Source organism: Sebastes fasciatus, chromosome 23, assembly GCF_043250625.1.
Source record: "Sebastes fasciatus isolate fSebFas1 chromosome 23, fSebFas1.pri, whole genome shotgun sequence".
NCBI lineage: Eukaryota > Metazoa > Chordata > Actinopteri > Perciformes > Sebastidae > Sebastes > Sebastes fasciatus.
In genome coordinates, this window is record NC_133817.1 from 13,172,033 (window position 1) to 13,241,461 (window position 69,429).

At 39.2% G+C, this 69,429-nt stretch overlaps 7 protein-coding genes across 12 annotated transcripts in view; 2 read left to right on the forward strand and 5 right to left on the reverse strand.

Annotated features, from left to right (window-relative positions):
* The first annotated feature begins 3,268 nt into the window (after positions 1-3,268).
* Positions 3,269-11,240, forward strand: LOC141761531 (uncharacterized). 2 transcript variants are annotated; one of them, XM_074624899.1, is made up of 11 exons: positions 3,269-3,397; positions 3,541-3,586; positions 3,895-4,024; positions 4,889-5,033; positions 5,107-5,227; positions 5,306-5,384; positions 6,121-6,220; positions 6,770-6,875; positions 7,535-7,616; positions 9,729-9,907; positions 10,022-11,240. In XM_074624899.1, exons 1-11 carry the CDS (start codon positions 3,392-3,394, stop codon positions 10,081-10,083), a joined length of 1,056 nt encoding a protein of 351 aa, XP_074481000.1. In that variant the 5' UTR covers positions 3,269-3,391; the 3' UTR covers positions 10,084-11,240. The 2 variants fall into 2 exon arrangements, with proteins under 2 accessions (XP_074481000.1, XP_074481001.1); XM_074624900.1 differs by having other exon boundaries at positions 3,338-3,456.
* Positions 11,241-11,293: 53 nt separating this feature from the next.
* On the reverse strand, positions 11,294-24,667 carry scyl2 (SCY1 like pseudokinase 2). 2 transcript variants are annotated; one of them, XM_074624896.1, is made up of 19 exons: positions 24,481-24,667; positions 21,879-22,075; positions 21,116-21,273; positions 20,572-20,716; positions 19,833-19,982; positions 19,503-19,724; positions 18,936-19,052; positions 18,680-18,805; positions 17,743-17,919; positions 17,451-17,462; positions 17,129-17,251; positions 15,952-16,065; positions 15,681-15,813; positions 15,469-15,587; positions 15,281-15,381; positions 15,019-15,088; positions 14,786-14,872; positions 14,563-14,685; positions 11,294-14,258 (listed from the first exon to the last, which is right to left on the reverse strand). In XM_074624896.1, the coding sequence occupies exons 2-19, from the start codon at positions 22,053-22,055 to the stop codon at positions 13,626-13,628; spliced, it is 2,787 nt and encodes a 928-aa protein (XP_074480997.1). In that variant the 5' UTR covers positions 22,056-22,075; positions 24,481-24,667; the 3' UTR covers positions 11,294-13,625. The 2 variants fall into 2 exon arrangements, with proteins under 2 accessions (XP_074480997.1, XP_074480999.1); XM_074624898.1 differs by lacking the exon at positions 17,451-17,462.
* A 1,903-nt stretch (positions 24,668-26,570) lies between these two features.
* Positions 26,571-31,799, reverse strand: depdc4 (DEP domain containing 4). Its single transcript, XM_074625541.1, has 9 exons — positions 31,642-31,799; positions 29,779-30,202; positions 29,522-29,676; positions 29,245-29,440; positions 28,897-29,147; positions 28,638-28,780; positions 28,279-28,404; positions 27,897-27,975; positions 26,571-27,729 (listed from the first exon to the last, which is right to left on the reverse strand). Exons 1-9 carry the CDS (start codon positions 31,718-31,720, stop codon positions 27,530-27,532), a joined length of 1,653 nt encoding a protein of 550 aa, XP_074481642.1. The 5' UTR covers positions 31,721-31,799; the 3' UTR covers positions 26,571-27,529.
* An 834-nt stretch (positions 31,800-32,633) lies between these two features.
* Positions 32,634-39,126, reverse strand: LOC141761789 (uncharacterized). 2 transcript variants are annotated; one of them, XM_074625406.1, is made up of 10 exons: positions 39,021-39,126; positions 37,483-37,571; positions 36,438-36,630; positions 35,453-35,597; positions 35,231-35,363; positions 34,994-35,114; positions 34,304-34,382; positions 34,106-34,205; positions 33,889-34,009; positions 32,634-33,335 (listed from the first exon to the last, which is right to left on the reverse strand). In XM_074625406.1, exons 1-10 carry the CDS (start codon positions 39,034-39,036, stop codon positions 33,274-33,276), a joined length of 1,059 nt encoding a protein of 352 aa, XP_074481507.1. In that variant the 5' UTR covers positions 39,037-39,126; the 3' UTR covers positions 32,634-33,273. The 2 variants fall into 2 exon arrangements, with proteins under 2 accessions (XP_074481507.1, XP_074481506.1); XM_074625405.1 differs by having other exon boundaries at positions 36,438-36,636.
* Positions 39,127-40,539: 1,413 nt separating this feature from the next.
* On the forward strand, positions 40,540-44,526 carry LOC141761897 (uncharacterized). Of its 2 annotated transcripts, XR_012592661.1 has the most exons (5): positions 40,540-40,736; positions 41,989-42,082; positions 42,602-42,689; positions 42,767-43,696; positions 43,763-44,526. XR_012592661.1 is itself a non-coding variant. In XM_074625559.1 (4 exons), the coding sequence occupies exons 1-4, from the start codon at positions 40,664-40,666 to the stop codon at positions 43,487-43,489; spliced, it is 978 nt and encodes a 325-aa protein (XP_074481660.1). In that variant the 5' UTR covers positions 40,540-40,663; the 3' UTR covers positions 43,490-44,526. The 2 variants fall into 2 exon arrangements, 1 of the variants encoding a protein (XP_074481660.1); XM_074625559.1 differs by having other exon boundaries at positions 42,767-44,526.
* Positions 44,527-44,683: 157 nt separating this feature from the next.
* Positions 44,684-59,825, reverse strand: epyc (epiphycan). Its single transcript, XM_074625558.1, has 10 exons — positions 59,413-59,825; positions 56,720-56,931; positions 50,021-50,210; positions 49,240-49,686; positions 48,758-48,940; positions 47,195-47,320; positions 46,820-46,978; positions 46,520-46,722; positions 45,699-45,794; positions 44,684-45,078 (listed from the first exon to the last, which is right to left on the reverse strand). Exons 2-10 carry the CDS (start codon positions 56,909-56,911, stop codon positions 44,908-44,910), a joined length of 1,767 nt encoding a protein of 588 aa, XP_074481659.1. The 5' UTR covers positions 56,912-56,931; positions 59,413-59,825; the 3' UTR covers positions 44,684-44,907.
* A 1,825-nt stretch (positions 59,826-61,650) lies between these two features.
* kera (keratocan) overlaps positions 61,651-69,429 on the reverse strand; it is an 8,251-nt gene continuing 472 nt past the window's right edge. The window contains exons 1-3 of one of the 2 annotated variants that reach the window (XM_074625249.1): positions 65,431-65,528; positions 62,744-63,618; positions 61,651-62,575 (exon numbers count right to left, since the gene is read on the reverse strand). In XM_074625249.1, coding sequence (XP_074481350.1) covers positions 62,406-62,575; positions 62,744-63,605 — 1,032 coding nt within the window. In that variant the 5' untranslated portion in view covers positions 63,606-63,618; positions 65,431-65,528 and the 3' untranslated portion in view covers positions 61,651-62,405. Of the gene's footprint in view, positions 62,576-62,743; positions 63,619-65,430; positions 65,529-69,429 lie in introns of those variants that run through there. The other variant, XM_074625247.1, reaches the window with a different exon arrangement.

The following is a 69,429-nucleotide window of genomic DNA, read 5'->3' on the forward strand; positions in this document are numbered from 1 at the left end:
TGAGTTTTATGCAATTTTAGCTTCTATCCTAGCTTTTATTTTTAGCTTGTTTTTATTTTCTAATCTTTAATGTTTTAATGTTTTTATGTTTTTATAACTGTTTTAATTATTTCTTAATGTTCTTTTGCATTTTGTCGCAATGTTCTTGAATGTTTCTGTGAAGCACTTTGAATTGCCCTGTTGTTGAAATGTGCTATACAAATAAAGCTGCCTTGCCTTGCCTTGCCTATATTTAAGTAGAAAACAATGGAACACTATCTTTCTGTTACCTCCCAGTTCAAATAAAGTCAAGGAGTTTCTATTTAAGACTGTACACAGGTACTACCCTGCTAAAACTAATATTTGTTCAGTTGTATCAGTTCTTCGCAACTGTGAACAATAGATTCAGTGTTTTCATGCTGCTTTGTTGTGGTATAATTACAGAAGAATCTCTCAAAACATTTTGATATCATACTAACAAAGACTGAGATATTACTCACTTCCAACAATCCCAGTTTTTCGGCTAATTTACACAATTAATTTGATTAATATCTGAGCGAAAATATTTTATCCATAAAATGATTTGTTAAACAACAACAAAAAATAATCTTAATATGGTGTAAAGTAATATGTATATGAAACAATTCCATTTGAAATAATGTCATTGTGGTGGCAGTTTCTGTTAAAACAAAACACAAACCAAGGTAACAACTTGTCTTTCAAGTAAATTTAATAAAAAAGCATATATTAATAAGAAAAGCATCTGCAGATAGACTCACGAGCACAGCCACCTGAGTGGATTGTGGCAAGTGAGCCCCGAACACAAAGAGTAGTCAGTATTTATACATACTAAAGCATATCACATAGATAAGTGCAAAGAAGAGAAGGATAGCAGACAACAGAGCATCACAAGACATAACAAATATTTCAGCAATTTGTTGTTTACAGTTACAGAAGGCAAAACCGTCAGGTCACTGTTTTATGGTGACAAAGTTGAACATGTGAGGCCCTGAGATTATCTAAAGGTACAGTGTTAACTGCAGATATGAAAATTACCATTACAGTCATATTGTAAATTAATTAGCTAATTTTATGTGTGTCAACATTGAGACCGCAGTTGTGGGACATGAAGAAAAGTAATGTTTGGACCCATAAAATGCTTCATAAATTGTATTGAATCACATCACTAAGTAATTATTTTTAATGTCAAGATGGGTCATAACTTATGACCCATCTTGACATAATAGAATAATAATAGAAATACTCTGTTACAAGTAAGGGTCCTGCATTCAAAAGTAAAATGGCAAAAATATTAGCATCTGAATACTTAAAGTACCAAACATAAAAGTACTCATTATGCAGAATAATGTATATTATTGTATTCTAATTATTGACGCATTAATGTGTTCATCACTTTAATGTTGCAGCTGGTAAAGGTGGAGCTCATTTTAATGACTTTATACTGCTGGGTAGTTTAATCTATAATATTACATTATGTATTTGTTGATTATATTTTGTATTAATAATCTGAATCTGTAAAGTAACTAAAGTTGTCAGATAAATGTAGTGGAGTACAAAGTCTAATATTTCCCTCTGAGATGTAGTTGAGTAGAAGTAGAAAGTAGCAGAACATGGAAATACTCAAGTAAAGTAGAAGTACCTCAAAATTGTATTAAGTAATTAGTTACATTCCACCACTGAGTACATTTTATACTGTTGTGTTTTTCTAAGCATTCTTTGCTGCTCCTGTTGGAATAAAATAATTGTTGATTATTTAACTGCAAAGTAGTAATGTGTTTTTAATACCTTCACCTTTTTTGCATTAAATCATACTGGGATGTTTGCTGAAATTGATTGGATGTGGCACAGCCCTACCTAGAAAAATGTCCACCAGCCGCCACTGGTAATAACACTATGTGTATATCTATCAGGCATTGCACTTCTGACATAAATCCAAAATGTCATTGCTGGGACTTTAAAGTGCTTAAAGAACCACCCATATATAAAGCCTATATTATTTTATATGGCGTTGTCGTCATCTGCCTGTCATAGTGCGCAAGTGGGTCTTGATTTGAGAATTAGATTTAGAGAAGTTGCTAAACGATGATGGTAAAGAAGAAGGCAAGAACATATGTTTATATATCAACACACATATCTGATGAATATTTATGTCATAAACTGAAATAATGTTCATTTTCCTGAACAGTGGAGCAGAAGCCTCCTTTGAGTTTGACAAAGTTGCCAATCTTACAAATCATTTTTGCAACAAATAAGGTTTATGAAGATTGGAAAGGTATTTATTTGCCTAAACAATATTACCATAAATCAAATAGGGATAAATCATGGAATAATATAAGGTTAGTAAACAAGAAACATTTATGAAACTTCTTAGTTTATTAAATGTTGCCTTCAAGTGGGGTCGTTTTTTTGTATTTTATTATTTATTATTTAATTTTTTTATGTTTGTTTGTTTGTTTGTATTTATCCTCTTATTTCCTTTATATGTATTGTTTACCTATGTATTTATTTAATTGTTCTTTGTATGGTTTAAAAATTTAAAATAAAGTCTGTGGGGGAACTTTTTTTTAATAAATCAACAATAGTTAATTTCCACAGCCCTGCTGTCTTGTAAACAAAGTAAGAATTAACTGAGACAATGACAATGTATAGACCAGGCAGATAAAAATGTATATATATATATGTATAAAAAATAACAGTAATAGTAGTAAAACAGATTGAAATAAAAACTAGATTAATAAAATAAAATAGAATAAAATTATACAAATTAAATACAATAAAATAAGTGATTAATAAAGTAACAATTAAATAAAATAAAATAATACAAATGAGATATATTAAAATAGGTGATTAATAAAGTAACAATAAAATAAAATAAATAATACAAATGAGATACATTAAAACAGGTGATTAATAAAATAACAATAAAATAGAATACAATTTTACAACTTAAAAACAATAAAATAAGTGAATAAAATAATAACCATTCTTAATCAAAGTCTTAGCTGAATAAGTTTTAAGTTTATGTTTAAAGATTTCAAGAGTTTACTGTTCCTAAAATATAATCACAAAATATGATATAACTTGTGTGTTGGCTGACTGCAATTAAACTGTGATTAATGTCATAAATATTCTAGAGAAAATAAAGCCTGCAAGAGGACAAGCAAACCTCAAAAAAGAAACAGAAAGTCATATTAATGTAGGCGTCTATATGGTCATTTTGATGGTGTTATTGCCTGATCTATTTATCTGTACTTGAACGCGGCCCTGAACCGAAAGTGAAAGTCAAGCTTCTTGTGAAATGAAACCTTCAAATCGGTGTCTGAGTAAGACTGAGTAAAGGGGATTTAAAGGAACTATAAAGCTTTTATAAAGTCGATTTTTGGCTCTTTATATGCTTGTTTATTCTGCATTTTTTTGGTATTAGCCTATTCCAGTGCGTATTTTCCTCACAGCATGGTGAGTCTACTTTACAGGCATCACTTTGGACTAAAGAAAGTGTCTTTGTGATGTGTTCAGCATTTGTTTTTGTTGTTTTTACAGGAACATGAAGAGGAGCCAGGCGATTATTGGCAGGAGGAGACATCAGGTCAGTTTGACATTTTAAATTCCTGCTATAGTAGAATTACTTCTTTGTATTTGAATGTTTGTGAATGTTATGCAAGAAACTACTTTAAAAAAAAAAAAATTTAAAAAAGTATGAAAGAGTGACTTCAGGAAATAGTTATGCATGGATAGGCCTAGTTATTGGACATGAAGTCAGACATTAACTTGGGACAGTGAAGAAATACGCAGTTAGTGTTAAACATTAACCTGGCTTTTATAGCTGGCCAGTTGTCAAAGCTCTGTGTCATTAAGAGAACACATAATACAATCCCATATTCATTTATTCTACAGTCAATGGGAAACATTATGAGTGGCAGCTGTCAAATGGACATCAGTGGCTGCCAGTTGACCACGACTATGTGATCGAGACCCACTACTGCCAACCTGGAGCTAAAGGAATCACCCTCAACTTCAGTCAGTGGTCAGTGTTGGGATTTTTCAGTGTTTATGAACAGAAAATAGGGCATTCAACATCTCTTGAAAGTTTGTAATGTGTCTAACAAGCACAGAAATGTTCAGGTATTTTATTTTGGAAGCACTTCTATATAAAATCTGGACGTATTTTAATGGAAAATGGCATATAAAAGCTGATTTTAAGACTTTTCTGCCATTATAAGTTTGACCATTTGTTTGAAACAGTATCTAGTTTATTAAGGGAATAAAAGTGTCCATTGAAACTGTGGATGGTGATATTAAAGGGGTCCTATTATGCATTTGTGCGTATTCCCTTTCCTTTAGTGTAGTTTTTTATGCATGTAAGAGGAAGGAAAAGGAAGCAAGGAAACGCCTAGCTTGAAGTCCCGCCTTTTCTTCCGTAACGTGGTGATGTCACCGAGTAATATATTTGCATAAAACCTGCCTAGCAACTAGTTTGGCACACGCTCAAACGAAGCTAGTTAAAGCGGAGCTGGAGCAGAGACCGAAGAGTTTGGTTCGGTTGACCAATCACGACAGAGTGGGCCAGCTGACCAATCAGAGCAGACTGGGCTTTTTGGGAAGGCGGGGCCAGGAGCTCAAACAGAGCGTTTCAGACAGAGAGTGAAAAGAGGCGCTGCAGCACAGCCGGTATGAGAAAAATGAAGCGCTTTTTGAACATTAAAGCATGTAAACATGTTCTAGTAGAAACCCAAAATACAAGTATGCACCCGAAAACTAAGCATAATAGGTCCTCTTTAAGAAGATTTGATACAACAGTCGTATGGATAGATTTTGTTTTGGTGCAATCAAAACAAAATGTCACATTCAAAGAAGTAGATATCAAACTGAATCATATGTGTCTCCACAGGCAGGTGTTCATAGACTTTGATAAGTTACAGACTCTGACTGCAGGTCTGAAGGTGCAAAGGTTAATCCTTCTTCCTCAGGGCCAGACAGAGGACATAGGCTGGTACTTCAGAGATGACCAGCTGTGGCGTGAATATGGATCCCAGGTGAGGAGCATCAACCCTTAAGTTCATTTGATTGTCGGGGTTTTCGGAGACTGAATGTCCTCCTCATCCTCAGAGCTCCAGCATGTCGTCCTCCTCAATCAGCAGTGGAGAAATTGAGCGCCAGTTCACTCTAAACCCTCGGGGGACCTTCAGGTTCACAGTGGGCTCGACGGGCTACTCGCTCGACTTCTCAAGTATGTCATCTTTCATTAATTTTTTGTTCATTTCATGTCTTTATAGCTAAATCTAACTGATGGTATTTCACTTGGCAGCCATGACCCAAACAAACTGCATCACAGGGCTTCGCAGGAATGTGAGAAGGCGTCCGAAATTCACTTCCAACGCAGAGAGGTGACACTTTTCATCTGTTGGAGTCCTGTTTTTGTCTATAAATGTTTATTCCCTGCATTTAGACTACCGACTATTGATCTGTCTGCTGACGAACAGCCTCACCTCAATCAATCAAACTGTATTTGTATAGCACTTTTCATACAGGTTAATGCAGTTCAAAGTGCTAAACAGATGACTGACATGCCCAACGTAAGACAGAACCGTTAAAACAACAAAAAAGACAAAAACAATTCAACAATGTGATAATTCGAGACCAATGCTCACAAGACAATAAAATCCTAAAAATGGAATAAAATAAAATAAAAAGCTATAATAACAGTAATAGTAGCAAAACAGATTGAAATAAAAACTAGATCAATAAAATAAAAATAGAATAAAAATATACAAATTAAATACGATAAAATAAGTGATTAATAAAGTAACAGTAAAATAAAATAAAATTATACAAATTAGATACATTAAAATAGGTGATTAATAAAATAACAATAAAATAGAATACAATTTTACAACTTAAAAACAATAAAATCAGTGAATAAAATAATAACCATTCTTAATCAAAGGCCTAGCTGAATAGGTTTTAAGTTTACATTTAAAGACTTCAACAGTTAGTTGAAATATTAGTCTCTCTGTGTCACTCAGAGAGAAATGGTCGCACCGTAGCAATATATTTTTACCTTCGCAATATTTTTATGTCACTGAGAATTTTAGCATAATAAAAGTTTGTTTTTCTTTGCAGCCTTTACTCCACCTCAGCTTCCTCCTCCCAGCTCACTGATGGAGGCTACAAGTGGGAGTTCATGGGAGACGAGGGGAACTGGACAGAATACAAAGCACATGTAAGTAGAGCAATCAACAATTTCAGTTGTAGTAGACGCTTGTAAACGAAACTTACAAAAAAAAAAAATATTTTACTTTCAGCTAGAAACTTTTGTCATGTTATGGTACGTAATAGTATAACTTTTAAAGATAGTTAAAGGTGCTATTGATAACATTTGATACATGAAACCTGCCTTGGCGGAGGTCTGCGCTCTCCGAGTACACTTCTAGTTTATGTTGAGATGAGCGGTAAGTCGCTGCGCCATACCACGCCAGAGATACCACGTGATACCGACGTCGTTTTACTGTTGGCTTACAACCCTTGGCAGAAATGGGAACCAAACATCAGATATCTTCCACAGAGATAAACAAAACATTCATTTTGGACCCGCCAAAAGTATTTAAATTATTTGTCTACATAAAAATGTTATCAATAAGACTTTTAACTTTCATTCTTCATCTTTTTCCTGGTGAATAATGTCAGCAGTGGCATCTAGTGGTCAAATTGAAAATACTTTGAATGTGCATTCCTCTATAAGGTGGGCTTACTTTTTTGTATTTCTGTATAGGTATGTTCATTTGACAGCACTGCCATTGAGAGTCAATACCAGCTGAATCCACAGGGACAACTACACTTCAAGATCAAGAGATACTCATACACGCTGGATTTTTCAAGTAACGAACCCACATACAGCAATGAAGCCACTCCTCTGCTAAAACAATCAATCATTTTGCTTTTGTTGAGGGCAGCAGTTTAAAGGGGACCTATTATGCTTTTGTGCTTTTTCCCTTTTCTTTAGTGTGTTATATAGTTTTTTGTGCATGTAAAAGGTCTGCAAAGTTACAAAGCCTAAAGTCCACACTAAAGGGAGTTACTCTCCCCCACAGGAACACTGCTCCGAACTGCCTCCTGATCACCTTGCTTAAAGTCCCGCCTTTTCTTCAGTAACGCGGTGATGTCACCATGTAACACGTTTGTATAATACCTGCCTAGCGGCTAGTTTGGCACGCCTTGAAAAAAAAGCTAGTTAGAGCGGAGCTGGAGTGGAGTCTGAAGAGTTTGGTTCGGTTGACCAATCACAACAGAGTGGGACAGCTGACCAATCAGAGCAGACTAGGCTTTTTGGGAGGGGGTTAGGAGCCCAAACAGAGCGTTTCAGACAGAGGGTGAAAGGGATGCTGCAGCACAGCGTGTATGAGAAAAATAAAGCATTTTTTTTTAACATTAAAGCATGTAAACATGTTCTAGTAGGAACCCAAAATACAAGTATGCAACTAAAAATAAGCATAATAGGTCCTCTTTAAATCACCATTAAATCTCTGGTTTATCACAGACATGTGTCAAGTCAATGACAACATCGGGACTACGAGAGGCGTGAGGAGGACTACTGACTCTGGGAGTCAACAGAACAGCAGGTCAGGAGAAACATTTCACCATGAGATAAAAAAAAATCCCTTTAAATACAACAAATGAATCCTTATTTTACCCATGAAAACATACAAAACATCTTAATTGAATTAACCAAACCCCCTTAAATTTGAAAAGCCCCTATATGAAAAATTAAGAGCAATTTAAGCTATACATAACTTGACCCTTTATTTACTAATACTAATTTACATATAATATTCTACAAACCTCATAATAATACATTTTGTTTGTGTTATCTAAGTACAGACGTAGGCAAAGTTGTTGGAAACGTTCCGTTAAAGAGAGAAAAACCCACAATGGTCACTGAAATAACTTGAAACTGACAAAAGTAATAATAAATAAAAATTTACTGAAAATTAACTAATGAAAATCAGCTGTTGCTTTTGAATTGTGGTTCAACAGAATCATTTTAAAAAACAAACTGATGAAACTGGCCTAGACAAAAATGATGGTACCCCTAGAAAAGATGTAAAATAATTTGACCATAGGGACATATTAAACTAAGGTGTGTCCTGTAATTAGCATCACAGGTGTCTTCAAACTTGTAATCAGTCAGTCTGCCTATTTAAAGGGTGAAAAGTAGTCACTGTGCTGTTTGGTATCATGGTGTGTACCACACTGAACATGGACCACAGAAAGCTAAGGAGAGAGTTGTCTCAGGAGATCAGAAAGAACATTATAGACCTTCATGTTAAAGGTAAAGGCTATAAGACCATCTCCAAGCAGCTTGATGTTCCTGTGACTACAGCTGCACATATTATTCAGAAGTTTAAGGTCCATGGGACTGTAGCCAACCTCCCTGGACGTGGCCGCAAGAGGAAAATTGATGACATATTGAAGAGACGGATAATACGAATGGTAACCAAAGAGCCCAGAACAACTTCCAAAGAGATTAGAGGTGAACTCCAAGGTCAAGGTACATCAGTGTCAGATCGCACCATCCGTCACTGTTTGAGCCAAAGTGGACTTAATGGAAGACGACCCAGGAGGACACCAAATCATAAAAAAGCAAGACTGGAATTTTCCAAAATGCATATTGACAAGCCACAAAGCTTCTGGGAGAATGTCCTTTGGACAGATGAGACAAAACTGGAGCTTTTTGGCAAGTCACATCAGCTCTATGTTCACAGACGAAGAGATGAAGCATCCAAAGAAAAGAACACTGTACCTAATGTGAAACATGGAGGAGGCTCGGTTATGTTATGGGGCTGCTTTGTTGCATCTGGCACAGGGTGTCTTGAATCTGTGCAGGGTGCAATGAAATCTCAAGACTATCAAGGCATTCTGGAGCGAAATGTGCTGCCCAGTGTCAGAAAGCTTGGTCTCAGTTGCAGGTCATGGGTCCTCAAACAGGATAATGACCCAAAACACAGCTAAAAACACCCAAGAATGGCTAAGAACAAAACATTGGACTATTCTGAAGTGGCCTTCTATGAGCCCGGATCTAAATCCTATTGAACATCTGTGGAAGGAGCTGAAACATGCAGTCTGGAGAAGGCACCCTTCAAACCTGAGACAGCTGGAGCAGTTTGCTCACGAGGAGTGGGCCAACATACCTGTCGACAGGTGCAGAAGTCTCATTGAGAGTTACAGAAATCACTTGATTGCAGTGAGTGCCTCAAAAGGTTGTGCAACAAAATATTAAGTTAATGTTACCATCATTTTTGTCTAGGCCAGTTTCATTAGTTTGTTTTTTTAAATGATTCTGCTGAACCATAATTCAAAAACAATATCTGATTTTCATTAGTTCATTTTCAGTGAATTTTTATTTATTATTACTTTTGTCAGTTTCAAGTTATTTCAGTGACCATTGTGGGTTTTTCTCTCTTTGACGGAACGTTACCAACAACTTTGCCTACGTCTGTAAATGAGTCTTTCTTAAAAGGCCCCATAAAACCCTTGATTAACAACAGATTTTAAGGGGTGCATGACTTTTCCCTTATTCCCTTCCCATTTGTAAATTAACTCAATGCTAAATTACTATTACGCATATCTATTTTTGTCCGTCTCTTATGCACCAAAACTGCATAGCAACACCAGCTCAATTCATTTGGCAGTAATATGTGAACAGTGTGTAAATGTTTTCACCTATTCTTCAGTTCCGGCACACTGCCACGATGGCAGTTCCAAGATATCGGTGGAAAATGGAAAGATTATTTCAAAGGAAGCAAAGGAAGCAGCATTTCCAGTCAGGACATCGAGCTCAAGTACCAACAGAACCCGTCAGGAACCATCACGTTTACCACCAAGAACTTTAGCTATGAGCTCAACTTCTCAGGTGAGCTGGAAACATTTGCATCTACAGTTAAACATCTGTATTCAGGCTTTTGTAGAACCACTTATAAAGTGGTAATGTTACAGTAATGGATCACTTTAAATCTGTCTTTTGCAGCCATGACTCAGAGGAACCTGTCCACAAACACCAGCAGATCAGTGCGACGACTTAACCAGTGACTGTGGGACGACAACAGATTCGGAGGTCGGAGGTTAACTTAATGTTAATCCTCATAGTTACTTCACTGCCTGCCTCAGGTTGTGTCTCATATTGGAATGATTTAATACTGTTTTTCAACAAGCTGCCTCGTCTATTTGCTAATAGGATGATTATACTATACCTTTTGTGCCAAAGTGTGTTTTCCTGTCCATGGTTGGATTTAGGGTTTGGGTTCGTTTAAAGTTAGGCATCATAAATTAATAGCGTAAGGTTGGGTGGAGATTAAAGGGCAACTCCACCGATTTTACACATCACAGTCGGTTTACAGGTCTTGAGGAGTACTATTTCATGTGTGAAAACATTTGTGTAAGGCCTTTTGTGGTTCCAGAGGGAACTGAAATTTGATAAATTGCCTCAAGTGATGTCACATGAGTCAGTGTCGGTTGGAGACTACAAGTTTGAAATTGAAAATAAAAAATCTAGGGGTGCGGAGTTAGAAAGAATTGAGCTTGCCAAACCTCTGTAGTCCGCTGCTCATCTCTGATTCAGGCTAGCGGCTTGAGGCTACATTAGCCGCTACCAGCATAACACACCCAAGGAGGGTCCAAACAGGAGATGCCATGCGTCGTATCATTGGCGTACAACGCAACGTATGACCGCAGCTCCAGTTGCACTGCACGTGTCATACCCCATAGCTCAAGACCGTGTCCCAGCCTCTTTCAATTAGCCTTGAACACACCCAAATCTCAGACCAAATTGTCAGCAGTCGAGTTGCATTGTGGGTAATGTAGGCACTAGGTTTTGACAGAGAAGAAGAGTGCATGGAATAAAAAAAAAAGACGATCTCTTTTTTTAAGGTAAGGGAAATCACAAATTGATGGGGAAACACACTCGACACCTCTTTTAAACTAAAACCAAACGGGTGTTTACCAATGTTTCATATAACTGCCTATTTTTTGTGCATCTTAAAATGTTAATGATTCATAAATACTGCCTTGTAATTGGAGCACTTTTTAAAAAGAATGTGATGTTTACCTTTTGACAAGATACCTCTCTTAACCTAAAACCAAAGGCAAGTTAACTTTGATGTTTCATTTAAACATGGAAATCTTAAATGTTCATTAATCCTGCCATGTAATCAGTGCACTTTTTCTAAATTAAAGTTGCATACACCCCACTGTCTGATCTTTATAAAGCCATCACACAAATAACGACCACCCTTTGAGAGTATTACGATTGTGTACTTTCCTTTATATGTACAGATTTTCATTGAACCACCTCAGAGACCAGCACCTTCAACACATAAAACAAAGGGGCCACACTTCACATATATTGACAGCAGTGGTATACAAACAATCTTGTAGAAGAATAAGCTTTAGTTTTTTCTGCTTTGGGGTTCTGCCGGGATATGTGACGCACGCTTCACAGATCACATCCACTTTGAGATGAAGTCAAAACTGCACTCTACGGATGAAAAAAAAAGCTCCAATTGCGGAAACATTTCGTAGTCTTGTGTGACAAAAAATGGGGACATGAACAGAACCCTTAAGAGTCAAATTCACTAGCGAGTAACACCGCCATGCAGCTGGAGAGAGCTCACCGTGTATCGGTGGCATTATTATTACACAAAAACTAAAGTTGATCCAATAACAGACGTTACAACAATCATTGTCAGCGGAAACACAGTGTGACCGAGGTGCATCTAAAAACCCTAAAATGGTGTAATCATCTTCAAAAAACGTAAGATTTAGAATGAGTACACAGCTGTTTAGAAAATCTGACAGACCCATGTGTATTGTAGGTCGGTGGAGATGAAGGTACGGACGCATCGACGACGGCTGCTGGAGCCAATCGACGTGCACCCTTAACAACCAATAAGGATTATTGCACACGACTCATCTAAGGCCTCTTAACCATTATCACGCGGACATCAAAATGCCAAGGCCCTCACAGAGCAAGCCATCTTTAAATAGCTATATATTTACACTTCATAATAATAATATGTCACCAGCACAAGTCCCTCGGACAGCTGAAAAGTGCTGAAATCGAAATATATAGTGATAATCTTCATCATTGTACAAATTGGTCAACAGAAATGGTACGCAGGAGGATTTTGAGACCCTTAAAATCAGAGCAAATCCCGCTGGATGTGTGAATAAAATGGAATCGTTATTGGAGAAGATGCTAAAAATAATCTAATTATAGATCTTTTGTGGTCAAGTTCAGTAACATGCAACAAAGCCGGAGAGCTGATTAAAAGGAAAAAACATATTAATACTTGAGTAACAGATGAGTGTGTCTAGTCCTACTCGTGTACCCATGTAAGGCACGACAGCCTAAGCAGTGCATGTGGTCCTTGTTTGTCGCCTTTAGCATCTTGTTTAAAAGGGCACTGCTGTAATAGCTACTCCACATCCCTATTCCACTATAAGACACAGATGAATCATTCATACTGCATTTACAGAATTTGTTTTTGTTACCAAAAGGAGGTGATATGGTCGTCAACAACCAGACTAAACTAACCCTTCCCTTTTCAACATGCTTGCTTCGATGTCAAATTAAAAGGAGCGTTATGTAGCACTGACGTCTAGCGTTTTAAAACGGGTAACGGCAGTCCAAATTCAAAACACTGGAGTGTTGGCCCGTCCGCTCCTCCCGTGTGACTGATAGAAAGTATATTATATATTGGTCCTTTAAGTAACGCAAAAAAAAGCAAGCATTGGAACCTGATGATAAAAGAATGAGACTAGACTGAGTCCAGTTTGTGTTCACAAATGGAGGTTTCTGGTGATGCATGGAAACCATGGAGACGGACTGCAGTGGGGATACTTCCCCCCCCGTCTGAACCGTCAATTTTCTACACCCCCGTTCACATCGTCTCCACGGAGGAGCCTCCTGGATGCAGATCAGTGACTGCAGGCTCGTCAGTGCTACACTTCAAGCTACCGACCACTGGGCTCAGATATTTTGTTTGTTTGTTTTTAAGCCAACTCTCTGATCACTTTAGACATGCAGCGAATCCTAAAATAGTCTGGAGAGGCAATAAAGACACAGAAGCCTGAAATTGAGCAGATGTGAAGCCTTCCTTCTTTTTTTTTTTCTGCCAATTTTTGAGGGGGTGTTTTCTGATGCAACGTGTTCAGTGAAGTGAAATCCACACCATCCACTCAGTCATTCATGAGATGAACACAAAGCCTTCCTGAATAAATCTGAGTTGGGATTAAATCTCAACCCACGACGTTTTGGACGCCCGAGAATGTCAAGTACGAAACAGTAGGAAACCCCCAGCATTTAAAGAACACAGCATAGAAGAAGTAGTTCCCCGCGCGCCCCAACCTTTTGTCCTTCTGGTCAAGTAGAAATTCAGGTGAAAGGTTAATTTACCAGCTGAATGTGAGTGAGAGTTCAAATTTATACCAGGTTGTATTCAAAATACACACCTTTTGAGAGGTTTTTGAAATAGTCACATTCAATCAGCGTCTTGTTCTGTGAGAATTCAAGGCTCTTCTGTCCAAAGTTATTAAAAGAATATACTTGACCCTTTTTTTTTTTTTTTTTTAATTTAGCCGAATAAGTCTTTCAGATCATTGTTGACAGATGCGCTATGTTTAATTCCACTTTGGTTCATGCTAGGTGCAGCAGCAGGTTGAGAAAAGTTCTGCGGGTTGAAAAAAGGGTTCGCTTGCATCCCGAAGCCGCTGGGCGCTCCTCCCATCGCCACCGGTGCACCCTGCATCTGAGTCTGAGCGTTCTGGGCTGCGCCGTATTGATTGAGCCAAGGGCTGTTGGCGCCGGGCGTCGCCTTTGGACCCATTTGGTTGAGGGTGACTTTGGGCTGGTTGGGTGTAAAAAGACTGTCCAAGGCCGACAAGTCGGGGGCTTTATTCGTCTGCCCGATGTGTCCTTGATTCTGCGTGAGGGCTCCGAAGTTTGGGGTGCTGGTGGTGGTGGCCATGCCGCCATAGAGGCCGGGGCCTGCGGGCCGCATGCCCATCCCCATGCCTCCTGTCTGGAAGCCCATGGGTGAGTTGAAGCCGTTGGAGACCGGGGCGCCCATGGAGCCCACCATGGGGCTGGAGGAGGGGAAGGCAGACATGGTGGCGCCCTGCACTGGGGCTGGTCGCGCTGCGTTGGCCAAGGACAGGCTGTTTAGGGTTGTCATGCTGTTGAGCAGGCTGCTTGTCAGATCCTTAGTCTGCAATGTTAAATGTAAGATTTAAAGACGTTTCACACCAAGCATGGATTCTCGTCTGAAAAATGTACATAGAAATGTATAAAAACTGATTTTGCCACATCAAATTTGGGGGTCCGATTAGTTTATGTATTGTGTAGTTAACGTTAGCCCCTTCCGACATTCTCTCTCTGGATAGGTTTTTGTTGTGTGGAGTAATTCATTTGATAGATAATTTGCACCGCACTGGTGTGCATAGTTGTCAATGTGGAAAATGTGAATGTGGATTTTCCGTGTGTTTGTGCACACAGACGTTTTCAGGCATTACCTTTGCGTTGGTGGCGTTGGCTGGTTTGATGCTCTGCGGCGCCAACGGCTGCTGGTTCCTCAGTTTGGCTGCCTGCTCCTGCTCCTTAGCCAATCGCTGCTTCTCCTCCAGAGTCAGAGACATCTAGGGAGGCGCAAAGGAAGAGAGACCGTGAACAAATTGGACTACGGTGAAGGACAAAGGTGAAGATTTGTGTAAATGAGGTATGACATTGTTCCCATACTCTATTAGGCTGTGGGGCTGCTGCTGCTGCTGATGATGATCCATTCTCTTTTCCATTAACCCCTGAGCCGCCAAAGATATCATCAATCTGAAAGATAGAAAATGGAATCACTGCAGCACAGAGAGGGTAAGACATAACATTTCCAGGCTTTTTCAGGAACTTTAAAAGGAAAAATAATTAGATTTCTTTCACACAGTACTGTAAAAATATACCCATGTTCTCTGATCTGTTACCTGGTTGCCACTGCCAGGTGGGCTCTTAGTCTTCTCTGATTGGCTCCCTGGGTTTGTGATGTTTATACTCCTGTTAGAAGAGACATGAATTTGAATAGAGGCATTTATACAAGCCTGGTTAGTCATGGCATTATCATATCCATGTGGCCAGTATCAAATGCTAATTGCTTTTTAAGTCAGATCCATCACCATAGACGATCTATCTAATTAATATGTATAACCATTTCAGATTTCATCAGAGAGAATAATTGTGACGGATCACCTCTGCTGCTCCTGCATGATGTGCAGCTGCTCCAACTTGGTCTTGTGTTCGTTCTCCATGCGAGTCAGCATGTCCCGTATCACCGCCATGAACGAGTTAAACTGAAACATATCAGATAATATTAGATAAGAGGGAAAGTAAAACAAAAAAGAATCACAAGTATGCATTCTGTGCGTTTCGTGTAGTACCTGGTTAAGGTTGAGGTTGTTGTCTATACTAAGAGAGACCAGGTGAGGAAGGATCTTGGTGGCAAGGTGCTCTTTGGGGATGCCCAACTTCTTGTGGCTGAAGGTGCACTTATAGATTCCTAAAGCGAGGAGTAGGAAAAGTCCAATAACCAGTCATTAAAGGGTTTCAATAACACAAGTAGGAAGTGGAGTGTGACCTGATTATTTAATACCTAGAATTCCCATGAGTACTGCTGGTTCTCTGGAGGGGATCTGTTGTAGGAAGGGCAGGATCTCATCAATGACGTACCACTTGTCGAGATACTCCAAAATCTTCCCCAGACACACCAGAGAGTTCACTCGTACCTACACAGTAACAAAAAAGAAGATGCATGCATAGACAGATTCTTAGAGAAGGATAAGGGCAAAAGCAGGAGAAAAAAAAATATGATTCAAGCAAAAGGCAGCGGTACAAGCTGAGAGCAGAAAATGATGGAGACTCACAGCGAGTGAAGAGGTCTGTAGGCAGGCTGATTTGATTCGAGGGATGAGCGCGTTCTTCATGGACGGGTAGTCAATCAGGTTGGCAAACGTCGGGATGATGTTCAGGCACAGCTCCTGCTCGGACACAGATAAGATGTTATGAAACTGGACGTTTTTATGATGCCAAGGGCATTCGTTTTAACTGGTAGCACCGAGTGCAAGGTTTCCAAGTGAAATGCACTAAAAAATATACACCAATGTGGCAACTATTTTCACAATGTTTGTTGCTTTAGAAGTACAAAGCAACCAGAAATCTCAAACTGGCATAAAATATGTTGATACAGGATCTGGCCTTTTCAAAGATCAACTAAACCTTAGCTCCTTCAATCATGACCTATTGGAGGATGATGACCCCTAGACAATTTTGCCACCATCGGCAATTGATCTGGTGGTTTACAACTGACTGTTAATTTCATCTCACCAACACTTAAAATACTAAGCAGTAGGGGTTTGAATCTTTTGGTATCTCACGATTCGATTTTGATTCTTGGGGTCATGATTCAATTCAAAACGATTCCTGATTCAAAATGGATTCTATATTGAGTACATAGGGGTACTAACTTTTTAAATTATGGCATAAAAGCAGAGTAAAGTGTGTATAAGATGATGGAGTTTTTATAGTTGAAAAAGTTACATCAACTGATTGCAATAATGTAAATGCACAAAGGCAAAATTAAGACAAAAGGTAACATTTATTCATTCTAAACTTGCACAAATAAACCCTTTTTTTTTAAAGTTTTTAGTATTTTCTCAATTCTCAGGGACTTTAAGAATAACAAGTTCGAAGTTAAATAAAAATAAAATAAAAATGCTGCCATTTGCATAAATAAAATAGGTATGCTTGGGCTAGCTGCCTTTTTTATTTCTCAGAAACTTGCAAATTTCAAGAATAAGTTGTGCAAAAACTAACACTGTAAAACTGATATTTTGTGTGATTTTTCAACAAATCACACAATAACGCTTGACACAACTTTGACTTGGTGTGTAGGATTACTGTCTATCAGTAGGAATATATTTTTTATCGAAAAAAAAGCAGGGTTTTAAAAGTTGATTTTTGGAAGTTGTGAATCTTGATTCTTACGTGAATCGAATTTTCCCCCCAACCGCTAATAAGCAGCCCCATGTCCCCCCACTGTACCTGGATCTGTACAGAAGGAGCTTCCAGAGCTCTGTGGACCATAGGCAGCACGCTGTTCTTAATCTCCTCCGGGGGCGTCTTAGTCAACAGTAGATCCATCTTCTGCAGGAATATCAGCAGGATCTGCACAGCACAGGATCCCAGTTAGCAAAACAAGAGTCAAAAGCTCAATGCTACTTTCTACATACGAGTAAAGTAGTAAGTGGAAGTTAACAGAGACGGTGCTCTCAGTGGATTTAGTGTAAGCTTTTAGTACTACAAACAACACAACACTCAAACTAGCTGATGTGACCGAAGCGTATTCACAGCAGAGACCACTCACCATATTACTAGCCTGAAGAAGAAGCATGGGAAGAAAAATACAGAGAAAGACAAGTCTTGATGAAGTGGCAGACCAAACCCAAACAGATGCATGCTAGTTATATTTAACTGATTGATCTCACTTTCAAATCTCATACACACAAATGCCAAAAGGGAGAAAATATCATGCAAAGATTTAAAGAGGGAAATCACACTTTGTCTGAGTTTCACACGTGCTTAGACAACAATAGTGATACTGTTAAAACAACCAGCTTTGTTTCAGACGTGCATATGAATACTGTATGTGTGTCCACCTGAATGGGCTCTTGCTGCTTGAAAACAGGCGTGAGGTCCGGCATGATGAGGCGAACGTACTCCTCCTTGGTGCACTCCTCTGCGATCAGCAGCACGTTGGGCAGCACGAAGGGAACCATGTCCGGGTTGACAAACTCAGAGGTCAGTGCGGGTAAGATTCGATACACCACCACTCTCTGAGAAAGACGAAGAGCAGAGAAGAAGTCACAAAAGAGCATTCAAACTGTAATTCTGTATGTTCATTAGGGGTGGGGGAAAAAATCGATACAGCATAGTATCGCATTATTTTGCGTGGTAATATTGTATCAATACACGGACGTCAAGTATCGATCTTTCATTATATAAACTATTAACCTCTTAACAATCTAACGGCCACTATTCTGTCTTTCAGAGGTTGTAGCGGGTTCAGTCTTAAAGCTAGAGTAAAAATACTGGTATTATATGAAACTACAAAACCTAAGGAATCAATTGGTACAAACCACATCATGTTAGCTTATCGGGAAGAACGCTGAATAATGCTCCAAAGTTACCATTTTCAAAGGGGTCCCTTGACTTCTGACCTCAAGATATGTGAATGAAAACTCTGAGATGAACAGAGTGGAAACTGTATCTTATTAGATAAAACAGATGTTGAGAAACTGCATAATTTTCAGTTGAAAAAAGGTAATAAATCGCATTATATCTTATTGCAATACACAGCAAATCGCAAAATGTTTAAAATCGCAATAATCGTGATTTAAATATTATGATAATATCATATTGTGGGCCCTGTGGTGATTCCTCGTCTGTATACCATCAAATGAACCTCAACTTGCAGTATCTGTACGGTAAAGAAATCGGAAAAATATCCATACATCGCTCATATTTTGACCGTTTAGCTCACCCTTTGTACCCGATACACACCGTATTTCATAAACTAAATGTACGAGCAATTACCTTTGGTAGTTTGGGCAGGACTTTGGGGAGGCCTTTGTAGAACTGGGACTTCTGCAGGTTGTCCCTCTGGAAGAGGGAGTCAAAGTACTGCAGGGTCACAGCGCCCACGTCGTCAAAAAACGGAATCTGAATTTTACACAAAAAACAGAAAGAAAGAAATTTGTCCCCAAAGAAAAGTCAGATATTACAAACATAAGCACATACTGTGAAAACACGCTATTGTTTGAGTCTTTGCACACGTCGTGACGATGCGAACCTTGGTCATCTGGTCCGCATCCGGTCGGACGTTGGGTGTGACGCTGAGCAGCATTTTGACATGTTCCCGAACCTCCTCTGGGATCTTGTTCAACACTGCTGGACTGATGCTGCTCAGCTACAATCGAGAGACATGGAGAGAATGGAACAGGACAGAGAAGAGGAGGATGAAACGAGTCATTGATTGGTAATAGTAACACTCTCTTCTTAAATATCAAGTCATTGCAGCAGACAACTAAAAATGCGCTGTCGCTCAAGTCCACATTAGCTTGGTATCAGCTGGTCCTGGAGTGCGTCCAGTCACAATCATTATTTCAAGCATGTTTCCGTTTTACTACTCAAATCAAATCTGGACAAGACATCCGCCTCCACTATGAGCTGGACAATGACACAAATCTGAGCTGACAACTGCGGTTGCCAGAGAGAAGAACGTGAGAAAAGGAAAAGAAAACAAGCATTGGGGGAAAAAAAATAACTGCATGGCAAAGTACAATTTTCTGAAATATTTATGATCCTTTGTCTGTCCAGTCATTCGTCATGCTGTCACATGTGGCACGCCTCCACCCACCTGATCCAGTTGCCTGCTGAAGCTCTTAAATATGTCGTGCTTGTTGATTTTGAAAACAGGCTTGCCCTCATTGAAGACGGCGTGCATGACCACGCCCAGCGAGTACATGTCGGAGGCGGCGTCACAGCTGACGGACAGGATGTACTCAGGGGCGAGGTACTCAGGGTTGGGGAGGCAGAGCGGAGGGAGGTTGGGCTCCCACTCTTTACACGTGTACTTAAGCTGAAGAGGATGAGAGAACGTGAGAATATAAAGATGTGACAACACTGCAAAACGTTTTTTTTGGGAGATCATTTTGAAGGCAGTGAGACAGACGGTCTTCTAACACACCTCGGTATCTGAGGGGTTGGTGGAGGAGATGCTGAAGTCGAAGCCCATGATCTTCCAGGCTCCGCTCTTGTTGAGGATGATGTTCTCTAGAGACAAGTTGCCGTGGACCATTTTCACCCCACTGTGGAGAAAGGACAAACCCTCCGAGATCTGAAGGGATAGAAAAATGTCAGCTTTGTCAGGAATCAATCAAAACTTTATTTGTATAGCACCTTTAATAAAGGTTAATGAAACTTGTTAACGAAACTGACGAGTTATATTCATTAAAGAAAGTTGATTTAATAAAAAAAAGACTAACTAATTTAGTCTGATGAATCACTTTATTCAAATTGAGGATTTTGTTCAAGGATTTTTTTATATTTCTTTTTAGGATTATGACGTCTAGAACTGAAACTAACAATTATTTTCATTGTTGATTAATCTGTCGATTATTTTCTCGATTAGTCAATTAGTTGTTTGGTCAATAAAATGTCAGAGCTGGTTCAACTGGCTTTGAGGAGTAACAGCATATGAATGCGTATTGGACTTCTAGATGTAGATTACATGGTGCTAAAACCTGCCGGACAACTCAGATTTAGTGGAGTCGTAATAACAAAACGACAAGTTCTCTTTCAAAAATGTTTCAGTATACATCTGATAGATGGAGAGGCTGATGATTTACAAGGAAAAAAATAAATACAAAATAATAACCTTAGCTGCAGTTCAACATTGAGCAAGCTAACCTCTACTGCACTCTCACCTGTAGCAAGCCATACTTGGTCTCCACATCATAGAGTTTGTACTCCTTTATGTCGCTGGGCACGGGGCTAGGCAGGTTCTCCCACTGGCCCAGCACGTTGGACAGACTGGCAAACACCGGCTCTGTACAGAACGCCAAGCAGTCTCTGAGGGGCAGAAATAACATCAGCATCATTTGAATTGAAACAACTGCTTTTTTAAATGTTGAGTTTTCTTGAAGACAAATAGCAACATGAGCAAAGGCAGAAACGGAGAAGTCTTTTGAATTTAGAGCTGCCCTGGGTGAAGACAAAGTGGTAAACAGAAAGTAAGCACAAGACTGCCTCAACCTTACCTTATCTTATCTTAGGGGGCTATAAATTATTCAGGTAGCAGTCTACAGAGTCTTTTGATCATGACAAGCTTCTACTCACATATGCACAAAGACAGGCAGAGAAATACATTTGTTATGCAACTTTCCCCCTCGAATGTCAAGCCCCTCTATGAGCTGCAACTCATTCAATTTGTCCATGATATAAGTGTTTGTGTGTGTGCGTGTTAATCACCGTGACTCTTCCAGAGGATGCTGCACAGTCAGGAGACGCGGGTGACGCAGTCTGGTCAGCTGTTGCACCCCTTTTTTCAGCGAATCAACGATTTGGTCCTTCTCAAATTTCTGATACTTATCAATCATCTTCTTATCAAACACAAACACCGCTACTTCCTGGAGGGATCAAAGACAAACAACAAGGCACTGAAATTAGCTTTATCAAGTCCCACGGCTACTTCTGGAGTGGAAAGTCCTTGTTGACTTCAACAACAGCACAAACATAATCAAATGTCTATTGGTGTTGCACGGTATACTGATACTAGAAAGGTATCGTAATACTGATAGTAGTACCACTCTCTGCCTGAACTGTTACTGATTCAATGGCAGGAGCGCTATTTTACAAAAAAGCTTATTAAACGCTGTTTAATGAGTGATATCTGGTAGCGAATATAAAGTTTACCATCAAAGAAATCACATAAACTCAAGTATAGGGGACATAAGAATACTGTATACTATGTCGATTTTTTAATTAATAACTTTTTACAATAATAAAGAACTTTAAGTTTCATGTTCTGTCATCTATTATTCCATCACTTTTCCTGATGTTTTAGGTTTTGCCGTGGTATCGTTTCAGTATCTGTATCGAGATACTTAGGCAGGGTATCGTATCAAGGTAAAAATGTTGGTATTGTGACAACACTAAGACATTTAAATCTAAACTTTGAATGAATTGGAGCTGGTCTGGTCAGGGGGAGGATATTAACACCTAACACACGCACCTGTTTGGTGGACTTCTTGGTTCCATTGTAGATCCTCCAGCACAAGCCAGGACCCCCGCTGGCAATATGTCGTCCAACCTCAAACTCCCGTGTCACCGGGTTGCCCATGACAGCGCTGGTGACATCCGCCGTCACCTTGGTGACGGTGCTTTTTAGCTTGTTCAGCATAGACTCCATGTTCACGCCTGACCTGGCAGCTGAAGTGAGAGAGGTGGATGACAGACCACCCAGGACAGGTAAGTTTATAGTCAGTCCAACGTTAAAACCACAAAAGTCTTTGCAATCACTGAAGGAGGAAGCTGGAGCATAACCCTTTCTAGCCAAGCAAAAGCCTTCAACAATCCATTCGACATGCACTCTAAAAATGCACCTGCTTTAAAATTTGGACCTCAAAGTGGCCACCGGCGTCCTGCCTGTGCAGGCTGAGGAGAATAAGAACCATAACAGCCCAAGCTGTCCCCTGAAATATACAATGACTCAGAGCAAACCCAGCCACGCCACATTAAGGCTCTCTTTCAAAATACTTCAGAGTGACTTGAAAGCATGTTAGGCAACAGGAAGTCAGAAAAGAAGAAGAAGAATAAGAAGAATAAGAAGAAGAAGAAGAAGAAGAAGAAGAAGAAGAAGAAGAAGAAGAAGAAGAAGAAGAAGAAGAAGAAGAAGAAGAAGAAGAAGAAGAAGAAGAACATGGCTGACCACATTATTTCTATGTGAGAAATTTCTTCAAGGTTTCATCTGTCTTAAGTGGGCTTGTGGTACTTTCATGTATATTTCACTGCTCTGCAACAAGGCTGAATAAGCTTTAGTCTATAAATTGAAATGCAAACGGTACAGTATGCATAATTAATTCCTTACAGATGCACGCATAAAAAATATATGAAGCATCATTATTAAATGGATCAAAGCACACTAAATCTTAATCAAAATTTGAAAGCCCTTGCCAAGACCCTCCCTGGCCAATTCTGTTAATGAGAATCCCTGCTTGTACTGCATATACAGTATATAATGTATCCTCCTCAGCCGATGCCAAATGCACATATATATGAAATACATCAATAAGCATGGCTCAATCTGATGATGCCAGCTTTGTCAATGTTTACGTCAGTGTGTCAATCTATACTACAACAGCCAGATCTACTTGAGTCTAACCCAAAACAATAAAAGGTAGCTTCATTTCAACAAATGGAACTGTTGGAAGAGAGATTGCAGGATTTATGGCCTGATTTACTCAAATGTACGGGTATTATAATATCTGTGTTACTGCTCATTATTTACCTTGTGATGGATAGACGGTCTAAGTCAACAATGCATGACAAAAGCAATCAATATACCAGACGCAAATCCATGGCCATAACAAGACCTAATCATAAAAGGTATTTAATTAAATTACCTGGGGAAAAAAGTTCGGAAACTTGTGTTTGGTTGATTATGCTCTGCCAATGGTAAACAGTGTATTCTCCTGTTGGTTTTGAGTTGTTTTGGTGGATTGGATGATTGAAGTCTCCATCAGTAACAAGGAACAAACAAGACATATTGGCTATTTTACACTTTATTCATTTAATACACCATCAGGAGCCTCATTGGCAGAGCATTTTGGCAAATTTTTCTTTGGCGCTACCCACATAATCAGCTGTGCTGCTCATCCCACAAATGTATGATCCTTACAAGTTGGACATCATTGTGAAGGTCAATAAACAAGCTTTCCAACGATGTAAAATACAATGCCAATTAGCATTGTAACAACAGAGAAATAATCCACCAAAACTTTTTTTCCCCAGTTTATATCAATAAGCATGGCTCAATCTGATGATGTCAGCTTTGTCAATGTGTGTGTCAAGTGTCTCAATCTTTCTCAGTCACTCTCATTTAGTACATTTTCTACAACAGCCAGATCTACTTGAGTCTTAACTCAAAACAATAAAAGGTAGCTTCATTTCAACAAGTGGAACTGCTCTAAGAGAGATTGCAGGATTTCTGGCCTGATTATAACATCTGTGTTACTGCTCATTATTTACCTCGTGATGGATAGAAGGTCTAAGTCAACAATGCATGACAAAAGGAATCAATATACCAGACACAAGACCTAATCATTAAGATATTTCATTAAATATTTACCCATGCATGAGGCTGTTAAAGCTTTTTTATCTGCAACAGGTTTGAAGGATGTATTTGCCCAAAGAGCCCCTGACATTGTTATGATGTTATCTTATGATTGCAGTAATTTACTTTGCACGATTCTGTCAACATTACATGCTTTAGATAGTAGTGGCCAGATTAACAGAGGTAACTCACCTCACCAAAACACCTGCAACAGAGCCTTCCTAGCACAGTCTAGCCAGCTAGCTAGTCAGGATACCAGACAGTTAATCTAATTAACACCAGCTTACTACCACGATTATGCTTTGACAGGCTGTTCATGAGCGGTTAAACTATAGTTTAAACGTTGTGTTAAAGCATGTAAAGGTTATATTCATCGCTTAGCATGTTTGACAGAGAGATAGCTCGATGCTAGCTGAGTTAGCACAGTAGCTAACTAGCCAACAATGCGTCATTACAGTCTGTTTGTTTCATTCATAAACTATCACTCTCTACAGCGACATACCTCGATACGAAGAGGGCTGTAAGTTGTGTTTCTTGTTAGAAGTGGACTCTCAGCTGTGCCGCTGTCAGTAGTGGCTGAGAAACATGAGGAACATGAGAAACACAGCCTCCATGTCTCACAGCAGCAGACGAGATGAGCTCAGTGCGCGAGGAGTCAACCGACAACCGACTTCCGGCTTGTCAGGTGCGTCTACGTCATCAGCAACCAAACTGTAGGCTACATCCAGTCTCCTGATTCACAGTGTACACAAACACTGAGGGATTTTTTTTTTTTCAGTGAGTGTTGCATAAATTATAATAAACTGGGAAAAAAAAGTTTGGAAATTTGGGTTTGGTCGATTATTAAAGGGACTATTTGTAACTTTCAGAAATGCTTCTTAACAGCGACACCTGTGGCCGTGAAATCAACGAAAGTCAAGCTCGCGCTTGCTCGCTCTCAATATACCTGAACGAGCACCGCTCAAAACAGTGAGGCGACACACGTCAGCTAAAAGCACAATATCACTCTATATTTCAGCTGCTTGGCAGTAATGTTAGCTGATCAGACGAAGGTCTCTCCATGAACATGATTTAGATCTGATCCTAGTGTTGGTTTTTCCTGCCTAAGTGCAGGCTGAGGCAGCGGGACTCTGCAGCGGGGCTCCCTGCTCTCTCCGCCCACAGCCGGAGAGAGCAGAGGAGACACCGGCACCCGGTCGGTAACAAGAAGACAAGCTCTGGAACTCACTCCCCAATCTCATCAGAGACTCCGATTCCCTCACCACATTCCAGTCCCGCCTCAAAACACATCTTTTCTCATCTGCTTCCCCCTACCCATCAGTCCATGTGTATGTATGTGATTGTGCCTGTGTATGTCGCTTTTTGTCGTTCGTCTCCTGTCTGTCTGTCTCACACCGTTTTCCCCCCGACTATGTTAAAGCGTCTTTGAGATTACTATAAAGCGCTATATAAATCCAATATATTATTATTATTATTATTATTAAGACAACGTAAATCTCTGTAGAGCTTCGTCACTTCACAAGACACGGAAAACCTCTGTTGGTCTGGAGGAGTTGCAGCAGTTATTTCTGCACAAACGTCCCCTGTGCATTCACTAGATATTCTCAGAGCTAAACTAACTCTTCTGCAGTGTGTAGGGAACGCGCGTTCACGTCTAGAGGTGGAGCGAGCTGAGCTGTCTGAGTGAAGGTGAGCAGGCAGAGGAGGAGGGTACAGCGGCTACACGCGAACGCGCATATGCGAGCGCGCATGTGTGACGACCCGCTACATTTATGCGCGTACAAAGTTACAAATAGTCCCTTTAAGAATTATACATATATACTGTATAATATTAGAAAAATGTGCCAAAATGCTACAATAAATATAATGGTAAACACATTGCAACATTGAGGAAAAAAACGTGAGATTTCGAGAATAAAGTCATAATATTACGAGAACAAATTTTTAATTTAATGACAATAAAGTCATAACTTTATGAGAACAAAGTCGTAATATGAGAATAAAGTAATAACTTTACCAGAAAAAAAGTCGTAATATTATAAAGGAATAATATTAAGTAGTAATTTCACGGGTTATTTTAGAGGGGAAAATAGTATGACTTTATTCTCATTAAATTATGACTTTTTTCTCATAATATTATGACTTTATTTTTAAAATCTCAGATTTCTTTCCAACTCAATGTGGCCCAATACTCATTTGTAAGGATTTCATTAGTGTAATATTATGCTTTTTTCTCTCATAATATTACGTCTTTTTTCTCATAAATATATTACTTTATTCTTGTAATACTGACTTGTTTTCTCATAAAGATATGACTTTATTCTCATAATATTACTACTTTTTTTTTCTTGAAATAGTATTACTTTATGCTCATTAAATTACAACTTTTTTTCTCGTAATATGACTTTATTCTCCAAATCTCTGATTTTTTCCCCCCCTCAATGTGGCCCTAATACTCCATCGTATTAATATAACCTCTATACAGTCTGGAAGAAATATCTAATTTTTACAACCACATCAAGGACCACTGATTATCCATGGACTCCACTAGTACACATTACAAATAAAACAAATTACAGCAAAGTCTTGTTCAGAGACATCAATTAAACGTTTATTAGACGTGTTATTCCAACAGAAAATAAAGCATGTTTCAGCATCATAAAGTGCAATCTAACTTGATTTCAGTGAATGTAAAGAACAACAGATGCTGACTGAAATGACATTTGCCTGTAAAATACTTCTGCATGATTATGGCTTCATGAATTAAAAGAATTACAAACCAACTGAGGCATCATAAAATTAAATTAGTAGCCTAAAATAATATTAAGTCATTATTTATTACACATGAAAAGGAATAATGTCCATCATTCAAGTAAAATCCTAAAAAGTTACAATTAAAATACATTTGACAAACATACTGGCACTAAAATTATGCTTAAAACCCCTGAAAATTAAAACATTTTATATTAACCTGAGCTATGGTTAGCCTAATATATTATAGTACCCTTTCTGCTGTCATTTCATATTAGTTTTAATTTTAGAAATCCTCAAAGAAAGATCTGTCTTCATCTCTAACAGTTAGTGTTAAACCTTGTTCAGCTACATCGGTGTTGCGTTTACCAGTATTTTCCCTTAACCACACTACAGCATGCTACAGTAGAACTGGAAATCAAAAGATGATTGCCATAATATTGTTATTCAGTCTTCATTTGACATGTAGAAATATTAATGCCTGATCAAAGTGCACAGCATTACTTCTGCACACCACACTTCCAATAGTTTATCCAAATATGGTATCCATACCTGGACCAAGATGTACATCAATTAGTACAAAAGCTGTTCACCAATTGCAACCTGCAACAGCTGGCTAAGACTCAAGAGAGTATTTTTTTCCCCCAGTAATCCCTTTTAAGTTTTTATACATTGCATCTATTGTATTCCACAGTAATTGGATCCATGATGTGCATTCAATTATTATCATTCTTCAGTGTAAGCGCTGCACCACTGCAAACTGGCTTTGTGAAGTGCACTTAGTGAGTCAAACCCTTGTTTCAGAAGGTGCTGGAGAAGTGCTGGAGGAAGACCACAGGGTGATGCTTTTCAAACTCTTTGAGCAGCCTCCTCCTCTCCTTGACAGGTATGGTTTTGCTGGAGGCGATGTCACGAAGAAGCTGTTTGAGGCTCTCCAGGGTGGTCGCCTCTCGCTGATCCTCGTACTCCTGTGGCGTCACCTGCTGGCAGAAGGCGAACGCTGCAACACACAGACAGAGGGGACGAGGACATTAGTTTTTGACTGGAGCAATAATGCAGTGGACATACAGCATTTGAAGTTTTCTGCATATGTATAAGGGGTATCACATGTGATGGTGTAATGTCAGCCAGTGTGTGCATATTTAGTTGTAGTAGTATTTGACTTACTGGCAATTGAGTCAGGGTCTTTTCCCTGCTGCATAGTCCTCAGATGTGTCCTCACAGCTTCAATAAGGGATGTAGGAGTCTGGATTCATTACAGGAAGAAACAGTAAACAGCATCTTTAAAATGTTGAATCCTTTAAGTTTCTTATATTCTGACAAAAAATTGATTCAATAAAATGTTCTATTAAGACGTTCATGTGATACAAAACCTTTCAACTGTCTTTATTTATTTATTTATTGTTTCATTCATTCAGCTTCAGATTGTGAATGGTCTTATAAAATAAACCAGCACTGGCCATAAACAGAACATTTTCAAATGTCAAAAGATTATTATTTTTTTAAAATAGCATGTTAATGATGCCTGAATTAAAAAATTAAAGTGTACCTTGAAGAGCTCGGTACAATTGTCCATGAGAAACAGCACCAGGGTTTCGCTTTGGAATCGAGTCAGTTCAAGATTCTGGACAATTGCTCTCTGAAAGGTGCGGCAGACCAAGGCCCTGTTATCAATCTGGAAGGAAACACACCAGAAGTCAATAATAGATTCAAACACATTGACCACTAGTCCAACCTATATATATATATATATATATATATATATATATATATATATATATATAACCCTACAAAATATATATATAACCCTACAAAATATATATATAACCCTACAAAATAAAGGAACACTTGAATCTAAGAAAGCAGTTCAACAATGTACAACATGGGCTGAATAGGTGAAAAAAGGACCTGTTTCTGAAGACGGCAAGCATCTGGGTGAGCTGCTGTGGCCATAAAGGCCAGTAGTCTCCGGAGTTCATCTCTCACGCTCGTCTCCAGCAGGCGAAAACACAACTGAGATGCTTTGATGGCATCCTGCAGCTTCCCTTCATCTGGAAAGAAACAAGATGTCGTCAAGGATCTCTACGAAGGATTTTTCTTCATGGAGAGACAAAAAAATACGGACCTTAATGACAGGAAAATGGATTAAAACCTTATCAAGTCTCACCCAGCAAATTCACAATTGCAGCGTGTATGTCCAGATGGCGTCCCGAGAGAAGCGGAGCTTTTTCCTGTCCGCTGTAGTACTTGGCAATGGTGTCAAAGAGTAGTCTCTTTTGGCTCGCCATCTGCTCTGCCTGGTCGTCTTCTGAAAAGACGTCGGCGCCTTGTTGGCTGAGCTGTTCCCCTGCGACCACGATCAGCTGGTCGGGAAAGAACTCCAAGCAGTCTGCTGCTGCCGACAGCCACCCGTCCAACCTGAAAACAAAGGGTGATGAACAGCATCAGTTTTACACAATTCTAGTTTTATGTCCATTGTGCAAAAAAGCTTGAAGTATTAAATCAGAGCACTGACTTGGGCAGATGAAGGGTGTTGGGCAGCTCTCTCTCCAGGCATGTGTTAGAGATAACCAGGTCCTGGGTGGCCAGAGGAGCTCTGCAGGCCTGAAGCTGACCCCTGGCAGGAGAGGTCAGGATGCAGTCCAGCATGGGCAACTCTACTATCTGCAGCAGCTGCAGCAGCGTCTGCTGCTTCCAAACCTCATCCACCACTAGGGAAGGAGAAAATAAGCTGTCATGAACTATTGTTCCCCACTATACTGGCAAATACTGACAGATTATCTCAGTCTTACCAGCTTTGGACAGAAAGGCGGAAGTAGAAGGGGTTGTGTTTAAAGCTGCAGACAAGGTTGGTCGCAGGTTGATGTTCCTCAGCAGCCTCTCAACCCTCCTGTCTGATGGTCCGACAGCGAGGGGATTAGAGATGGTCCTCAATTCATTCAGCCTCCTGAAACAACAGGAAGAATTATGGTGATTAATAAGCAGTGAGCTGAACCTTGATATAAAAAGGTGATAATATTGGGTGTGACTATTAGTGTTTAAAACCAACCTGGAGCTCTTCTTCCTCTTAAGCCCATGCTCCTCTGGTGTCATGTTTTCTGTGTCACTATTGTACTCCTTCATGGCAGAATTGGGTGACACTTTATATTCCAGAAAACGGTAAAGGCTGCAGCTGCTGTCCTCGAAGGTCACCTCCTTGTCTCTGCAAAACAGCTTCGTACCGACCGGTTCGAACACCTTAGCCTCCATCAGAGCCTGGCAGAGACGAGCGGCTTTGAGGCGAGACACTTCGCTGGTGCAAAACACCACATTCTGCATCAGATAGCTGAGGACGGCGTCCACAGCGTCTGAGCCCGTGAAGCATTCGGCGTGAACGCGCAGATGCCTTCTACAGCGGCGCACCTCCACCTGGGTTTGCAGGGCACGGATGATGTTGTGCCACAGCTGGGTGGCGCCGAAGGGCCCCGAGAAACCTGTCAAGGGACACAGAGGTTAGAGGGGAAAGAGGTCAAAACACGTTGAATCCCAGTGCTAAAATGTTATGATGGACTTCATACAGGTCCAATTATAAACAAAAGATTGAAAAATGATTAATTCACATTCATAATCATTTCTTTTTGGAAAAGCCATCATTTTATTTGGTACCTTTCAAACAGCTCTGTTGATATATATATATATATATTTTTTTAATTATACGTCTAAATAAATTTTTTATCAATATGACCTTTAACAGTATAGTTGACGCTGGCATATTCATCATTTCACTGGAAACGAGTAGTGTTAGTGGAATGTAACTAAGTACAGATTACAATATAAATACAGATTAACATATTGTACTTATGTGCAAAGTTCAGGTACTTGTACTTTACTTGACCTCTTTACCTCTCAGATATGCTTCAGCAGTACACACCTACTAGACCTCTAAGGTCACTGGGAAAAAATCTATTAGTAGTACTCAAGGTCAGAAGGAAACATGGTGAGGCTGCTTTTAGCTGCTACGCTGCTCAACTGTGGAACAAACTTCCAGATAAGGTCAAAGATGCACCAACAGTGGCCACTTTCAAATCTAGACTCAAGACCAAACTGTTCTCAGACGCTTTTCTTAATTGATCAAATGCTGTACTTTACTGTCTTTTGATTGTTTTTATTATCCTTTTACATTTTTTCTTTTAACTTATACTTTTATGCACTTTGTGCTCTTTTATCTTGCTTTTATGTAAAGCACTTTGAATTGCCTTTGTGTATGAAATGTGCTATATAAATAAACTTGCCTTGCCTTGAGTATTTCCATTTTTATGCTACTTTACACTTCCATTTTTTACTAAATTTCACAGGGAAATATTGTACTTTTCTGGAATACATTTATCTGATAGCTATGGTTTATAGGGATCTACTTTACCATAGTCAGAATAAAATAAAAAATAAAATAAATAAAATAAATAAAATAAATAAAATAAATAAAATAAATAAAATAAATAAAAGTGATCTTAAAAATAGCTTTAGTCTTGTTTTATTTCTTTTTAAGAAAACAATATATTAAAAGTAAAAATGACACTCAGAAAGAACCATTAGACAGTTTGCTTTATTTTCTGTCTTTCCTGCAGTGAAATATAGTTTAGTAGTTTATTGAACTTATAAAACCTTGTTTAATATAGATTAAACTATCCACTGTTATATAATGTATCTCCACGTTGACCAGCTGCAACAGTAAAACTCTGCTTACACATCAATAATAACAATCTCATAATCTGCTTTTTACCTACTTTTTTATAAGACCGTGAAGGCCTCATTCACTTGTTCTCCACACTATTTATTTGTTTACACAGCTGTGCTTTGTTTGTGTGGTTGTATTTATATATAAGGTGAGATTAGATAACTTTAGACTTATTTAGCTTTAATACTCAGGTCTTACCGTTCTGTATATTATCACGAAAACTCCTCGTTTGGCTGTTCAACCTTCTGAAGCGAGGAGTCAAATCTACCGCCATCATGAGCTCTCCCCATGTGACGTCAACGTCCTTCTTCTTCTTCTGCTTTGCATTTTAAAGCGGATTGCAATACCAACTTGTTTGGTGCATACCGCCACCTACCGTACTGGAGTATGTAGAACGGGATCTGCTTTACCATATACTGTATGTATGTCAGAATAAAATAAAAAATAAAATAAAATAAATGCATAAATGAATACATGAATACATGAATAGATAAATAAATAAATAAATAAAGAAGTGTGAGCCCTTTCCAATTTATATCTTAAAAATAGCTTTAGTCTCGTTTTTTTTTCTTTTTAAGAGCAAAATATATTAAAATGACACACAAAAGAACAATTAGATAGTTTGCTTTATTTTCTGTCTTTCCTGCAGGAAAATATGCGGCACTGACTCCATCTACTCATTATTTATATATACTGTATGTACTATATATGTTCTTAATGTTTATGTTCTTAATATGCCTTGTACAAAGTATTTTTATATATGTACATTCATATTTCCTGATATGTATATGTTCTTAATAGGCCCTTGTACAAAGAATTTCCTTTTATAATTGTAAAATATCTTATTATTTTAAATGGAGCATCCCAGCAAAAAGCATTTCACACGATTGTACCTGTATAACCGGCGTGACACTAAACATCTTGAATCTTGAATTTGCATAAAGCCAGGCCACAATGACCCAGTCGTGAAGTTAATGACATTCTCTCTTTTCATTTTAACAGACTCCTGTAAAGAAAAATAACACCTTACCTCCTGTTCTTTCAATGATTTTTTGCCTAATCTAATTCTTCCCGTAAAACACTAAAAAGCCAATTTGCATTACAGACTATTTATTATTATCTGTATCACATTGGTACACCAGCAGGCTACAAAGAAAAACACAAAAGTATGAGCAAAAAAAAATCATGAATTGAACTGAGGAATTGCAGATTTTTATTGCATTACGATACACCCTGTGTTTTTTGTCATGTAACACACATCAAAGGTAATGTGTGGAAAAATAACGCTGTTTGAAAATGAACTTGAATTTGCATTAGATAAGATAATTCTTAATTAGTCCAACACAAGGGACATTTAGTTTTACAGGGGCAGTGCAACATGAAGAGGCATCAGGCAGCAACAAATCAATATATAATAAATACATTTGGTTCTAAATTAGTCAATTAGGCAGTATATAGATATGTGGCAGCATGAACGTAACATGAAATATCGGATAATTTCAGGAGTGTTCGTCCTATAGCATAGCATATTGCACCAGCAGTGTGCATGTTAGTGCATTACATAATCCGAGGCAGTATTTATGTGTAAACTTCAAATCCTTTTGACACAGTCCCCTATGGCAACTAAGTTTTTTTCAGTATAATTTCATCTTATCCTGAATTCCTTTCTAATACAAACACAATATTTCATTTAGCAAAAAGACACCAATGTAGAGCCAACAATTTTCGGTGTGCACCCAAAATATATGAATCGTGAATAGTTGAATGAATAGTATTGCACAATTGTTTGCGGACTTTCTTCTTCAAGTCTTGGAAATCCCCTTTTCTTTCTCACACCTGCACACGTCTGATATTGCGTGAACGCTTGGTTTTGAGGTTGGTTTGGGTCTTTGCTGGGGGGAAAAATGAAATAAAACAAATAATTAAATAAAGCGTGTTTCAGGATTACTATTCAAGGAAGTTACAATTTATTATAGCTGAGAGAGTTGTATTTTCTCTGTAACGCTTTACTTTAAAGGGCCATAAATTCGTCATCATTTCCTAGGAAGCAGTTCTTTTCACAGAAATGAATGGTTATATATTGTATGTGTTTGATGCCCATATTTGATTCAAGAATTTCTTATTCTTGTTTTTATTATTATTTACATTTCCTCTACATATATTGTGTTATAATTATAGCATTATGTAAATACTTTACATGTCACATTTTATTTTCTTACATTTCTTTAGGCTTTACATAAGAGCAACCGTAGCGTCCAAATTTCCCCTTGAGGATCAATAAAGTATTTCTGATTCTGAACTGCTTTAAAACTCAACACAACAAACTAAACTGTCTCTATTTTCCATAAAATGTATTATTTCCAGAAAATCCTCTTGTTATTATTGAACCCATAAAATAAAGCGTTACCATTTTTTCTCATCACAGTATTAAAAACATGAGTCAACCTGCAAAGTCCAGCTGGTAGGAGTGTCCCTTCACTTTGAAGGTCATGCTGCCGTTGGGGTTTTGCTGGTACTTCTTCTCGATGTCATCGCTGGTTACTGAGCATTCAGTTGAAGTGTGACGCTGCAGAAACCAATCAAATCATCACGGTTTATCTTTGCACTCTTATTTAAAAAGTCAAATAAAAGTTGCTTAGCTAAATGTAACCCGATAACTGACCCTGTGTTTGAACTCGTGCCAAGCTCCACTGTCTCCCTCAAACTGCCACTGAGGTTTGTCCACAGAAAGATGCTGGAGGGCAGCTGTTGCTTGAGTAACTCTGTAATTGCCAAAATCAAATTCTGGATTAATTTTAAAAGGAACAGTTTTGGGAAACGCACTTATTCACTTTCTTCAACGAACAAAATCCAAACTCACCCTGCTCCTGCTGGCTGTTCCCGGTACAGAGGTCGACGAGTAACTCTTCTCTTTCTCTTTGCAGTCACCTGTCGCATATCTAACAAACAACATAAAGAAAACTAGAATTACCACCTCCTGGTTGTATGCCTCTGCCAACCAGACATTACATCTCTCTGTCCAAAAGTACAACTGAACGCTGAATAAGACATTTTTAGGCAACCAAAAGGGTTATAATTACCTCTCATGAACTGAAAACACATTGTGCATGGGTTAAAGTTCTAAGACAAAAACACGGACAACTATCAGACCGGACAACGCCGTGGTAGCGACCTGTCAATCACAAGGTAGCCACGCCCTAAAGCATCCCCTGCTTTATGGTCTATTTGACTCTAAATGGGACCATAATTTACTAAATGAACATCATGCTGTATTGAAGAAGACTTGAAACTAGCAATTGAGACCATAAACTCATGTTTATAATGTTTACTGAGGTAATAAATCAAGTGAGAAGTAGGGTCATTTTCTCATAGACTTCTATACAATCAGACTTCTTTTTGCAACCAGAGGAGTCGCCCCCTGCTGGCTGTTAGAAAGTGCAAGTTTAAGGCATTGACTTCACTTTTCACACCCTGGAGCTGGTTGGTATCTGAGAAGAAACTAATTGTACAAGTGGAAGTATTGTGTGAAGGTTTTGTGAGTATACTTCACCTCTGAATTTAATCTCAACGGTATCAGCACCGACGGTGAAAGTGTAAGAGCTGGTAGGGTTACTCTGGAACTTATTCTCTATGTCAGCGCTCTTCACAGGACTGGGGTTACCCTTCGAATCCTGTCCAGAAAAAAACAAAAACAATAGTCATTAACAAACTAACCAAGAAGATAAAAACAAAACAAAAAATATGTCACACTTGGTGTATTTTTGCAACCAAAAAGAAAAGTCTATACCTTGTCTCCATACTTGATCCACTTCCGACGCAGTGTGCAGTACCAGATCCATTCAGCTTTTCCATCATCCAGACGTCTCACTCTCAGACTCTTTCCATGCACTCTCATCCTGTTGAAATCTATATTCACCGCCCTACACAGAGAGACGGATGGCGATAGATAAATCAACCAGTTTCCTTGCGTCTGTGCTTAGAAAATGTTTGTGTTTTTAGCTCTTCTTACCCATACGGTGTGTTGTAGATTTTGATGCTTTTGGTGTGGGGCAGCGAGTACTGGGCCTCGATAATGTGATCATTACCAACATCCATCCAGCCGTTTCCATCATCCAGCTGCCACTGGTAGTATCGGCCATCAGTAAGCTTTGGATCTGGTTAAAAAAACAAAAAAAAAATGTTGACTTTTGAATTTACAGTGAAATTATAATCATAATTTTATTTTTAAGGGGCATTAAAGCTGCACTAATCAACAATTTTTTAATATCAATAATGGATCAAATGACTCCGTGTAATGTGAAAAGTGATGGTTGTAGTGACTCAAAATCACAAATATAAGAAAATAAAATAAAAACTTTGACAAAAAGGGAAATAATTTAAGGAAAATCAACAGATGAAGAATACCTTTGTCAGGACTAGCAGACATGTGAAGAAGAGACAGAAGAAGTAAAATAGAATTAAAATAGTAGGCAAATAATGTATATTATAAGCACATAGTATAATAAGTTAAGAAGTTTTGAGTGTAAAAGTTTTTGAAATTAAAATCAGAAATAAAGACCAATCATTCAACCAGTGGTGGAAAAAGTACTCAGATGTTTTACTTATGTAAAAGTAGCAATACCAATCTGTAGACAAACTCTGTTTCAAGTAAAATTCCCGTTATTTAAGTAAAAAGCACAAAGGTTTTAACATCAAAATATACTTATAGTACCAAAAATCACCAAGGGAACAGCAAAGTCCTCTCTTTATCTACATTAATAAATCATATCTCATTAGTTGATAATATTTTGTGTTATTAATCTGAATCTGCAAAGTAACTAAAATGAATGTAGTGGAGTAAAAGGTACCATATTTGCCTCTGAGATGTAGTGGAGTAGAAGTATAAAGTAGCAGAAAATGGAAACACTCAAGCAAAGTACAAGTACCTCAAATGTATACTTAAGTACAGTACTTTACTTTGCACCACTGCATTCAACCTCTTCTCTCTTCCTCACCAGCAGACGGTGATCGGTCTGGAGCCCTCCTGCTGTCACCAGAGGGCTCTCGTCCTTCTCTGGGGTGTTTCCGTTTACACTTGTCTCCGTAGCGACAGCTTCCTGTCAGGGCGTCCTTGCAGATGTGCGGGTAAGAGCACTTTGCACCATCCCGACAGCGACCGCGGTTGTAATGCTTGCACGGCTCTTTCCCCTTAGGCTGAAAATGAAAATATAGAGCCTGTAAGAAATTCCTAATGAAGAAATGGCTTAAAAAAATAAACATACACCTTGTGTAGATGAATGGATTGACTTGGTTGGTAAACAATATTTATGTAATCGAGAGAATGATTTTTAACTTGAGAACCCAGAAGGACATATTTTTGGAGAACTGGAGAAAAATGGAAAGTGTACGTCTCAAACTTTAGACCTGATTTTGTGTAAGTAAGCATTAGAAACATACTAGTGTAATAAAAACCTCCAAACTGTCTATGATGTAAACAGTATATCAATCCAATTTTGTATTTATTAATTTTTTTTAATTTATATTTAATTTATTTTTCTTATTTATTTATTTTAATTTATTTTTCTTAATTATTTTTCTTAATTTTTCCTTTTATTTTTTATTTATTTTACAATTTGTTTTTATTTATTTGTCACATTTATTTTTAGATACTTTTCTACTTCATTCTTCTTTATTTTTTTCTTCTTCTTCTCATTATTTATTATTATTATTATTATTATTATTATTATTATTATTATTATTATTATTTTCATGCTCAAAAGGTCTCTGTGATCATTTGGTGTCAATTTTGTTTATGTAGTTTCTGTTCATTCTGTATCTCTAAAAATTAATATAGATAATTACAACAACAAAAAAGGCAGAAAATTAAAATATGGAAGATTTTTTTTTTTTATCACTGGAGAGGTATGTATAGTTATGTTGTATGTATATAGTTGTGGCAGTAAACTCTCATCAGCATTTGGAAATGTGTAAAGACTATGTTTAAGTGGGTAATTATGAACTAGATGCTGACTCTAACATCGTCTCTGTCCAGTAACAAACCTGACAATCAGTTTCTATATCTGAAGTCCCTTCATCGTCCGACTCAGTGACGTCAGATTCACTCTCAGAAGGCTTTTCCTCATCAGACTCTGGAAAAAAAACACACACACATCAAATGTTTACATGTCTGGTGAACACATATGTATAATTCCTTACAGGGTGGATATACTTTACATTCAATACATTCCTGCAAAAAACCTGACTATTCACTATACGGCCAAAAGTATAAAGACAAATACTTGTGTGCACTGGGCTGTTTTTCATTGTTTGGTCCCATTTGGTCCAAATAAGGGAATTCTTAATGCTACAACACACAATGATATTTTAGATAACAGTGCACTTCTAACTTTGTGACAATATTACACTTTCCAAATTAAATAATGTTTAATGTAGCTTCTATTGGTGTATAGTGTTTTTATGTAAATATGTTTTAATGTGTCCTGTCTGGATGTTATATGTTGTGTTTTAATGAACCCTTTTATTAGCAGTTTTTGTAAATGTGAAGGCAAATCTCTATCTTTTGTACGTGACAAGCAGACAATAAAATATTTTATATCTCTTTATCCATCTTCTACCTAATAAAGAAAAGTATTTTTTTATAGAAAAATGCCTTTAAAAAAAGAATATATATATATATATATATATATAAACATTTTTTTCACTTTTTTATAAAATACCATATGATATTATTTCTGTCTCATTTTGAGACAGTTTAATAAAACAAAAGTGTAAGTAACTATTGTATCTACTATTGTATCTTTTGTACGTGAAAAGCAGACAATAAAATATTTTCTATCCCTCTATCCATCTTCTACCTAATAAAGAAAAATATTTTTTACAGAATAATGCCTTTAAAAAAAGAATATGTACATATATAAATATATATATAAACATTTTTTTTCATTTTTTTTATAAATTACCATATGATATTATTTCTGTCTCATTTTGAGACAGTTTAATAAAAGAAAAGTGTAAGTAACTATTGGAGTACATGACTCATAGTGTGTATCTGCTGCCCCCTGCTGCTGGATAATTAAATTACAAGCTGTGTGCTATTTATGGCAATGATCTACACGTTGGAAAATAGTTAATAAATACAAGTTAGATAATAAGTGTACCTTTAATTTAACGCCATGTAAATGAGAAATGTAAATGTAAAGCATGACTTTTATATATAGGTTTGTGCTACAGTTGTAAATAAGTCCTGTAAAGGACCTCTATAGAAGAAACGAAACTGAAAGTGTACAAAATATGTTTTTCATAAACACTTCTGATAAATCTGTGTACTCGACTGAGAGTTCACACTTTGGGCTTTTCCATCGTGTTTCCCCTAATATAAAATAATAAAATTAATCCTATTGGGTTTTGGTTTGATATCAAACTCTACTACAACTATAGATGTCTGATATAAACAAAATAAAAACCGGTTTACAAACACACAATGGCCACATATGAGATCATAAAAAGTGGTTAAGCATATGGTTAAAACACAGTTAACACAGCAGATAATCACTAGAACATGAGTTAGAGTTACTTACCATAAGCAGACGCCATTCTGGACTTTGCAACACTGAACTTTCGTTTTCATTACCCCACTTTTAATATACAGTCACACCCACAAGAGGCTGATCCTGCTGGGAGTGCTGCACACAGGAGTCTAGACTGACAGCTTTATATATCGAGGCTACAAATACATTTTAATATTAATATTGTCAAGGCACCCAGCGATTACAGATACCAGTGATTGCTGTTCTTCTGTTTTATGTGAATTATTGTATATCATGTTGTTGTATTTTATTGTTTTATAATTTTATTATCTACTGTTATGGATATGTGCAATAACATGCTGATCACTCTGTGCAATAATTATAAGATAAGATAAGATGAACCTTTATTAATCCCTGGATATATATCATATATTATATGATGCTGTGCAATAATTCTATAATTATCTGACGGACACTTTGTGCAATAATCTGGCAAAACTGTCATCTCATCAATATACATATTGTATTTTTATATTTTATATTGTATTATCTTTTATATTTTTTATATTTATATTGCACTATTGTATTATCTTTTCATTAGCACCTATGGGATTGTCACAATCTAATTTGACAATGACAATAAAGGGCTAAAATCTTGTATCTTGTTTTACAATTTTGTATGGCTGCTACCTTGACCAGGTCTCTCTTGCAAACGAGATTTTGATCTCAATGGGACTTCCTTGTAAAATAAAAGGTAAATAAAATAATAATTAAATACATTAGCCGGACATCCAATCTCCAAAATCCAGGACCCAGAATTAACCTGTAATTTTTTTTTTAAATAACCAACAAATATTAAAACAAACAAAAAAACAAGGCATTGTATATAAAACCTATAGGCTTTTAGCAAATAATCCACCAGTAACCTATAATAGAAATACAAAAAAACATAAATAAATCAGAATCAGATTTCAGATTATGACTATATTCAGTTTTAACAGTTTTTCTTCATCTCCTTGTATTTTTATATCTGGTATATATTTTTTGTACTTTGTACTTTGCACTACTAACTTTTTTACTGCCTTTTTACTAACATGTTTTGCACTATGGAACTGTGATGCTGAAACTTGAATTTCCCTCGGGATCAATAAAGTAACTATCTATCTATCTATCTATCTATCTATCTATCTATCTATCTATCTATCTATCTATCTACCTATCTATCTATCTATCTATCTATCTATCTATCTATCTATCTATCTATCTATCTATCTATCTATCTATCTATCTATCTATCTAAAAGGTCAAAGTGTCATTGTAAACTGTATAGAGGTAAGTGGAGTGCAAAAATGTGCTAAAATATTGTATAGCTGATGTAATATGCAAACCAATTAATAAATAAACAAATTAAATAGTACATTTTAAGAACAATATATTTATATAAACAGAGTAAAGTACACAAAATATACTGCCTATATATCTGATCACATTATTCTGCAGTGTGCTAAAACCTCCACTGCACCACAGTGGCGATAGTGAGCTACTCCCGCCCCTACTCTGTTTAAAACCAGCGAAGAAGAAGAAGAAGAAGAAGCTAGGGTCCCTCTGAAGGAAGAAGGAGAGAGGAGTCTTCTCTGACGAAGGACACTTGATAAAAAGGCTAAAACGAAGAACGGGAGAAAATAGGGATAAAAATGGAAATCAGTGACCACGCTTACACGAGCACCACTTATGATAAAGTCAACCCCGTGGAGTTCACATATAAAAGTAAGTACAGGAAGCAGCATGTTTTAAACAAGCTAGATAGCTAGTACTCATTTAGCTTGGACACCTAGCAAGTAGGCTCCACGGTCAAAGTACCCAAATAAAGCACGCTCTCATTCAACCATTAAAAAGTGACTATAGTTAACCATGTAGTTAAGGCATAGTGTTCAGCCAGCCTCCACTGGTAATGTAGGTTGTATTTGTCTTGTAATGTGTGTCTAAATGAGTATAGACACACCATGAGGCAACAAAATATACGTACTAACACACTTGAGACCTAAAACCTGTTGTAAAGTTCAGCTAAACCAGGATTCTGCAACCTGTAGCTCTTTAGCTCCTCTCCAGTGGCTCCCTGTGGATTTAAAAAAAACAATTGGTGGAAATGAATAACTGTTTCTTGTTTACATTTTCATTTTTATTTATCATTGTTGTAGGTCTATGGTACGATGGAGTAGTAATTTTACGTTTTATTTCCTTTTTTTCTGGTAAAGTTATGACTTTATTCTCGTTATATTCCGACTTTTTTTCTTGTAAAGTTATGACTTTATTCTTGTAATATTATTACTTTTTTTTCTCGTAAAGTTATGACTTTATTCTCGTAATATTACGACTTTGTTTCTCGTTAAATTATGACTTTATTCTCGTAATATTACGACTTTTTTTTTCTCGTAAAGTTACTACTTTATTCTTGTAATATTACGACTTTTTTCTTGCAAAGTTATTTATTTTTTTCTGGTAAAGTTATGACTTTATTCTTGTAATATTACGACTTTTTTTCTCGTAAAGTTTTGACTTTATTCTTGTAATATTATGACTTTTTTTCTCGTAAAGTTATGACTTTATTCTCGTAATATTACGACTTTTTTTTTCTCGTTAAGTTACTACTTTATTCTCGTAATATTACGACTTTTTTCTTGTAAAGTTATGACTTTTTTCTCGTTAAGTTATGACTTTATTCTCGTAATATTACGACTTTTTTTCCCTCAAACTGGCCCTAATACTCTGTAGTACATTGCACTTGGGCCCTCACTGCATTATAACTATATTCTATATACTTAGACTATAAACTGTGTTACCTCCATCACAATGCTCAAATGTTTTGAGGCTCCAGACAGATTTATAATTTTTTTTTTGCCTAAAATGGCTCTTTTGATAGTAAAGGTTGCTGAAATACAGTCTGCACAATGCATAAGTGTTTATTACAGCAGCTCTCATGCAGTCATTTCTAACTGATTTCTTTCTCTCTCCTTCTCAGTGAGTGCAAATGAAATTGAAGACTTTGTAAAGCTGAGGGTTTCCAATAAATACCTCTTCTCTGGAAGGAGAAACACTTCCATGTGGGCATGGAGGTATGCCAGCAAGTTAACGCTCTGAGAGACATTACTGTGTGAACGTAGAAAAAGGTTTAAATTAGGGTGACCAGATCCCAATTAACCTTAATGTGTGACAAAGAGTTTGTGTGGGACAATGTGGGACACCAAGTCTGAGAGGTAGTCTACACATTTTATATAATGTCTAACTTAAATAATAAACATTTATATTCTGCCCCTTATCTTGCAACCTCTCTATGCTCTGCTTGTATGCATCCATAGATCGGCACATCTGATTTTGAGCCGCACGTTGGGCAAAGCGTATAGTGGGACACCTGGTCACCTTAGTCTAAATATGTAGATGTATGAATAAGAAGTACCATAATGGTGTATTCTGCATTCAGAGTTTTTACACTAAGTCAGTATAAAATTCCAAATTATTGATAATATTAACATTTGAGAAGCTGAAACCAGTGACTTTTTGGCATTTCTACTTTAAAACAATGACTGACTGAATCACTAGATTATCCAAATAGTTGACAAACTTTCTATTTCCAGGGCCATCCTGAAACATATGGGCTTGCAACACAAGATGACTCATTGTCAAGCATCCAAAAAATGGGAAAACATGAAGAAAAGATACAAGGTACAGTTTTTAAAAAGAAAATCATTTAGATTAATCAAGCATTTTGACAATTCATTGGCCTCTCTGTTCTTCCTCAGGGGCTAAAGAACCCGCCAGATGGAGTGAAAGTGTTTCCTGAAGCGTGGCCTTATTTCAATCTGATGGACGGCGCCATGGAAGGTCGGCTGGAAGGCAACGCCCCCATCCTCAAGGCCTGCCCCTCCAACGGCATTTTCCCACCCGTCTCCAAACCCAAGAGGAGGAAGATCTCCACGGTGATGAGCTCCCCCGCGGATTCATTAGCAGGCGGGCCGGAGATCGAGGTCTCCCTGAACGGAGACGAGGACGAGGAGGAGGCGGCGGCGGAGGACGTAGACTCCATCATGCAAGAGATGGAGCACGGGCGGGACATGATGGACAGCGAGCGGCAGGTGATGGAGAGGGAGAAGCAGGTGATGGAGAGGGAGAAGCAGGTGATGGAGAGGGAGCGGCTGGTGCTGCAGAGGGAAAGAGCGGCGCTGGACAGGGAGGTCGCCGCTCTGGACCGAGACCGAGCGTCGCTGGACAGAGAGAGGGCGACGCTAGAGAGGGAAAAGGCGGTGATGGAGAGGGAGAGGGCGGTGGTGGAGAAGGAGAGAGATGCTGCGAGCAGGGAGAGGATGGCTCTGGAGCGGGAGAAAGCCAGGCTGGAGAGGCTTTCTGCACCAAAAGAAAGGACTGAGGAGGTTACAGAAGACAGCAGCAAGGCGAAAGACTCGGGCGTCACGGACAGGAAGGAGCAGTTCCTCAACTTGTTTGAAAAACTTATTGAAAATTTTTGATTCTCGGGGGTTGGTCTGTACGACGGAGTATTAGGGCCACATTGAGGGGAAAAAAAATCGGAGATTTCGAGAATAAAGTCATAATATTACGAGAAAAAAAGTCGTAATTTAATGACAATAAAGTCATACTATTTCAAGAAAAAAAAATTGGAATATTGCAAGAATAAAGTCATAACATTACGAGAAAAAAATCGTAATATGATGAGAGTAAAGTCATAACTTTATGAGAAAAAAAAACTTAATTTTACGAGAATAAAGGCATAACTTTATGAGAAAAAAAGTAATTATTATGACTAATATTCTTGAAATCTCAGATTTTTTTCTTTTCCTCAATGTGGCCCTAATACTCCGCCGCAGTTCTGCACAAAACCGTCTCTGAAAAAGCATATTTCTGAGTTTCCACCTTCTGCATCTGCACATAATTCACATTCTTCACCTACAAGTTGTCAATGAAAACGTTGAGCCACTCCCATTTGGAGAGGTCTTCAAAACAACTTTATTCACTTGTGGTTATTCCATACAGAGCACACAATAGCAAGCTATTAGCATTATTCTTAACCCCATCCACAAAATCAACAACCCCCCCCTTCCCAAATCAAACATCGACTCTATAGACATTAAGAGTCTTTGTTATCGGCTATTGTGCACGGTTAAAAACATCACTTTTTGAAATGTAAGATACCAAATATTGCAGTTCATGTAAAAAATCTTTTTTTTTTTTCAGAATATATATTTTTATATTACAGTACAGACTTTACAACAAATGATTGTGTTTAAATGCGTCTTTTATTGCATTAGATACTCAATTTACCTTCCATTAAGCTCCAGCTTCAATAAGTTTACGCTAGTATACATTTCCAAAAAAAGATTTGTCATTAATATTAATATTATTAGTTTTTATTTTTACAAAACAAACATATTTAAACAATATTACTGTATTTTTTTTTCTCGTTTTTTTCACCAGTCGTGAACAGACACTAAACAGACACAAACATGCCATTTGAGGGTTTTTAATAAACTGATTTCTCCGAATGCCACCGGTTGTTTTCTCTTAAATCAAGTTGCGGAACAGTTTGGCTTTTGAGAAAGTTCTTGTGTGTGTGTGTGTGTATGTAATTGTATGTGTGTGTATGCGTTTTGATCTGTGAGAGCGACTGTGTGTGTTGTTGTGTTATGCCTGAAGAAGTATAGAGCAGTGGATCACCAGAATCTGACTCATAATTTATGTGTTTGTGGATGTATATTCCATCCACACAGAGTTTTACTGATCCATAAGTATACGTCAGCAGCACGTTTGTCATTTTAATTGATTGTTTTAGGAGTGATAAATGTCTGCATGTGTGGCTTTGTGTGTCAATATGTACAAAAGATGTGTGCATGTGGTTTGTATTGGTGGGAGTCAGTGTGTGTCTGTGTGGTTAAATGAGATCCCCGATGGGTATGCGAGGCAGGCAGATGTAGGCCTGCGGGGTCCTGCTGAGGTTGACGGGGTTGCCGTCCAGACGGATGTCCTCCAGCGCGTTCCTGATGTAGTTGAAGTCTTTCAGGTTGCAGAACGTGTCCTCGTGCATCATTTGAATATTGTTACGCTGCAACAGAAGATGGAGGAGGGTACATAGATTAGAAGAAGTGTTCCCCAAACCTTTTTTTTTAGTAATCATACATGTCCCCTTCCATTTAGGAACTGGTTCCAGGTTAGTAAGAATATCTGGATTTGTTAAAAGTCAGACATTCAGCTAGTTATCAAGTTTATCATGTATCTGGTAAAACTTTGGGTTTAGTCCTTTGAATGTCAATCTTATAGTAAAGTCTTAATTCTGAAATCTGTTCTGGGCATGCATCTCTGCAAACTGTCGGCTGGTTGGTTTGTGTACAACGCACATAGCTGGACGTAAACAGGCAAGAGGCCGTGTGTCTGTGTGTCGCAAACTGACGTTAAAAAAATGCAATTGAGATGCATATTCTTAATGGCTTTATACGTGTCCAAAGAATGCTACTTAAACTTGAAAAATATCGGCATATCCGACATGTCTTAATCGGAAAATGCTCCATTCGGAAAAAAGGACTAATTCAGAATATCCAAACAGAGTATGCCGTTTACACGGCCTGTATCAAATTAGAAATATTGTCTTATTCGGAATGCACGTAAATGTAGTCACTGTTGACCGGTGGTGGGTAGCGATGAGACATGAGGCCAAAGCAGATGTACCTGTAGGTGTAGAGATCGCAGGCTGTCTGGTAGAGGCACGGGGATGTAGTCAATGTGGTTGTCTGTTAGGTACAGGTACAGCAGGCTCGTCATATCCTGGATACAAGGAGAAAAGATAGAAGTCGTTATTGGCTCAGGCCTTTAGAAAACTTTAAGGAATTCCCAATACATTTTAAAGTAGTCTTGACTTCCCTACATTCAGCCGAGATAGCTGTAATTAACCTTTTGCTTTGATGAACGAGGCATCTATTTGTCCATTTCAGCATTACGATTTTGTCATGAACAGAATATTAATATCACAAGTACTCTGAAATGATATAAATGTAAAACAGAAGTGTGCAATGCAGTATGACAGTATACTGACCAGGACTAGATTTCTGCGATTGGTGCAAGTATTGATGTTTGAGAATTAAATATAAATCGGCCGATGGTATTTTGTTTTTATAGCTGTGACCAGCAGCTCTATAGCTCATTCTGCCGGTCAGTCCACAAAAATGTCCCCACCCTTTGGCAACCACAGTTTTTGTCCTAGGAGGCTGAAATTTGGCATGGAGATCAAGTGTATGTGGCAGTGACAGTGGCCTATAACAAAAAGGTGCATCATTTCTAAATGGATTCTATGGCCAAACCATAGACGGTGGACGTAGTCACCGTGACATCACCCATTGGTTTGTGGACTACTGTTATGAAGCCTCAAGTTCGGCATTTTGGCTATCGCCAGCCATTTCTCATAGACTTCTATACAATCCGATTTCTTTTTGCAACCAGAGGAGTCGCCCCCTGCTGGCTGTTAAGAAGAATGCAAGTTTAAGTGTACGTACTTTGAACGCCTCGTTGTGAATACCCTTGGTACCAATGTTGTTATGGCTGGCATCGACCAGGCTCATGGTCTCTGGGAGAGCGGGCAGCTGTGAGATATGATTTTCTCGAATCACCAGCTCCTCCAGCTCAGGGAGACCCAAGAACGCTCTCTCGTCGACGGACGTGATCTCGTTGGCGGTTAAGTCGATCCTCTTCAGCTTGCCTGGACGGAGGCAAAAAAAAACAACGAAACATCAACTTTTGTATTTGGTTCTGGATATCGCTGGTCTAATATTTATACATTATCCATCCAAACATACTCATGGAGGCGAAGTCGGACTTGTTGATCTTGGTGATTCTGTTGTAGCGGGCGTAGAAGTGAGTGGTGTCTTTGGGGAGAGGTGGAACACTATCCAGCTTCAAGTCATCACAGTAGACCGAACCACCGAGGCACGTGCACAGCAAGCAAGTGGGCATACCTGGAGCACATGGATAAGAAGGAGGAAGAGGAAGGAATAAAATATGAAAAAGTAAGACAATGCATTTCAGAGGACAGTTGGTAGCTAATGAAATCAGCCTTTAGTAATCCACAGGGCGACGTCAATCAAATCAGGATTCAGGGTTTTTGCAGACAAGTTCGGACATTTTTTAATCATCCTCCTCTGAATTCAATACCTGTCTTGTTAAGTACTGACCTTTCCTGTCAATCACAGGCTCGTCAGGCTCGTCGGGCTCGTCAGGCTCCCCAGAGCTCACTGACCCTTCTACACCGCCAGTACCCTCCTGAGGGGTCTCTGGTGTAATCGGAAGCAGCCCCTCCTCTTGTTAGAGACAAGATTAGGTGTTAAAAGAAACAGGTTAGATCAGCATGGACGTGTCTGGCAAACAGCAGCCCACTGTTTGCCTCAGTGATAAGTTACACACAGTATATTAGCAGTGTTAACCAAGTGTTTAAGGCATTTAACTGATGAATGGGAGTTAAATGAAAATGGCATTTTGGGGTTAATGACATGAAATGTGATCTGTGGTGAACACTTTTAGGGAAGTCAGTTCAAATGGCTTTAGTCTTTGTCTTTGGATTGTCAGCTGTCTCTAGGCTAGATAACCACACTGAACTTGGTATAAACATTTATGTGAACAAAGTTCATGCAGTGAATAACTCGCTAAAGTAATGCAACCGTCCCATTTTCGCAGACTAGGTGCCAATGCTGGAGCCAGTTCTCACAATAAATCTTACACCGTTCTAAGCGTTGCCCAGCTAAATCGTCTCTACTCACTTTAAAAGAGTTTCTTGTAAACAAACGCCAAACAATGGCACCCATTCAATCGAATTAAAATTGATTGTCCAGTGCATATGCCAAAACAAGTTTTCTAGCTTTTGGGTTTGTTTCCGTGTATGGTCCAAGGCTTTTCTAGGCTCCAGGAAAGTTTTACAAATATAAAACCTTCATGGATTAAAAATTCATAATACAAAGAGTAATAATTGACATTGTTTGCTGTTGGTGGTGTCCTTTCAAAAGTTTTACAGAAGTCTGTTTTATAATGGTGGGCTAAAATGGTGGGGGAAATGCTTTTCAGGCTGCCCGGGATTGTTGTCGTTGCAGTACCCTGAGTGGCCACTGGGATATATTGGCAGGCTGTTCTCATGCACTGTAATTCGTATATTTACCACAAAACCTAACCAAGTGTTTCAAGCGTATTTGAACCCAATCCACGATCTTTCCTAAACCTAACCAAGCAGTTTTGTTGCCTAAACCTAACCAAGTATTTCAAGCGGATTTTAACCCAATCCACGATCTTTTCCAAAACCTAGCCAAGTAGTTTTATTGCCTAAACCTAACCAAGTAGTTTTGTTGCCCAAAACCTAACCAAGTTCCTTTGAAGACGGAAGTTCATTCTGAAAAGATGTATATAAAACATGTAACGAGCGGAAATTGACACGTGTTGCTGGGCATTCATCACGTTTTGCTGGACATTAGTCAACTGTTGCTGGACATTCGTAGGAAAATACACAAAAATGAGGTACAACTTTTCGTAAGATGTCATACAAACTATTATATGAGGATATGTTGACAGGAGGAAGTGGACAAAACTGACAGACAAGGACCACTTCATAAAAAGATTCATTGGCTGCCTGGCCTAACATCGGCACCTTGTTTTTGGTATAGGCCTACTGTACGTTTTGACGTGTGAGGTATGTACTTGAGTTTCTACCTTGCCTTTAACATATCTCACACAAGTCTAGATTAAATACTGACCTTTATCAGTGTCAGGGACCAGAGTTACCTCAGGGACCTCTGCGTCTCCAGAGCCAGAGACACCAGAAGCCCCAGAGGATCCAGAGAACCCTAAGTCTCCAGAACCTGAAGCTCCTGAGAACTCCCCTGAAGCACCTGATGCCTCGCTAGGGGTAGGCTCGGGAATGAGGGGCAGCTCCTCCTCTTGTTAGAGTCAAGGGTCGGGGTTAGGAGACATGACATTAGGAGGGTGGAAGGTGAGATGGACAATCAATCAACCCATTAACCAATCAATCACACATTAGGTTAGGAGAACATTGATTATGAGTAACACAAATACGATGGCACAGAGTACAACAAATAAGATTATAAGCAAAATCAACATTTAACTACATTTAAAAAGGACGCAGTTAAATGGAATTTAAGACAATACATCAACATAGAGTAAGACACATGAAGAAATAGAGTTGCCACAAGCCTGCCAAACAGGCATCTGTACTAACCTCCAGATATCAATGTTATCCCTGAGTCACCGGACTCACCCGAGTCCCCAGAAACCCCAGAGCTTCCGGAGGCCCCTGAGATCAAGAGATCTCCAGAGAACCCAGAACCAGACTCTTCCCCAGAGCCCAGGGGGATTTCAATGGAAATCCCAGAGCCAAGGTCTCCGGAGGCTCCAGAAGTATCCCCGGACCCTGAGAGATCCCCAGATATCAAGATATCCCCAGATACCAAGAATTCTCCAGATCCCCCAGAGCTGAGGAGCTCCTCAGAGTCTCCGGAGATCAGGACAATATCACCAGAACCCCCAGAGCCGCCGGAGAAGAGCAGGTCTCCTGAGTCTCCCGACCCAGAAGCCCCAGAGGCTCCCGAGGCCCCAGACCCTACGGAGCCCCCAAAATCCCCGGACACATGAAGGATGTCAATGGGCGTCAGACGCAGCTCCACCTCTTGTTAGAGACAAGATTAGGTATTAATAAACAGACAGATGAAATGGATCAGCTCACAATGATGATCAGGTTAAGTAGTCAAATGGTGACACAGTGATTGAAAAGGACACATTTAACCATTAGCAGCTAGTTAAATGGAAGACATGCATATGGAAAAAGATGATTGTTGAAGATGTAGACGATGAGATTAGAGAACAGATTTTTGTTTTGGATGTTTTTGTCATTATGGGTGATGCTGCTTTTACAACTCCGAAGGCCCCAGAGAGCAGTAGAGCAAGGCCCTCTCTTAAACCCAGTGAACTTTCTATGGTTAAGGGTGTGTGCTTTTTCAGACCTTTCTGTGTGTCTGGGCCCATGAGAACCCCAGATCCCCCTGAACCCTGAGGGGTGAGCTGGGGTGTTAGGGGCAACTCTTCCTCCTCCTCTTCCTCCTCCTCCTCCTCTTCTTCTACTTGTTCTTCCTCCAGCGAGGCCTCGGGTACAGGGTAGTTATAGTCAGGTGGGGCCAGTGTTCCAATCTCTATCTGAGGGAAAGACAGTGGCAGTGAGTCAAAAGTGTATGAGTTTGACTTGAGATCGAGCATCAGAAAAGTGATATTTCATGTTTTTCTTACTCTGTGCATGAAATAAAACTCCAAAGTAAGCATTTGGCTGTGTGTTGTGTTCCATTTTGCTCATCCTGATTTGAATTTTCCAAGAGGTAAGCAAAAATACAGCCCAAGACCTTTTGCTCTATTCCAAAATATTTTCTTTTATACATTTTATTTATAGTGGTTTTGCATACATAATAAAACAAAGAAGACAATACATACTTAAACTAATGAACACAGTGAACCTCCCCTGAATAAATAAAGGTGAAAAAAAAGTAAAAAAACAAATATAATAAAAAATATATAAATATGTAATAATAACAATAATAATTATAATAATAATAATACATATATGAATAAATTATAATTACATTAAAACCCATCCCATTACCTCCCACCGTGATAAAAATAAATAAAATAAAATAAAAAATATTAAGGAATTATGTATATATATATATAGATTAAAATAAAATAAAATAGTTAACCTATACATTTCAATATTTGGTAAACTCTAAGATACCATCATAATTAAGGAATTTAAGGAAAGTTGGAAGCCAGTGTAACAAAAGTGACAGATCTGCTGTATAGACCTTTTCATTGCCATTCTGTTTTTAGGGCAACAGCTTTGGTCCAAGGTTACATCCTGTCAGCACCAGGAAACACAAAGGGGCCCATTTAGAAAGTTTATGTTGTCAAGTTTGTCTAGACCTTTTCAAACTTCACCACATAAACTTTCTAAATAGATCCCTTTGTATTTCCTGTTGCTATGCTTGTTAATGCAGTAGCTGACAGGAAGTGATCTTGGACCAAAGTTTTTCCCTTAGCAACAGAATAGCAATGAAAAAGTCTAACAAATCATAATGCTGAGCAGATGATACAGCCTGGTCATTAAAAATTATACCAATGCTTTCAATAGATCAAAAAGAAAACTGGCGTTGGAGGGCAACATGCAAAATGTTTGACATCTCAATGAAAAGTGGGATCATGCTGTGTAGCAGGACTTCTGCACCACGTAATCCAGAAAGGACATTTTACTTGACAGTCAATGCATTTAATGAATGCAAATGTGGAAAATTGAAATGTTTGCATTCGTTAATTTGTCAACACCTATTACCAACTATCATTTCAACAACAGCATTAATCAAGAAACACTGCTCTATCCATACTATACTGGCACCAATGTCTCTTGATATCCCATTTGGTATTTAGTCCATCTTAAGCAAAAGTATTGATCACATCCATTATACAACATTCACCCTTTCTATCTACATGTATTATAAGCAGGGATATAAAGGTCAAGACCTTTTAGGTGCTAAGTAAAAAAACAATTACAACCCTCTGTGATCATCACAGGACAAATACAGTAGAATTTGGCATTGTCGTCATGTAGTTTGAGTACAAGTGGATGCAGGAAATGGAGGATGGATTGACGATACAAGGCAGGCAAGTCTGTGAAATCTCACACCAGTCTCCAGAACTGAGACAATATGATCTGAGGTGACACAGTCTGTAGCAAGGACCAAAACAATGAACCATGAGACTCTCAGCATCTCCATCTCCACCACTAGATGGCAGCAAAGTGTACAGATTTAACTATCCAGAGACAGCAATGGCTGCTCAGATGCAACCTCCATGATAGACCGTAGAAGACATTTTTGTAGTAGAAGTGATAAAGTGATTAACCTCTCCACTCGCAACCAACAATAACTGCTCTTTGAGTGTATGAAATGTGTTTTCCATATCAAAAGATATACCAAAGAGCATTGGCAGATATCTTGCCATCTACTGTGCCACAAGAGTTTCTGTTTTTAGACTTTATATGGATTCGGTTTGGAACTCTTGTTTATATCTACTTGGTTATGAACTGAAAGATACTTACAAATCACTTTTTTTGTGAGAACAGGAAATGGTTCAACCTCTGACATTAAATTTTGTAGTGTTTATTGAAAGGTTTTCAAATCATCCCATGTGAAGAAGAAGGATATATTTTACCCTAAACTTGCTGTATGTTGCTTTTTGATAAACTTAAGGACTAGACAATCTGCGGAGAGTGCATCCAAGTGCATGGACGTGTCCATGTTAATGTCTCTTCTACCTCAAAAATATCAAATTACTTTATAAACAAAGGCTTAGCAGCATTTATGTTAGGAAATAAATGAAAAGACGGCTCCGCCAAACTGACCAAGCTTTATGAATTACAGTGCTTTGTGGTTCCTTCATTAAAAGCTTCAGGTATATCCATCACGGCATTATAATTGCATTTACAGTCATTGCAGTTGCTGTTTGATGTTTCATCAAACCTGCAGTTCTACCATCCTCCAGACGAGGGCAATGAACGCCCACAGGTAATACCTGACACTCTCTCAACGCCCAACAGGCTGACTCAACCCTCCAAACAAGGAATGGTCCTTGTGGAACCAAGACACACATGGTAGCTGCACGAAATCCATATTTTTCAGCTACTTTCGACCACAGTAATCAGAGTCGAGAGGAATCAAAACTGTACATCAGTACAATAAATCGAGTCAACCAAAGTACAGCCTTTCAGTGATAGGCTACAATAAATATAACTGAGAAAAAAAGTCATGCAGAGACTTTAAAATGCAGCAATGAAAAGATGTCCAGTCACATTTTAAAGCTTGGCAGAGACACAGTTTGGGATACAACAAGGTAGGCCTTTGAAAAGTGTTGCACAGAGTTTGCTCGCTGCAGCTCTCCCCTTCATTTCCCCCTTTCCCCAAAGCAAACATATACACCCGAGGGGAAAGAAGAGGCGAAAGGCTGGCAACTAAAAATACTGAAAAAAAAGAAGCTCTGGAAACAGCATGGGAATACAGAATGCACAGGGAGAGACGTTGAATGCGAGCATCAAGCTGATGCCAAATGGTATGTCGCTGCTGTAGTAGGCTATATAGTGTGTCAGTCAGTAGGTGCATTCAGCACAGTACGTTTTAGACTTAATCTTTCCAAAAAATCCTCACACTGGTTCACCAGCTGCTTCCTTTACAATAAACAAAATGACAGGATGATTTGCTAAAGTCATCCCATCTCATGGTTCATCCCCAGATAGCCTACTATACAGCATGTACAATATCAAGTTAATGCATATAAAGTCTTGAGTCCAATGAGAAGCCATGTGGCAAATTCAATCCTTGCACTTTGCATCTTAAAGGAATAGTACAACATTTTGGGAAATAGCCTATACGCCTATTCGCTTTCTTGCCAAGAGTTAGATGAGAAGATTGATGACAGTCAAGTCTGTAGGTAAATACCAACGCCGGCTGCAGTAACTGCCCAAAGTCTGTTAAACCTCAGTCGTTTTTGGACGGATTAAACAAACGAAGTATATTGTGTTAATTATTGAGCTTTTGAGTTTCTGGAAGGCAGATTTTGTTGCCTTTGGAAAGAGCATGGCTAGCTGTTTCCCCCGAATTCCAGTCTTTATGCTTAGCTAAGATAGCACTGTACCATAGACTGTATATAAGAAATGGACGTAGTCACCGTGACGTCACCCATTGGTTTGTGGACTGACGTTTTGAAGCCTCGAATTTGGCATTTTGGTTGTCGCCATCTTGTTTTTTTGCAACCAGAAGTGGCACGAGAGGGTGGAGCTAAGTACAACTGAACGCTGAACAAGACATTTTTAGGCGAACAAAATGTTATAATTAACTTTCATGAACTGACCGGACAACGCTGTGATAGAGACCTGTCAATCACAAGGTAGCCACGCCCTAAAGCATACCCTGCTTTATGGTCTATTTGACTCTAAATGGGACCATAGTTTACCAAATGAACATCATGCTGTATTGAAGAAGACTTGAAACTAGTGATTGAGAATATAAACTCATGTTTACAATGTGAGGTTTACTGAGGTAATAAATCAAGTGAGAAGTAGGCTTATTTTCTCATAGACTTTTATACAATCAGACTTCTTTTTGCAACCAGAGGCATCGCCCCCTGCTGACTGTTAGAAAGAATGCAAGTTTAAGGCACTTCAGCATTGGCTTCACTTTTCAGACATTGAGGTTGCCTGCTGGTATTTAACGCACAAACATGAGAGTGGTATCGATCTTCTGATATAACTCTCGACAAGATATTATTTAATATAAAGTGGCAAGATTGTGGATGGATTTAGTTGTTGGAGCAAATGAAGAACTCCAGGTGATCGACAAGATAAGTGCTTACTATATACAATAATACAATCCGCTTGAGAAATTACCTCAGAGTTTAATACCTGAGCTGCTAAAGTCTGATTCAAAAGGATGAAAGGCCGATTGAATGTCTTGGTGAAACTAAGAAGACGCCTACGCAAATCTAGAAACTGGTGATTAAAGCATTTGAATGCAGCAGACTGAAGACGATTTGCTTGGATAACATCGCAGATCGCAGATGAGCCTTTACTGCTCTCAAAAGAGACAAGCCCCGAGGAGAAAGAGGAGAAATACCAACAGTGGAAAGCAAAGAGTCAGCATTCCAGAGGTGTGGAGGCGACCATCGCTTCATCTCTCCCCTGACATCTGATATGTGTGTGTGAATAAAATCCATTTTATCTCCTCTCTTCTTACAGTCTATCTGAGGAGATGCCCTATCACCTTGTGCAAAACAAAACAACATGACAAATCCTTGCAATATGCTATTTCTCAACACGAAAGGCTGCAAAACTTTGTGTTTATTCAGTGTGAACAACAAGCTGGGAAAGATTCTAGTAACTCTACTGTTTCCCCTCTTCCCGTTCCCACAAACTCCCACAAAATCTTATGCAATGTGCTGTGTCATATCCAGGCTTGTTAAACAGAGAGACATTATCAAAACCAGTCCACTGCAACCACTTTCCCACACTGAACCCTGTCATGTGTAACACTCAGCTAGCTGTAAAACTTGATTGCACAACATGATTAAATCATTTTAAATAGTAGGCTCTAGGCAGAAGGCTGTTGCACCTTTTTTTGTGAATAATTCACTGCTTTATGTCGTTAGTTCTGCTACATTTTGTCATGTCTGCTAGATCTGTATTGTGGGATTGCTCTCAGATAACAGCAGTGGTGTGAGTGCAACCCACATCAGGTTTAAGTTAAACCGCTGGCTCAGAAGAAGCCTGCTGAAAATACGAGATCTTGACATTGCCCTGGCCTAATTTCCGTGTTACAAAGAGAGGTATAAACGGTAACATGGCTATAGCTTGCTATCCCAGCGTGCCCTGCATGCAGTCTTGCCACATCACACTCAACTTGAGCCTGATTTAAAGGGCACTTCTGGACTCCATCATCCAGCCGATAACCCTTTCTGCCTCTTGTCTCCACTCATCTTTTAAAAGCTGTTGTGCTTAGAGGTATTTGAGTAGAATGAGAAAAGTCCCTGAGGTCCTTGAAGTTTGAGCACATGCAGATCATGCTCCATCTGAGTTTCCTGCATTATCTCTCTTTACCGGTTACTGATAGAAATAATATTTATTGTGGGAGCAGCTTGGTAGCCAAGTGGTTGGGGCCGTTGTTGCATGTCATACCCCTCTCTCTCTCTCTCTCTCTCTTCCCCATTTGTACACTGTCATCTGTCACATGAAATGGCCAAATTATGTTAAAATAAATAAATAAATAAATAATAATAATAATAATAATAGTAATAATAATAATAATAATAATAATAATAATAATAATAATAATAATAATAATAATAATAAATACATGTGTATATATATATTGTAATTGCTTGAATGTAAAGTCAAAAAAGAAAAACAACAACAACAACAAATAAATCAATCAAATAAAACAAAAATATTTGGCTGCTCCATCCTCCATTTTTGCAGGCAAATAAAATATATATCCATCATTGGGGCATAAATATTGTTTGATTCCACGTATAACAAAATACTCCAGATTCAGAAGAATTCAGCCTGTGGAGACTCTATTGCACGCTACCTAAATGGTGGCTGGCCAAGAGGTATAAAAGTGGAATATTTTGGCCACAGTAGTGCATAAAGCCGGAGAGCAGTTTGTCCATTTTCCAAATGGCCGCCATTGGAATCGACAGGATGCCTCTCTGCTTCATGAACCTGGTGACCTCGGTACAAAACCAGCCAATTGGCCGTCACGGCTGTGATTTGTGCGATCGGAAGAAAATCTGGAATTCTGGGAACTGTAGCAGCCTGCATGTTTTAAAATTGTATATCATGTTGATGTGATATCATTTATACTTCTCCGCAACCTTTCCAGCAATCACTCAACTTCATATGGGTGAAATGTTGCATAAGTTAGTTAGGCATCAGCAACTCAACTCATTTACTTGAACTGCCAATTAAAGGTGCAATATAAGAAAGATAAATCATAATAATATAAATGTAAATGTTGTAAAAACACAAGGGTTTCCTTTGTAATGACAGTTGGGGCTGTACAATTAAAGACCAGGGTGTTTGAATGTTGATGGCCTTGACCGACACAGTTTCTTACCTGAGGATCATCGATCGTCAGCCCATCTTCGTAGTCATAGATATCCTGGTTCTCCAAATTTAAATTGTCTAGATCCACATCATAGTTGACACTGTCGTACGAGTCCAAGTCCACTTGTCGGGAAAACCTGGGGCCGGCCACCGCTGCTTTGAGGACGAAGAGTCCCAACACAAGCCGCACGAGCATCCTCATACTGGAGTCCACCTTGACACCTGACAGAGAGATGTAAAGTCAGAAGGAGGAACATCGAAAGGTGATTTTTCACTTGTTCATTGTGTTATTTATTGTTATTTTCCCCTTGTAACTAGTAAAATGCTTAAGTGAAAAAAGAACGACCATTCAGAAATTGACTTTCTTTATTATATATTTACTGCTACAGTACAAAAGCATCTGCTGTAGGTGCCCTTCAACAAGGCATGTCTTCATGATATTATAACCAGCCTGTATGGTACAACAGAGCAGGTCTTGACATTGTGTCACATCACTAAGGTCAGTGATTTCATTACTGAGGTGCAGACAGCTGGAGGGATCGAAATATGAGGGCCTCTTGCCTCGCTGTAGCCAGAGGCCTCACTGTTCCAGGGAGCAGCCATCTTGGCTCAAATCAGTGCACGCCTGTGGCGTGTCAAAGGTCAGGAGTCAGAGTTGATCTGATAAGGAATGCTGTTTGACCAGTCTGTTGTGCTAGACACTTCTAAAAAATCTACTTTCAGCTTGTAGGATTTTTGTTTTTTGGTCACTTCTTTTCCAATAAATTTTCAAAGTCGTTAAAGTGTTTTTGGCTTATTTTCCCCAATCACACCAAAATGGCTTTGGCAGAAACATGCAGCAAAATTCTTGGCAACAAACTTGAAATGAAGGCACAGACAAGAGTTTCTACTTGAATCTAAAATTAGCGTGTATGATTTTCACTGGGTGCACATCTACCGTGCACTACCCTGACCCAGATAGCTGCTGCTCATAATCTCGTTTTATTTCCTCCGCAGAACAGACCTGCTAAGCTTAGCGAGGTTGGTTGAGTTCATGAAGTGGGAAGTGCTAATACGATTAGCATATGTTAATTACCGCAGACATTAGGGCGTAGGAATTATTCATCTGTCAGTAGAGGTATTTCACATGAACAGCAGGTGTAGCCACACATGTGAGCAGGCAGGCCTGAGATGGGCGATGTGAAACCCAAGAAAAGAAGAAGAGTTTTAAAGAGAGTCCTCTAGGCCGGGGCAGAGAAACGGAGAGCGAGGGGAAGGGAAGAAAAGAGTGAGACAGGGAGAGAGAGAGAGAGAGACGTGGACAAGATGTTGGCCCTCAGGGATAGATGGAGAGAGCGAGAGAGAGAGAGAGAGAGAGAGAGAGAGAGACAGGTCTCTAAGCTAACTCGACCCCTCGCCCTTTACAGAGGGCCTTTATGAGGCCCGGTCGCTGCCTGTCTCAGCACTCAAACTCCAAATTCCACCGAGGTTTGTGGACAGGATGGCAGCGTGTTACGGCTGCAACGAAAAGCTTCATTCACACACACACACACATACACATTCACGCACACACACACACACACACACACACACACACACACACACACACACACACACACACACACACACACACACACACACACACACTTGGTAAGACACATCCTCTCACAGATGCACACTCTGTCTTAACACACCTATCTTTCAGAGAGAGAAAATTGAGCTGCTATTTTTGGTGATGAGGGCAGATATATAAAACAAAAACCCACACACCTTCACAGGTTATTTAAGTTCCTGAATCAAATCTTTGTTGATATCAGAGGGGTTAGATTAATCATGCAAATCAATTATCTCTGGGAAATGTCCAACATGAACTGAGTGCACCCTGCTGAGAAAACAGGTTTAGCATCCTCGCTGAAATAGCCCTTCTGTCACAAGGCTATATGAAATCCAGCACGGTTACACTGAAAGAGGGACTATATGCTGGAGACAGAGGTGTGCTTATACAGGCCATCACAGTGTACAGTGTGTGGAAACCGTGTATGTGTGTAGCCTCCAGACTACCTCCGTGTTATGCTTGGCTTTGCGTTGGGCATTCCTGATATCCACTGATTCTACCTTTATAAGCAAACTTGACAAGCGTCCCTTTGCTACAGGACAGGTTGCACAACAAACTGGCGTATTTGTATCACAAAAAAAAGGGTTTAAAGGGAACTTTAAGCGGGTAACAACAATATAAGTAAGTAACAAAAATAATATGAAATGCATAAAAATTATATAAACAACAAATTGTCATCACACTCTGAAATTGGAGGGAGGCATATTTGTTTTTTAGCAAAACATTTACAAAAAAAAGTTCAAGACTTGTATAACCTCTTGAGGCAAAAATTCATGCATGCTTGCTTGATTACATATTGCACAAAAAGACTGCTGCAGCTGTCAAAACTGCAAAATAAGTCACCAGGGTTGTCAATAATCCCAAAAGAAAACACCTGTCACACCTGAATCACACCTACTGAAGCTTAAAGAACTACCAGCCACACACATCACAACCACTAAGATCGCCAAAGGACGACACATTTCAGTCACCAAAGCAAATCCCTGAGTGAAAATAAAGCAGCTGCACCGCCAACCAATTAGCCAAGACTCCAAGGCTCCTGACTAGCAGTGTTTTTTGGAGCCTGATCCCCTCGACTATACCTGAAGATAGCACCAAGGAACGCTTACCTCTGTCTCCTGCTTTCCCGAATGGTCCCTTCAGCCGTGATGGAGATGCTGAGGGCTCCGGGACCTGGCCAATGGTGAGAGGTCGCTCAGGGTGCCTTGAAGAGGGGAGGGTGTGAAGTGTGTGAAAGGTGTAGGTGTGTGTGTGTGTGTGCGTGAATGTGACGAGTGTGTGTGTGTATGTGTATAGGTCTGTGCGGACCTGAGTGCCCCTGCCGCTTATGTGTGAAGGTAGGCACTGAGACTGATTGGACCAGAGCACGTTGCTTTTGGTCAGTCGGAGAGTGCACCCACCCCACAGCGACGTACACCCACATGCACGACCCTCTCAAACACACACACACACACACATATACAGACACACAGAGAGAAAGAGAGAGCCCCCCCTCAATGGCAAAATACCTTTTTTATCCCCTACAAGAGTATCCTTTATTTTTCTTTACTCAAAATCAGACTGGAATATTTGTCCGCCTTTTCCTGAGGTGAAACTCTGGCATGTGTTGCTTTCATGTATGGGGGGGATCCACGGGGCCCTTGTACACAATGGGAGCTCTGTGAGGAGCCCCTGTTAGCATGGTGCTGAGAGGAAGTCCCCGCTTGGAGGAAGGCCTCTATACCCTCCCTTTCGGTTGAAGCTGCTTTCTCTTCGCTAAACGTTCTGCCTTAACTACAGATTTGAGTTGAGTCGTGGGATACTATGACATGACTTCACGGAGAATGAGCTGATCTGAGCCGAGACCCGAGGGAAGTGGTTCTTTTGCAGTTCTGTACCGATGCTACACATCTTCAATGTGCATTGTTAAAACCAAAAAAAATAGGACACACAGGATGCAACTTGCAAGCTTTGCTCTGTCAGCTTTATTTGGCCACGATTTTGTCTCAAGCTGCCCACCCGTCTCTCTCTCACTCCCATGGTAACTCTAGACCTTTTGATGAGTGAGGGGAAAAGGACGTAGCGGTAAAGCCAGAAATCCTTCTGCACCTGCCGTATAGGCTGGGATTTATATTCAGGGCTTCTTCTGCCAAGAATTCTGAAAAGACAAAGGACTGAATAACCCAAATATCTTGACACAATGATTGACGCACAGTGGATGACACAGTTCATTGTAAAGAGCCGCAGAAGTCCTGCAGTGTCGGTCCAACTCTGTAGAAGCATTCATCTAGTGAGTACCAGCAGAAACATGGATTGTTTTTGAGCGTTATTTCTAGAGCTAGGGTCGGGCATATATAAAATCCGCTCGATCTATTATTATTTATTTTTTTCGATGATTAGAGTTATTATTGCCAGATCAGATAGATAGTTTCCAGCCCAATCACAACGTAATACCCGCCCAATTCAATAAAATCCAGCCCAAATCATAACCTTGCCAGAAACCTGTGTAAAACCATTACATGCGCAATACAAAGCACATCATAAGTGTACAAAGCCTCATATCAAATAACCAAAGATAAAATGTTAGATAAATAAATCAATCAAGTATCAAGTCAATGATAATCGCGTCAAAGTGAATAAACCCTAACGACGATTGAATACAACTTATATCAATCAAATATTTCTCAAATTAAATGAGTCAATAATATGTGAGTAAAGGGAACTGAATTTTGTATTTGTTTTTGACCATAAATTGACAGCTTGTTTGGTAATATTGTTTTCACAATATTTTCAAACCCCGCCAAACGTTGAAAAAGCCCAAGTCAATCAAAAGTAGCCCAAATGGGTGGAAACCAGCCCAATCTGGTAACACTGCATGTACAAAAGGTTATTTTCAATCTGTATGTTTTAAACATGCATATTGGCAGGTGGTGCAGGTCTTTTATTATTCTTGCTCAACTGTTTTGCACACGAAACCCTAAAAAAATTGACATATTAATCATATTTTTCATTTCGTCCCCAGGCAAATATAAGCTCTATCTGGAGACTTCAAACTTTTGGACAGAAGAACAAATGATTGGGAGTAGGAAGTTCTGATCCATGAATGTTATTTCACGGTAATGTAATTTCTTAGCTCAAAAGGGTGTGAACCGGTCATTCAAGACAGACGCACAAAACATTTGTGTTATAGCTACACAGTTCATCTAATGGGAGTCTACTGTTACTTGGTTTATTGGTTTATGTGGATGATGATCTACTGTATGTTCACTAGTATCATGTACAATTACATTTAGGTTACATTCAAATGTTATGTAAATGCTGTAGTTGTAAAAAAAAAAAAAAAGACAAAATTATACCGGGGTTCATTTTCAGATATTTTATTAAAATTGAAGACAATTCAAATTAAATCTCTAGCTCAGTCTATTCAGAAAAAAATTACCAGAATTAAAACACATGTTGGCATTTTTTAAAAACAGTTATCACATTTCTTTTGTATACAAAACATTAAGAAATATTGGCCATGAATATTCTTTTTTTCCTCCAATATTAAATAAATAGAAATTACCTACAGTAAATATTTGTAGAATCAAGAAACTTTCTGAAGTAAATAAGAAAAAAACTAGAACATAAGACCATTCATTTGGCTTCAAGTCTACAAGTATAAAGAAAAGGTTTTCCTGAAATAGTAGAAAAAAATGAAAACTGATATTTTGCCTACACATTCAAAAGTTTTGCCTCCTGCTCAAAGAAGCATAATGACAGAGTGCTCAACATGCCATTAACACATTTTGTTCTCCTATCCGTCAAAAATACTGACATGCTAAATTATAATCAGATTTTAATACAGATGTTTACACCAACATAAGGCACAACAACAGCATCGATAGAGTTCCTTGTTAATTTTGCACTTTCTTTTAGATTTTATTCAAATTTCACTGAAAAAAATCAATGTTTTCTTGAGCTGAAAGGAACTTTTCCCTAAATCACAGCAATAAAACAAGTTGATGCCAACTAGTGTCAAATATCTGAGCTTCACAAACATGCAAATATTCCTCAAGTCACTATTGTGTTGCATAGATTCACAGATCATCATCAGTTGTGGGACTTTAGGTGTAATCTTTCTTTAGATGACAATGGACCTCAGGAAACGGAAGCACAGAATGACATCCCTGGGAATTGGTGGCTTAATATCATTGCCATCCAGTCTGAGGTAGCGCAGTCGAGGAACACTGTCGTTGACGGACTCGTCCACATCGTCGACAGCGACAGGACAGATATTTGCGCCATTTACACCTGTAAATACACAAAGGCAATAAATTACTTACAATAACATTACAGGATACCTCTCTGATAAACAATCCTATTTAATAGAAGCATAGAAGAAACACTCTACAGCTCGAATGAATCCCTATAATCAGATAAAAAAACATTGGGTGCTTTGGGAAAATGTCACAGACTTACTTTTGATATTGTTGTGGTCGAGGTAAAGGTGCTCAAGGTCTGATGAAATGAAGGGAACCTCGGTGAGCTGGTTGTGGGACAGCTGCAAGTCCAAAATGCTGGAGACGTTAAACACATTTTTGGGAACTCCTCCGTTGACAAGCTTGTTGTGGTTGAGCCTCACAAATGCCACTTTTGGCAAACCTTTGAAGTAGTCATCTGGAATCTTCTCAATGTTGTTGCCGTCAAGGAAAAGCTGGGTAGTGGTGGGTGGCAAGCCAAGAGGCATGCTAGTCAGCTGGTTCTTGGCTAGATTGATCTGTACCAGATTGTTCAGACCCTTCAGGCTCACCTCAGTCACATCGTCATCCATCAGCTTGTTCCCCTGTAGGTCCAAGAGGTTAAGTTTATTCAGACCACTGAACACACGACCAGGGATCTTGGAGATGTGATTGCGAGAGAGACGCAGATGTTCCAGGCTGGCTGGCAGTGGAGATGGCACCGCGTTCAAGAGGTTGTCATCCATGTAGAGGTGCACAAGGTGAGGCATTGCACTTAGGACACCTTCTTCCACTCCCTTACTATTGATTTTGTTGCGGTTTAGGTTCAACCAGCGAAGCTGCGTGGCGTTACGCAGGGCATCAGCTGACAGGACTTCAATTAGATTGTTCTGCAGGTGGAGATACCATGTGTGTGGGGGGATGTTGGGGATGCTCTTCAGGGCTTTGTTGTCACAGTAGACAGCACGAGGGAAGTTGGGGGGACAGGTACACTCTTTAGGGCAGGCCTGGATCTGGGCCAGAAATTCCTCATAGGGCATATCCTGGCCGAGAACTTGCCCAACCAGGCACAAGGTGCAGAGAAGACTCAGGATAAGTGCCATTTCGATACCCAACCTATGATGGAAAGGGAGACAAAACAATATTATAGATACCTGTGTAATGTGCTACACAGTTACATTGGCTTTCAGACAGAAAAGGGAAAATAGACTGAATGCACTATATAAGATGTTGGAGGATTGGGGACTTTGAGGAATTGACCTTACGATTGGTTGCATTAGAACCTGTGTCTAGTTAGGCCTTTCATACGGTAGAAATCTAACCTACTGTCACTTTAAATCCTAAAGATCACGTGGCTAGCATCAAATGCAAATAAATCAGCTGACTAAAGGCACACGTGTTAAAAATCTGGCCCACCGCCAGTGTATGGCGCCTACTCTACCACTAATGTCATTATCATTAAATTCCCATGGCAGCTGCCAACAGAGCAGGCTAACTTGCTGTTTCTGGGTCATTTATTTGCCTGCTAATGTTACGTAAAGCTCCAAAGACAGGATGCAGAGCCAGGTCAACTTTAATTGCATTAGCGCAATCTTGAAGCTCAGACTTGAAGGCTTTGCATGTCAGTTGTAAAATGCACGTTATTCATCAGGCTTTGATTGCAACACTATGCCCTCCACACATTTCTAAGTCCACCTGCTGTGGTTTGTACAGCTGATACAATGATGCATGCAAACAAACCAGACAGGTCGCATGAAAAGGCGTATGAATGACACGATTAAGGCGCAAGGCATTTAGTGTGCACTAAGAACGCTGTTCTTGCTTTTGGCGTGCCATTTGTACGGCATGTAATCTGTACTGACTGCAATGTAAACGCATCTGTATATACGCTCAGAGTTAGTGACACAGAATAAAAAGTGGGAGTTTCAACCAGGAGACCCAGCCCATTCTCATTCCCAGGGCATCAAATACAGAGGCTCTGTCAAATGGCGCCAAGGCGCGTGATGCCAAATGTCAAGGGGCGTGACACCAAGCTAAGGGGCGGTATGTGACGAGTTGGCATGAGAATGTTTGGGAGACCGGTGTTTTGTTTTGTAAGTGACATTTGTCACGTTTTATCTGTAGCTGTGTCACGTTGTTTCCGTACGAATTTTGGATTGTTTGCATACTTATTGCAAACCCAACCATGATGTTTTTCCTAAACCTAACTAAGTGGTTTTGCTGCCTAAACCTAACTATGGACGTTACTGTAGTTTTGTTGCGTGGCGTAAAAATTACACACAAAAAGCAGCGTAGAAATAACATAAGAAAAGCCTAAAGTGCGTCCTGATGACTCGTAGAATGTCCTTTTAATCTCATGTCATTTATACGCCTTCCCGTGAGATGAGAACTGAATTCTTCTCCCTGTTAGGGATGACAGTGTAGGGAAAGTTCAGCTGGCCTGGTCCTAGCCACTGACAGGGGTAAAATGAGATGCAAAAGGTGGGATACAATAGATGCTATGTAACAGAGAAGCGCAAAAACAACAAAAAAAGGTGAAACGAACAAAATCTGAAGTCTGCTCCACCATCTTCTAGCCATCAATCTCTTAAGCTTCTCCTTGATTCCTCTCAGCTGCCATCTGGTGCTTGTTTAAATTCTTGATGCACTCCACGTTTGTCTGGAACTCATTTTGTGAAGCCGCCACGCTTTTCCAATGGATGGGCTCACTTCAAAGACAAAGCCGGCACACCTGTTTTGAGAGATGTGCCCCTGCTTTGTCACTGTACGGGGGCCAAATCTTCCTGACCCAGCGTTTGGACACGAGGTGTGGTGCAAATATTGAGCGTGATCCATGCTTCCATAAAGGTAAAACCCAATCACAACAACAATCTACCAAACTACCAACCCTGTCATCCAGAGGTATCAATATCCAGAAACCCATCTTACCTTAAACTCTGTAAATTCCTTCTTGCCTATGTCCTTCCTCAGCAAGTTATCAAGCGTTGTCCCAAACGATGAGGCTGTACCTCTCTCTGCCCTGTATTTGTACCACTAGTGTCCCGTGCCAACCTGTCACTCATGACGACACTAAAGCTTCTCTTGGCCAATGGGATTCTCCAAGGATCAAAGGTCATAATCCCATCGTGATGTATCGTGTGCTAAGCCTTTTCAGTACTTTAGACATGGCCCACTTACAAACAGGCTAATACAAGCCTATCTGTTCTTTGTTTCAGCCCATCCACCTTTGGATGGCATGCTTGACCTCTTTTAAACGCCACTCACAAATCTCTTGGTGTCCTTTGCCAACCTTTTGCGCTAATTGTGTGCTGTTCCATGGTGCGATCTGATCAGGATTCATTAATCTGTTTCATGCAAATTATAAAAATTTGAATAAACAGTGTTTGCAGTTAACGCAGAATGTGGGATAAACACACACACAAGTCCATGATTACAGCTCAGTATAATTGTGATGTACAGATGATCATCTCCAAATGCCAACAAGAGGCCATGCAGAGCGTCCACCGAGACTGTAAGCACATGATCACCAAAATGTTACTATTTTTACTTGGGAAGATGTGGCCTTGGTCTGATAAATCTTGGGTCAGATTTGGTGTAAATGTATACATTGACCATCCTGCCTTGTGCCACACAGACTAGTGGATAAGATGGATGGATCCCATTATACTGACCATAATTTGAATGCCACAGCATATTTAAAGTTACTACAAGGAACTTGCATTTTCGCAACAGCGAAACCGGATCTGAGTCTGTCCGTTGTGGGTTGGTCGCTACCAAAGGCCCCGCTGGAGTCTGATCTGAAGGAGTTTCTGGCGAACCTGCATGATTTCGTCTGATTTTGCACAGACTCAGAACCGGTGACACCAATGACAAGCATTAAGAATAACTATATAGAACTAGCCAATATTCTCACTGATGGTCTGGTTTGCTTATAGTAAGTTGTAGGTATATAGAGGGATCCGTCTTAAATTGAGACTGTTTCAAAACCAGTTAAAAACTCCTTCTAGTATGTGCATTTGCGTCTTGTCATGGCCACTGTTTAACTTACTTCGAATACCAGTAATTCCTGCAGGATATGGCTTGAAGCAAGTTGAAGGCTATGTGGCTTAAATTTACTTCAAAACTCTTTTGGTATCAAGTGGAGCATCATTTATATTTGGCTGAAAAATCTACGGGAACTGCAAGATGCCATGAAGTCAGAGTAGAGCATAGAAGGTGTTCTCAAGGTAGTGGTCATGGGAATCCTGTGCCCAATAAAGTCAGTGCAGTAAAGTAAGCAAAATTGACTATTATTATTGACTACTATTTACTATTGACTATTGTTTTCTGGCAAATTATGAGGATTTTGATGAGTACCTCAGTTTACATTGTTAGGAGGGAAGACACGTTGTTCGGGCTTGACACACACTCTACTTAAGTACAAAACATTGTCTGCAGACATGAAACGTGATGGTGTTAAGGAACGGAGGTCAGGCTTAATCTGGGGGGATTTTACTGCACGCTGACCAGGCAAATTGTTGTCGTACAAACTAGCCAGCGTCAGGATTGGTGACCCTTCTATTCACTTTAAATTGTGCTAATTTCCAGTGATGACGACAAAGGCTTGAGTGCAGCAGGATAATCCCAGCTGAGTTGTGTGAGGATGGGAGCAACACTGATCCAAGATCAGCCATGTAATCCCATCAGAGCTCCTCCTCTGTTTACCAAGGTGCGCTTGTGAACGGTGATGTAATCTTGCACGATCAATTACACATCCAGGCGTTAGACCTGAGCACATTTATAGGAACTGTACGTCAAAGACAAATTACTATCCAGATGAATGAAACACATGTTTGCATCAGTCGCTGTGCTGTCCTAACAAGCTTGGCTCGTCAGCTCAAAGTGACTGCACTTCTTTGCGTGCCACACCTTTATCTTTTAATTTAGCTATTAACAGATTATGCCTAATCCTTGTTCTTGAAGTTAAAGGTATAAAATGGATTTTGGAGCTCACAGTAAATTAAAGAAGACAAATGTCCTTGCATGTCTCTGAGCATGATGCAGATTGCTGTTGCTGAGTTACAGTTACTTGACATGCAACTCAGTGTGTTAAGCAACAAGATGGCCATCTTGTAACTCCTACACTAAGAATTTACGTCCACTCAGCCTCTCCTCTACTATTGCTAAATGTAGGCAGGAGGTTGGGGTGGATGGGTGGGTGAAAAGACACCGGACTTTTGCCCAGGAGACCGCTGTTCCTACCCCTTGTGAAACCAGAAGTCAACGTTGATTTATTTATCACATAACTTCCGTACTTAAATTACGCCACTTCGGGTGAGGCGTAACCATTTCCGGGTTGGCGTAACTTAACCACGATCTTTTCCTAATCCTAACTACAGTAAGTAGTTTTCTTGCCTAAACCTAACCAAGTCGATCTTTTCCTGATCCCAACCAAGTGGTTTTGTTGCCTAATCCTACTTTGTTTCCTGTGAAGATGAAGGTTCATTTTGAAAAGACTGCAGTGGAAATTGACGCTGGACATTTGTAGGAAAATGCTAGAAAAATAAGGAATAACTTTACCGCTGTATGAGAATACGTTGAACAGTTAAACAAGAAGCACGGGGTACCCCTATTGGACGGACTGGGGATGGCCTGTCAATATTCGCTCATTACATGCATAGTCACTTTCTCGTCACTTTCTCCGTCCATCGAATAACGCCACAGGTGGGTTTACATTGGAGTTAGTTGAAAGCACAGTTTGTCACATACTGTCGCTAATGGGCGCCTCCGTGCATCGGTTTCAGAAGCCGAGGGGCGCTGCCAATTCGGCACTGCCAAATCGGCACTGCCAAATCGGCACTGCCAAATCGGCGGTATTTGACAGGTTGGGAGTGAGAACGGGTTGGTGTGTGATTGACCAATCAGCGACGGTCATCCCTGCAAACTCCATCTCGAAAGTTCCAGTACTTTCAGAAAGAACTAACTCCCGACCAGGGCCTTTTTTGGGGGTGAAAAGGTCCCTGTACCTTTATTTAGACCCTGGTTCCTGCGGTCAAAATACAATTAATGAGGTGTAAATTGTTTTTATTTGGTTTAACTGAAACTGGGTGTGATTTGATAGAAACTGTTACTGATCCCATCTACACACAATAGATGGGGTGTCCTTCCAGTCTCATTACAACCCAATAATCATTAATAATGTGTGTCTAGATTTACGATTGAATATCCCAACTGTTGAAAATGGTGATTCAGGGCTTCACAAATCTCTGAAAAATGGAACATATATTACTGAAAACAAATGCTGGCTACAATCTGCCTGACAGGCTAAGGAGAAACACATGCAGAGGAATATGATAATGCTCATTTCCTGCCAGGGGCTTTGTGTTTGAGCCAGCTATGTTAATTATACTGCGGGTATGTATTTGCACTGCATGGTTTTTGCGGGATCGGTTCCAGTTGATGGCTTTGCTGAAATCCACTTCCATGACTTCGAGACATTTGGAAGAGTGTGCTTGGCTTACTGCATCCAGAGTTGAGAAAGCAACTGTGTTTATGGATAATTATTATGTGGAAAAAACAAGTTTGGCAGTTGAAAATGACTATCCAAGGTGTGTGTAATTTGCAAAGTTTGAACAGCTGCAGTTGATTTTTCTTAGTTAATTCATTTCTAAGCTTGATTTTAAAACTATTGCAAACTGATGGATTACAAGTGTCTATCACTCAATCTTGATCCTGATGTTAAGCATCCTAATTCATGAAATAAAGTGTGACTGAAAGAAAGCCCCGTTTTATTTGCAAGGTTACTTCACCTCTTTTACCTGCAAGCTCTGAAACAAGAGGCTTGCAAGTTGCACCACATAAAAGATCGATCCAATAAGATGCAAATCATCTGAAAAATGCAATATCCAAGCCTTTCACTCCCCCTCTCTCAAACAGATTTATGACTAA

Excerpts from the sequence above, each read along its gene's own strand:
- LOC141761531 (XM_074624899.1), top strand. Across the intron at positions 3,587-3,894 it reads TTGGCAGGAGGAGACATCAG|TCAATGGGAAACATTATGAG; the intron begins GTCAGTTTGACA and ends TTTATTCTACAG. Across the intron at positions 9,908-10,021 it reads CTATGAGCTCAACTTCTCAG|CCATGACTCAGAGGAACCTG; the intron begins GTGAGCTGGAAA and ends TGTCTTTTGCAG.
- scyl2 (XM_074624896.1), bottom strand. The coding sequence starts at position 22,055 with ATGGAGTCTATGCTGAACAAGCTAAAAAGCACCGTCACCAAGGTGACG. Across the intron at positions 19,983-20,571 it reads CCAAGTATGGCTTGCTACAG|ATCTCGGAGGGTTTGTCCTT; the intron begins GTGAGAGTGCAG and ends CTATCCCTTCAG. Across the intron at positions 15,382-15,468 it reads ACAACCTCAACCTTAACCAG|TTTAACTCGTTCATGGCGGT; the intron begins GTACTACACGAA and ends GATATGTTTCAG.
- depdc4 (XM_074625541.1), bottom strand. The coding sequence starts at position 31,720 with ATGATGGCGGTAGATTTGACTCCTCGCTTCAGAAGGTTGAACAGCCAA. Across the intron at positions 30,203-31,641 it reads TCGTGATAATATACAGAACG|GTTTCTCGGGGCCCTTCGGC; the intron begins GTAAGACCTGAG and ends GTCCCTTGACAG. Across the intron at positions 29,677-29,778 it reads AAGAGGAAGAAGAGCTCCAG|GAGGCTGAATGAATTGAGGA; the intron begins GTTGGTTTTAAA and ends CTGTTGTTTCAG.
- LOC141761789 (XM_074625405.1), bottom strand. Across the intron at positions 35,364-35,452 it reads ATCTACAACACACCGTATGG|GGCGGTGAATATAGATTTCA; the intron begins GTAAGAAGAGCT and ends CTCTCTGTGTAG. Across the intron at positions 34,206-34,303 it reads GAACAGCCAGCAGGAGCAGG|AGTTACTCAAGCAACAGCTG; the intron begins GTGAGTTTGGAT and ends TGGCAATTACAG.
- LOC141761897 (XM_074625559.1), top strand. The coding sequence starts at position 40,664 with ATGGAAATCAGTGACCACGCTTACACGAGCACCACTTATGATAAAGTC. Across the intron at positions 40,737-41,988 it reads CGTGGAGTTCACATATAAAA|TGAGTGCAAATGAAATTGAA; the intron begins GTAAGTACAGGA and ends TCTCCTTCTCAG. Across the intron at positions 42,690-42,766 it reads ACATGAAGAAAAGATACAAG|GGGCTAAAGAACCCGCCAGA; the intron begins GTACAGTTTTTA and ends GTTCTTCCTCAG.
- epyc (XM_074625558.1), bottom strand. The coding sequence starts at position 56,911 with ATGAGGATGCTCGTGCGGCTTGTGTTGGGACTCTTCGTCCTCAAAGCA. Across the intron at positions 50,211-56,719 it reads TGACGATCGATGATCCTCAG|ATAGAGATTGGAACACTGGC; the intron begins GTAAGAAACTGT and ends TCTTTCCCTCAG. Across the intron at positions 48,941-49,239 it reads GATAACATTGATATCTGGAG|AGGAGGAGCTGCCCCTCATT; the intron begins GTTAGTACAGAT and ends GACTCTAACAAG.